The 71,083-nt window shown below is 41.9% G+C and overlaps 5 protein-coding genes across 5 annotated transcripts; 1 reads left to right on the top strand and 4 right to left on the bottom strand.

Moving 5' to 3' along the window:
• Nucleotides 1–31,747: 31,747 nt before the first annotated feature.
• Nucleotides 31,748–41,047, bottom strand: eefsec (eukaryotic elongation factor, selenocysteine-tRNA-specific). Its single transcript, XM_084024603.1, has 7 exons — nt 40,489–41,047; nt 38,803–39,010; nt 38,424–38,520; nt 37,565–37,729; nt 36,183–36,827; nt 34,554–34,710; nt 31,748–32,563 (listed from the first exon to the last, which is right to left on the bottom strand). Exons 1-7 carry the CDS (start codon nt 40,790–40,792, stop codon nt 32,382–32,384), a joined length of 1,758 nt encoding a protein of 585 aa, XP_083880729.1. The 5' UTR covers nt 40,793–41,047; the 3' UTR covers nt 31,748–32,381.
• A 408-nt stretch (nt 41,048–41,455) lies between these two features.
• Nucleotides 41,456–46,810, top strand: ruvbl1 (RuvB-like AAA ATPase 1). Its single transcript, XM_084020009.1, has 11 exons — nt 41,456–41,730; nt 42,468–42,554; nt 42,662–42,794; nt 44,219–44,370; nt 44,749–44,838; nt 45,381–45,530; nt 45,652–45,715; nt 45,801–45,999; nt 46,085–46,187; nt 46,270–46,361; nt 46,495–46,810. The coding sequence occupies exons 1-11, from the start codon at nt 41,590–41,592 to the stop codon at nt 46,652–46,654; spliced, it is 1,371 nt and encodes a 456-aa protein (XP_083876135.1). The 5' UTR covers nt 41,456–41,589; the 3' UTR covers nt 46,655–46,810.
• Nucleotides 46,811–46,964: 154 nt separating this feature from the next.
• mustn1a (musculoskeletal, embryonic nuclear protein 1a) lies at nt 46,965–48,295 on the bottom strand. Its single transcript, XM_084020014.1, has 3 exons — nt 48,144–48,295; nt 47,887–48,016; nt 46,965–47,363 (listed from the first exon to the last, which is right to left on the bottom strand). Exons 1-3 carry the CDS (start codon nt 48,150–48,152, stop codon nt 47,266–47,268), a joined length of 237 nt encoding a protein of 78 aa, XP_083876140.1. The 5' UTR covers nt 48,153–48,295; the 3' UTR covers nt 46,965–47,265.
• Nucleotides 48,296–49,179: 884 nt separating this feature from the next.
• Nucleotides 49,180–52,138, bottom strand: rft1 (RFT1 homolog). Its single transcript, XM_084019998.1, has 11 exons — nt 52,122–52,138; nt 51,869–52,008; nt 51,695–51,780; nt 51,488–51,610; nt 51,106–51,397; nt 50,897–51,031; nt 50,506–50,766; nt 50,285–50,429; nt 50,087–50,192; nt 49,754–50,003; nt 49,180–49,642 (listed from the first exon to the last, which is right to left on the bottom strand). The coding sequence occupies exons 2-11, from the start codon at nt 51,929–51,931 to the stop codon at nt 49,478–49,480; spliced, it is 1,626 nt and encodes a 541-aa protein (XP_083876124.1). The 5' UTR covers nt 51,932–52,008; nt 52,122–52,138; the 3' UTR covers nt 49,180–49,477.
• A 3,793-nt stretch (nt 52,139–55,931) lies between these two features.
• prkcda (protein kinase C, delta a) lies at nt 55,932–70,451 on the bottom strand. The gene is made up of 18 exons (XM_084019983.1): nt 70,301–70,451; nt 67,014–67,146; nt 66,679–66,878; nt 66,196–66,262; nt 64,758–64,914; nt 64,299–64,330; nt 64,030–64,115; nt 63,388–63,517; nt 63,204–63,304; nt 61,662–61,749; nt 61,358–61,488; nt 60,896–61,069; nt 60,728–60,819; nt 58,571–58,633; nt 57,713–57,851; nt 57,378–57,566; nt 57,037–57,165; nt 55,932–56,928 (listed from the first exon to the last, which is right to left on the bottom strand). Exons 2-18 carry the CDS (start codon nt 67,120–67,122, stop codon nt 56,770–56,772), a joined length of 2,046 nt encoding a protein of 681 aa, XP_083876109.1. The 5' UTR covers nt 67,123–67,146; nt 70,301–70,451; the 3' UTR covers nt 55,932–56,769.
• Nucleotides 70,452–71,083: the final 632 nt, after the last annotated feature.

Raw genomic sequence — 71,083 nt, 5'->3', positions numbered from 1 at the left:
CAGGGACAGGGAGAATTAAATGGATATGCGAGAAAAAAGGAAAAAGCAGAGTACCATTAATAGAGTGAAACTTCAGAGCCAAATTACTGAGGCGCCGCAGAGATAGTGATCAGAGTGCAGCCGTGCACCCTGGGTCTGTTAACGCAGCACTCAGGGCATTTACATCACCATCATTACCGTCCTTATCATTAACATCGTTCAAAGCTACACATGAAGCCCATATAAAAGCTGTAATGGAGCACATTAGTTCACATTGGGAGAGGTGAGCCCTTTGGTTGGGTCCAAAGTCATTTCACAGAAGGGGAGGGGGGGGGGGATACAAAAAAGTATTTTGCCGTCCCCCTTTCTCCTTTCAAAGGAGGAAGTGGTAGAGCCGAGGCCATCTATGATTGGTCCCTGCAGACCAGCCCCGCGGCTCATTCGCTGGCTGGACCTTAATTTTGTTAAGGGCACGGGTTGCTTCCTGTGCTGGCTAAACATATCAGTGTAAATGAGGTTTGGGATGCCTGAGGGGTTGCAGGGGGGAGGGGGGGATCCCCAGTTATGGAACCAGTTGAACAGAGCACCACAGGGAGACGGGAGGGGGGCTGGGAGAGGGGGTTGAATCGGGACGACAGGGGGGGGGGGACAGGGACGCAGAATGAAGAACCAAGGCCGAGGTAATGGAGGTTAAATGAAGTGGAGATAGATGGTGAAATACAGCTGCATCAAACTTGCATTAGCTTTGATTAACAGACCTGGTTTGAGTTACCGCTCTAACGTTTCCAGACGTCAAACAAAGTTGACCCAGCGGACTGAGAGCTGTGTTCTCGCTGACCCCCTCGGGTCACTGCCAGCCTAATGTCTCTCACAAAGCAGAACAAAAACAAACACGCCACGGTCCTCGGCGGCTGAAACGGCTCCGACTCAAAGGGGTGTTATATGTCATTAACCTCAATAAAAACCTTCAATCATCTCAGCAGTTTAGTTCAACTAAACTTCTCTCATTCTTACATGAAAACATGTCAATCGTTCCTTCAGTGCTGCCCAGGAAGTGCTGATGAAGACTTGTGAATAACTGTCGGTTCAGAGACACAAAAGAAGACTCATTTTGAGACGGGCAATGAGAGAACGCCCTGAGCTGAGCAGCTGTTTTATGTTTGCTAATAAATACTGATCAGATCACATCTCCTGCTCCAGTCTGGATGGCAGGGGCAACTCTACCCCATGGTCCACTCCAAATGCAATTACAGCCGAACAGTGACAGTTAGTGGCCCAGGAGCCAGGTACCCTCCACCCCCCCACCACCCCCACCCCTCCCTCCCCAGGCTCCATTGAGCCCCTTGCAGGCCCATAATTGGATTGGTCAGCAGTTAATTCCATTACAGCCAAGCAGTCAGGCACTTGATATTTCCAAGTTGTTGGCAGTAATTTGCTCCTATTAGCAGCTTTTACAGAGAATAAGAGTCATCATGTAAACAATCAACTGAGTAGGGTTTCAATGTCCAGTCCGTGTGTGTTTGTGTATGCCTGTGTGCATAAAAGGGTGTTTGTTTCAGAGGGAGATTCAATTTGTGGAGTCAAATCTAATCAGAGGACACAGAAGTCTTGCAGGACAGAATGTGTTGAAGTGGGTGTCAGAGGGGCCTGGGTGGCTCTGGTTACCCCAGAAGTGGTGCAGTAATGGGACTGGGCGGCTGGTTCACTGCACTGTCGTAACGGTGAGGACAGATAGGAGGATGTAGACATGAGATATTTGAATAGTGGGTGTGCAACTGTGTGTTGGGAAATTTGAATAACAATGCAAATATGTTCAAAGGTTGATTCACGGTAATATGTAGCTTTGTTGAACAAGGAAGGGCCATTAATGTCAAAGTTAAAACAAATCTCTAAATGGATAAAACAATAAACATTATATTGTATTCAATGTTTTGTTATGGTGGTGTCTAGATGATAAAAGCTGAATTTGAATTTTCACCTTTTCCTTGGACACATCTGCAGCAAAGCCAGGTGGAACACCACATATAAGATAAAGTAATAGAATAGCAGTGAAGAGGATTAGAAAAATTAACATATTTTTTTGTTCACTGTGACATATAGTGGAGGTACATCTCATCGCAGTAACTCGGCCAAACACTTCATTCAGGAATATGAGAAACATAAAGCTGAGAGCAGAGGCAGCTCCAGGTCTCTGCAGGAAGCAATAATCTAACTAGCGATAACAATCTGAGTGATGGAAGGAGGGTGGTGGGTAGATGAAGGGGTGAGGGAAGCTGACAGTAGGAGTTTTTTTTTTCAGTTTCATCCAGCTCTATTGGTGCGGGTTATTTCTCCAGTGTTACCGGTCTAACTTCTGACTGAGGCAGACTGACTGAAGCAGCACTCGCAATGAGACCCAGCATTTTTTCTTGAAACATACTGACAGTCCATCCGCAGAAGAATGGGAATATCTCTCTTGTGTGGCGACAATAGAGTCCAAACCTAATCATTCAGACGGAGGAGGAAGAGAAAAAGAAAAGGAAATGCCTGGACTCTTGTTCTCATGTTAAATCAACCGTTTTTTCTCCAGTGTGTCAACCTTCCTTTCTCGTCTGCTCGCCATGTGCAGAGAGAGAATAGAAGTTGAGTTTCCTGACATTCATTCTTCAGACACAGAGTGAGGGGGGAACTTGAAAGAGAGGGAGGGTGTAGCGTGGAGGCAGAGAGACTTATTGAGGGAGAGACAGAGGGAGAAGCTGGGTATCTGTCTCTGAGGAGGACCTCTCCACCTGTCGGAGCCCACATTCCTGCACATTCCTGGGATCCCACAGACAAAGCGTGGTGAGAGGGCCAGGAACTGACCTTGGCTCTGCCTGTCAACAGCAGATCTCTCTGATAGAAACTGCGAAGGACCCATATTCACATGTGCATGAAACAAGAAGACACGAGCACCCTCATGACCAGGCGTGTGCACATACAAACACATGCTAACACATTCAGAAGAATGCAAAATGATTCCAGTTTTGTAAAAAAAAACAACAACAAAAATGTATCTTTTGTTTGGAGCCTTGAATGACAAGTTGTTCTGCTGCGTTATTTATTTAAGTTATTCGTTTGTATGCAGATACCATTTGGATGATTGAGATTTAAACGAGACCAGTATCTGACAAATCATTCTAGTGGTTCAATGTGAGAAAAACAGTATTTCTTAGAGCTGAGACAATTTTAAAAATCTATGTTGATAGTCACTTTGATAATCATTTAATTTTTAAAGCAAAAATGGCAAATATTTACAGGTTCCAGGAGGAGGATTCGCTACTATCTTTGTCTTACATTATGAAACGTAATATCAGTAGGTTGTTGATCAGACAAATACATATTTGAAGCTGTCGTCTTGGGCTCAAGTAAGTTGTGATTTCCGATGATTATAGGGTGGTCAGTTAGTGAAATCAGGGGTGAACGTCAACAATAAGTGTAGTGACTGGCATATTTTCCACACAAAGTACAGTATATTTAATTCAGAAGTGCAGGAAACTAAAACCACAGCTCCACACAGATGGAGAATATCCTGAGGCTATCTATCATATTGCTGTCTGTCCACCTAAGTTTCATACCACTGAGCTCTGAGGCGTGTAGCATTTCAGCTGTTAAAAGAGTGGAGGGATAGCAGCGAGAGGTGGGGTCGAGAGTGTGGAGGGTGCAGCATCTCATGAATGGAGCTCATTCTACCCCGAGAGGACTTCAAACAGGCCCGCATCAATCAGCCAGGTGGAGCACCGGCGGCTGAGCCATGCCCGCCGGCCGTCCGCCCGGAGGTTTCAGATGCACCGAGCATGCCCTCTCACACGACATACTGACTGACACACTGACCAGGAGTGGGCCAACTGGACTGCATTCACACACACACACACACACACACACACACACACACACACACACACACACACACACACACACACACACACACACACCTCCACCCAAATCTGTGGGTCCTCTGGGACCCTGCCAACAAGCACTAACTTGGAAGTGCCAAGGATGGCTCAATGTCAACTCCACTGCAAGACACATGCACACAAATCTCACCATCTCTTGTATGAACTTGTTTTTCTAAATTTTATAAAAAATAAAAAATAACTTTTTTGTCATCTTTGCTGAAACTATGACTATATCCTGACAGATATTCTCAGATCGGATCAGGAGGAGTTTCTAATCAATGAATGCTCGCAGACTGACACCTTGTCCTTCACTTCCCACGTTGGCACTGAACATAAATCATGAGGTGCAGAATCGTCCAATATGGACATGATTACTTGGGATACTGGGCTCTTTTTTCATTATTAATCTAGACTTTTACTATAATCACCACGTCATTTAAAGTATTTTCAGGACTAGGGGTGTGCCAGCATTGATAACCACGATATCTAAGTCATGAAATATTGATATAATGTTAATAATACGCTTAAGATAATATCCAGGAGGCAATTTGTCAGCAAAATTACAAAAATTCAAAATGACCTGCCATACTTGCCACCCGCTCTCCATCCCCTTCTAGCATAGAGAGTGCAGGGGCAGAGGGATTGTTTAGTTGAATATGTAGTTATGTGTCTAGTCTGCCTGACTCATTGATCCTCTATCTGACTGAGCTGCCGGCTGCTGGAGCTGATTGGAGCCACTCTCGACGAGCCTTGTGATTCCACAAGATGCGACAATGCATGTTTGAGAAGCGGCTTTCTCTGTGCTTGAATCGCCTATTGATAATATTGTGTTAATAATTCAGCACCTCTTAAATCCTGCTTTTGTTCAGTTATGGGTACAGAGACTCTCCACCTACACTCATAATTATTCAAAACGCACATAAACAAGGTTAGAGATGAATTTGAGTGATTTAAAATGTTTTATCATCATAATGATTAATTATTTTGGCCATGATACTTGTGTAGTGAAAATCTGATATCATGGCCGCCCTTTCCTGGGCATCGCTCTCCTTATGTAAGGATGTTAATGTAAGATTATTAGCATAGGTATGCTTCAGAGGAAAGGCTTAAAGCAACACTTAAGAACTTTTCCTCTTCGATCCCCCTACAGGTTGGAAGTGGAATTGTCCATTACTGCCGTCGTAAATAATTTAGCCTACCGCAGCCTACCGTCGCACGCACGTTATTTGTTTGTATGCAGAACCGGCTCTGGAAACGATGAACGATTTGAATGATGTCCAGTGACAAGGTACAGTAGCTAACGCCTTAGCTAAGATTAGCTAACATGAGCCATAGCGATAGTTACATATATATTAGCACAATAGCTAACCCCTTAGCTAACATGGGCCAATAAAATAATCAACAATGTATTGAACACAGATGCACACTGTTGGAAAAAAAATGATTACCGGTATTATTTACAAGTCCAGCAGCAACAAAGCCAAGTCAGTATCCGTCTTGCATTTTGTAGCCTCCTTCAGCTCTCGCCAACGAGTGTGAGCCGGTCCGATATTCACTCTCGTATAGAGCTCTTTCTTTGTCATGCTCCCGTTTTCTTTTCTTCGCCTCATCGGACATTATACTCCTCCTTTTCTTTGCAGGCTCTGCCATGACGCCAATTTAAAAACTACCTAGCTGCAAGGTATCTTCCACGCACCTGCCGGGTGTTCTCCCATTGATCTCCAGCAGAGCCACCACCTACCGGCTTTTGTAACGCTTGCCGTAAAGCAGGTCAAATTTGTAGTCTCATTAGAACTACAAAACTGCTACCCGACGAGGCAAAGTTACATAGTGCGGTTACAGCCAATAGAGGGCTGCAGAGCGAATGCTGAAGTGCCGTTCACCCAGTTTTGAGGTGATGAACCACTGAAACTATTTGGGAAAAATTATTTGAAGGCACTAAATACTCTTTAGTGTTGCTTTAAAAGGAAAGGTTTACTATTTCCAAATCTATTTAATGTACATTGAAAGGTTTTTGGTTGCTGTAATTGTTCCTCCTTTGCATACTGGCTGCAAAAAAAATCTCCTACTAAAGTAACTTCAATATAAGTGATGGGGGACAAAAGTTGACCCATCCTTTAATCGACCACATCCTCCCTTCCTTCACCTCCCTTTAGAGTTGCCTGTACCAATCATGATGCTTTATCTTTGTGTCTCTTATCTCTCAGCCTTACGAAACAGGAAAAGGGAATAAGCATTTTCTTGTTAAGAAATGGTCGTACTTCTTACATATTTCTTACTTGGGAGCCACATAACACTACAAACTCCCCTAGAAAGCCCTAAAACCTCCACAACAGTTTAGAACACAGTTTACACACCTCCATTTGTACCTCCAAAGAGGTATCTGGAAAACAACGTTTTAACTCTCTTTGCCTCCAGTCTTTAACCACTCAGCGATAGATAATAGATCAAACTAACAGAGTGGACAGACACGCTACTGTACGGCCTATCGAAGGCTGAACTGGCACAACGGTCGGGCCTCTCTCTGGGCTTGTCTTTGTGTTTGTGCTGCAATTATGCGCTCTCTCTCATCCACCCAGCTCCCCTCGTGACCTCGGGGTAAGGGTCAACATGCAAGACGTCCCTTCCAACGTACACAATGGCCCTCCATTCACAAGCCAGGGGAGGACAGAGAGAAGGAGGAGAAGAACGTTCTTCTCAGACATCAGACTCCCTATCGCTCTATCTCTCCATCATTTCCCCTCATCTGTCTGAACGGAGCAGACTCTGCCCACATCCTCCTACTAGCTACCAGACCCCCTTGTCTGCCGCCCTTCTCTCAAACAAACCCACCCGGTCCATATCCCCCTGCTCTCCAGACCAGGTTCTACACTGTGTGTGAAACTGTGCCAAAGCACACTGGGAGCAGCCTGCAGCGCGGCGCATGTCGAACAAACTTGCGTCGTATAAAACACACCATCCATCTTTTTCCTGAATGGCAGCTGATTCCAAACCATCCATGTGTCACCTGCTGCCCTGTGTGAATTCAGCCTGATGCCAGCGTCACAGTCTGACTGGAGGGTGGCGGAGGGGTGAGGGAGGAGAGAGCGGACCCTCGGGGGTGGGGGTTGAGAAGGGCGGTGGAGGGTGTACAGGGCTGGTGTTGATGGGTGGGCGGGGAGGCAGGGAGGATTTAAATGGAGATTGACGCCCAAGGGGTAACCTGGCAACAGGCAGGAGCTGCTGTCAGATTAGGATCTGAAAGAGAGAGATAACCACTTTACTGCCCCCTGGACTGAGGAGAGCTGGAAGGCTGCATCGTGTGTGTGTGTGTGTGTGTGTGTGTGTGTGTGTGTGTGCGTGTGTGTGTGTGTGTGTGTGTGTGTGTGTGTGTGTGTGTGTGTGTGTGTGTGTGCTTAACCCACGGTGCCATGTAGCAGGAGGCAGCTGCAGAGTTGTTTCTAAAGACCGGGTTAAAATGCCACACAGCAAAGCACATTCATCCATCACTGAGTTCTGTTTCTGACACATAATGTATGAAGAGAACACACACACACACACACAATATAAACACATGGAAATATCTAATGTGTGCATTTACACATTTACTTAAATAAATACAATCTGTCTAGAATGTGACATTATGACAACCGAGACAATAGACCACCAGCAGCCTGTATTTACATGACAACAGTCTCCCCGCGTGGTTTTATAACGTCCTAACAACAGCAAAGACAAACAGCAACCTCTTTACATAGTGTGAAAGGGCAAAGGTCATGCATGAAAAGCCTGTTGAACCTGTTGAAAAATGTATTTTGGGTCGAGACCAGCCTCTGATCAAAATGGTATGCACTTGCATTATTGATAAAAATAATGGTTCAAGCCTTGAAAGTATTGTTTTAACACTTCCATCCACAAGGCTATGAGGTCCTTGTTGATGCCATTTTACAGGCTGAAATATGTCAAAAACTATTTAATATGATTTTTTTTGGAGATTTTCTTGGTTGGTTCCTCTTGGTCCCCAGAAGATGAATCCTCTGACTTTTTCTCCGGCACCACTGTTGCCCTTTTTCCACCGAGGCATTTTGAGGGCCGGTTCGGAGCCGGTGCCCTCAATAGATCAGTGTTTTGATGACTAAACATCAGACACTGATCTATTGATCACACACTATTCTACACTTTAAAAAATGTTGTGATTTTAGTATTTTGTGTATTTTATTGTTAATGTATTTTTCGCAAAAATAAACACTTTTTCTGAAGAGACATGTCTGCTATGCTTGAAATGAGCGCTGCGGGGAAACCTCAGACGTATACAGTGACGTAATGACGTGGCTCTCTGGGCTCTCTAGCCGGTGGAAACGCAAACAGGTTCCCAGAAGGTTCGCAAGTTGAACCAACTGCGAACCAGCACGGGCACCGGCCCGGTTCCTGAACTAGGTTCGTGTTGGTGGAAAAGGGGTATGTGACATTAGCATTTGTGGCTTTGAAATATCTCAACAATTATTGGATATATTCCCATTAAGTTTGATTCAGACATTCATGATCAACAACTTTTCCTCCAGTGTCATCATCGGGTCAAAATACAATTTTGTCTAATAGTTTAAACTTGATTAACCAGATGGTGTTGGAAAACTTTGACAAATACTTCAGTGCTCTTCTTTTCTCTTCTCTCAATGCAGAAATACACTCCAGTTGCATCTGGAGCTGCAATTGTTGTTTATAACAAACTGTTGCCTCTGTGTCCATTCATCCAATCATCACGCTGTACTTAGTATTGGGGTCCTAATTAGTGAATGTTAGCATATTAACACACAACCTGATAACAGCAGGTTAGCATTGTCATTATGAGCAGGTTAGCATGCTGACATTAGCATTTAGCTGGATGTCTAGCATGGCTGCAGACTTGTTTTCTACTAAGTTTGCACTAAATGCAGCATATTGGTTTTTACAAACCTAATTTACTAAGGAGACACTAGTCTATGTTTTGAAACTTTAAAATAAAGTTAAAATGGATTAAAAGGCAGACTGGTCCACCAGATAGACATATTGATTAAAGGAGAATGAGTAACTGATCAGACAGAGGATTGGTGAATGCAACAAACATGGCTCAAAACAAACTTCTCTATCTGATGTGCAATACAATAACTGGCTCTACAAGTCAACCAATCGAGTGTGTGACTTCCTCTTTTTAAAAGCAGTAATCAAATGTTTCTCCTCTTCATCCGGAGAACAAAGAGCATTAAAAATGATAAGTGGAGCGGCTAAGAGAAGACTCAACGTTCAGGCCTGCATACCCACAGATGCATAGCCTGTAAAACGTAGCGATGCGCACTCCCAAAATGAAAAAGAATAACACTCAAAGACACACAAGTCCACTCGGGGCCTGCTGGCTGGTGGGTTGAGGGGGATTTGTTGGACGGCACGCGACTGTGTCATGGCAGCGCCTGCACCTCCTGTCAGCTGTGTTTGTGCAGTGACCAGGGGTGGTGAGGGGGGGCAGCTTCTGCATAAAAGAGCCAGAGGAAAAAAAGAGCCCGTAAATCTTCTCGACGAGGAAGAGGGCTGGAGAGAGAGAGAGAGAAAAGAGGGCGCGGGGGGAGATGAAACAATCACTTTTTCTTTTGTGCAGGTGTTTTTGTGTGCGCACGAGGCTAAAGTAGCGAGAGAGAAAAGAGGGGCTGTGTTGAGGGTGAATGACACAGACAGACTTAATGGCATTAAGCAAATAAGCCGAGTTCAGATTTGCTTTCTCCTTTGGTTTAACTTTCTGATGATTTGCATTTGCCCTTGAGCGCCTGCACTGCGTGTTTGAGGGACTGTGTGTAAAACAGAGAAGAGGAAAAAGTTGTTTCAAATGTTCTAGTGTAAGAATTTCAAAAAGTCTTTTTTGCTTATAATGTCATGTTGTATAATTATCGGATATTTACATTTAATACATAGCATCACCCATGTTTTGTCCTGTTTCATCAAATGTAATTAATGTCATGTATATGCAATGTTCATAAAATAGCCCAAATAAAGACTGATGAACTAGCAGAGGATCTTCAGCACATCTAAATAAGAATAATAAAGATGAATAAAGAGTGTTGCATTGTGGAGCTATAAACCTAATTTATGTTGTGCCTGTGAACCTAATGCACTATCAGAGTGTGGTCCAACATTCTTCAAAGTACATTTCAAATGAATAACAGTTTTATTTTAGTGTGTGTCTGTTGCTATGTGATGTTGTAACTAATCAAGTTTTTGTTTACAAAGGTATATTTGTTCAAATCTGTATTATACAAGGTACTTCCACCCAGACAATATGATGAGTCAAATATACAGTAGTTTGTGTTGTGTTATACTTCGATTAGACCTTCAGTTAATCATGCAATACGAATGCCTGCAGTAATGGATGAATTATACTTGTAATCACAGTAAATAATGAACTATTTCTCCGGTAATATTCACTTTTAAAACTTATTGTGTGAAAACCTAGATGTAAAGAAGGCAGCTGTACATATTTCGCAGCCCTGCAGCTGATTTGCATGTTATACATGTAGTCGTGACGACTGTACGGTTATTTGCATCGACAAATTATTGGAAATCAAGTTTCATTTTACAGAAACTCTTTTGTTTACTCTCTTTGTCTCCGAGGGGAGATAAATAGACACAAAAAAAGACTAAAACATCTTAATGCAATATAAGATGCCTTCAAATCTAAGTACTGTACTTAAGTACAATTATGAGGTACTTACTTTATTTGAGTGTTTACATTTCGTGCTACTTCATCCTTCTTTTCCACTACAGCTTAAGGAAATAATGTCCCTTATATTCCACTAGATATATATTCAACAGCTACAGTTAAGGCTACAGCGAATCTGATGAAGCAATATGCAAAACGTGTAGTTTGCTTTAAAAAAAGTAATAATTTATCAATGAAATTGTGTCTCGCGGCAAATTCATCTCATTGGTTGGTTATTGGTTGATGTTTCCCTGCATAATGAGCACTTCTTTTACCTTTCTACTAGACTAGACTAGTAGCAGGACTTTTAGTATAATTACATTTAAAATGTTAATTGTTAATGTTAATTAAATTTAGAAATGCAAGCGAATGTCATGCACAACCCTTCTGCAGCTCCTTTGCACAACTCTTAACATTCAACAACAGTAAGAAGAAAGCAGAGAGTATTTTGGAAACAAAGTTGTCACAAATACAGTGAATAACAGGAGGATACAGTCGTTTCATTATCAATATTCAACAGAAAGCAGGGATGGGAAGTCGAGGGTTGTAAAGATCAGGAGATAAAGAAAAAGAGAGGCCACTCTGGTTCTCATTTCCAGTCTGTGGACATTACCGCTTCATTAGCAGGCAGCATGTGCTAAATATTATTCTGACTCTGATGCCTATCACACTCCTATGTAATGAGATACAGGCCCTCTGAACACACACATCTTAGACGTTTTCTCTTCCCCTCCAACACCTTCTGACCCTCATTTTACCTCTGAGCAAGTATGTATATTAATATGTCTGGAGTACGTGATTGTACAGTGCACTTGAAGGCGGTAGTGCAAACACCAGAGGAACATAAGTGGAAGGAGAAGGAATACAGGGGGAGTGAAAAAAGGGGAGAATGATACGGATCCCGACGTTCTAATCCATATCATAGGCTACGACGTCTCCCTCCCTGCAATACCCCGATCTCATTTCAGCTCCAGGACTTTAGGACCTCGCTCTTCACTCTCATATCACCCTCTGGCCGATTTAGGAGAATTATTCAAATGAAGGAGAAACTTTGTCCGATAAAAAGCCTCAGATGTTCTTTTAAGGACCTTTGAAGGTTGCAGATGGAGAAGGGATTCCTCTAGAGTCGTTCCCTCATTAAGAATGATAATTGAGATCTGGATGCGTTTGATATACACCATTAAACTAAAGGTCTGAGCCGGTTACTGAGGGAGAGAATAGTTCAGGGCAAAGGATAATGTTCCACTGTGGGAAAGCTCATGGGCATTTTAAATGATTTGTCATACACTTCAGTTAAACGTTTGCAAATATTAGACAAGAAGACAATATAGGTTTGTCATAAAAAAAAGGTTCTGTGAAAAAAAGGTGTTAAAATGCAAAATAACAAAACAGAAGTGGTTGGTCTAAGTATAATGTAGTGTAAGGTAAATTCACATAGAGGACAAGGACTGACAAATGCTCTTCTCATTAAACAGCACACCACACATAAGGACATTTTAGGCTCTGCCTCATCAAAATATTCTCATCAAGTCTCCTCTTGCTTCTGCTGCCATGAAATGTTACGATGTATGAAAATGTCCTCATATTGATTTAGATACAGATTTAGAAATAGCACCTGAAAGTTTGTGATACTGTGATACTGTCGACACCCATCAAACATTATGCACTCGTCTCTGGATCAGGCATAGGGTTTTTATAATCAGTTTGAGGGAAAGAAGGGAATAATGAAGAGAACATTATAATGCGGGGAGCAATATTTTTTTTTAAACTGGCTACTTAAATCCACTTTGCCAACACTAAACTGTCATCAAATGACCCTCGGGATTTATAATAATTCACATTACCAGTAAATGGGACATAATTGTAACAAACATGATCACTGATAATTAATCTGCCTAATCTCTGTGATGGTAAAACAAAGGACTTTCACAGAAGCATTTAGAGGATAAGAGTGGCAGTGTTTGTGTGTGTGTGTGTGTGTGTGTGTGTGTGTGTGTGTGTGTGTGTGTGTATGTGAATGTATGAGAAGATTAAACTTGACTTTCTTTTCCATCATCTTTCTATTCTCTCTCTTTAAAACACACACACACACACACACACACACACACACACACACACACACACACACACACACACACACACACACACACACACACTAATCACGCACTGAGTAACCATTCTTGACTACCATCTAGAGGTATAGACAAAAAGGTGGAACTATAAAGTAAGCTTTCTGTGGTGATAACGAACAATATTTCACAGAGCAAAATGTGGATTCTGAAAATGTCTGACTAAAAAAAAATGGTTCCAGAACATAAACTTTTAAATTTGGTGAGCAACTACAATGTGAGCTGTTATAATAATATAATTAATTTAGTAAAACTCATGGAAATCTGCATATCAGTGTCTTAGAAAACACAATGACTGATTTAGAGAAAGTCAAATGTAACACTGTCAGCATGTAGAAGCTTCTTCCCGGAGGTGAAATTAACTAGAATTAAAAGAATTAAAAGTAAAAATACTCAAAGAGAAATGGCCCTCACAAGTTTTAAACTATTATTTATTTTATGTAATATGATTATTACTGATGCATTTTGTGTAAGTAGCATTTTACTGTTGTAATTGAGTTAATTTTAATAATTGTTTTTACTGTTGAACAGTTTAATATATAATAAGCTTATATGTTTTTCAAATACAGTAATAGTGTAAATAATTAAAGTGACGTAAAATCACAAACAAATATTTTAGTATAAAGTATAAAGTAGCCTACCACAAAATGGAAATGCACAAGTATTTAAAATGTGTACTGCAAGTGTACTTACATTTCTACTTAGGAAAGAATAACTGTATTACTTTTTATTAAACCTACATAAAGTTTATACACTGAACTCTTAATTATACGTTACATCACATTAAGAACTCGGTGGGACTGTGTGTGATGGAGGAGGCAAGGATGTGGTGGAAACAGGATGAGGGTTTAGGATATAATGTCGAGTATTATCAGTGTGTTATCAGGCTATTTATGCTCCATTGCAGTGAGGAGTTATGACCTCCCAATCAGAGCTGGGCTCAGAGATAAAGGCCAATCAGAGCTCAGAGAGCTGATAAAAGCCAATCACAGAGGTACAAAGTGATAAGGAAGCAGACCTGGCCCTGCAGGTGATGAGTTCCGGCCTCAGAGCCACGCAAACCACATGCAAACACACACACACACACACACACACACACACACACACACACACACACACACACACACACACACACACACACACACACACACACACACACACTTGTAACAGGAGCTCATGTTGTTTCAATAAAAAGATAAAAGTCGGTCCTAAACTGATCTTATTACAGTAAAATACAGTACAGAATAAATAGCTTGAAGTCTTTTAACAATACCACAAACTATTAACCTGGAAATTATTACAATTCCCACAAAGTTTGGCAGCGAGTCTAAATGTAATATTTTTCAAAAGTATGTTTGGTATTCAGTGTTAGAACAATGAGCATTAAACCTCTCACCACACAACTACACTCACATTGTTGTAAGAATTACTTGTTCATCTCAAATGTATCAAACCAGCTGTTTAATCTTAAAGTCTGATTTAATGTCACTTACTACAAGAACTCAAATAGATGCATCATTGGTGAGAAAGAATGCTGAATCTAATAAAATTGCAAACTATTTTTTCTTTGAATTGTAAAACATTTGTGTATCTTTAGACAGCAGTGGTGAGGACACAGCTCGGGCTTAAACCACGACTTTGTTACATACTGTATCTCATACATGTTGCATGCCATTCCCTCAGCCAGTACAAACTTACAGCAAAGCATGTTTTCTTTGGATAGCAGTGAGACTATAATATATCCCTCCCCCCAATCCACTTCATTCAAAACTTTGACAGAGCAGCAATCAACAGAGTAAAAAGATGCCAAGCAGAATGCAGCAGAAATCAAACAGCATCAAGTCTGATTCACTGTTTGGCTGGTTATTTAGGATTTAGGATGTTTACAGTAACTCACACATGAAGTTCAAACACAGAACATTCAGTTAGTGTTCTTCAGGCAAAAAAACAAAACACATTTTCTTTTCAAGTGAAAGGGTTGAAAGGTGACAACAGGGTGGAGAAGAACGTTTGAAAGATCTTCAAAAAAGAGAGAGAGAGAGCTTAGCCAGAAAGAGATCACAGGCTGCAATTACAACAGCGTGCGGCAGTGATGGAGGTGATAACGTACGCTCTGGGCCAACAGAAAGCAGGCACTCTGAACCTCAGCTCACCTCGTGTTCCTCCACCGAGAGCCCAAAATGGCCAAGCAGTATGGAGACACAGGAGTGCCACAATAGAATTTATTCAAGAATAAATCTGCAAAGGAGCAAATAACTGTGGAAATATAAAGAGGAATAATACAACAATAGATAAGCAAATTACATGAGTGGTAACATAAAATTGAAAGAATAAAGAAGTAAATATAAAAACCTGGAAACTATTAATAAAATAGTTTAGAAATGTGAAAGAACAATAAAAACAATTTATTTTCATATTTATTTGTTAATTTATTTCTGTCAACGTCTATTTAGGGATTTTCTTATGTTTATTTACTTATTTTTTGCATATGAAATTGTGCCTTACCCAGTTCAAACAGCTAGAAAAGCTGCGGCCACACCACATTCATAGTAGGCAAATCCATGTGAAGCCTACTTCCTGTTTTTTTTTTTTGCTAAAAAGCAGTGACCAAAAATGATCCAAGCAAGTCTATCTGTGGGCCCTCGGTACGACAGAACCTACTATGACACACCCAAAACTATTTTGTTTGGATTAGGCACTCAGACTACTTGGTTAACTTTAGAAAAACATTGTGGTTTGGTTAAAGTAAGGTTATCTGAGGTATGTACACTATATTGCCAAAAGTATTCACTCACCCATCCAAATAATTGAAATCAGGTGTTCCAATCACTTCCATGGCCACAGGTGTATAGAAGCAAACACCTAGGCATGCAGACTGTTTCTACAATCGCTACAGACCCCCAAACTTCATGTGGCCTTCAGATTAGCTCAACAACAGTGTAGCGGGCTTCATGGAATGGGTTTCCATGGCCGAGCAGCTGCATCCAAGCCGAACATCAGCAAGTGCAATGCAAAGTGCACAAAGCAAGGTCCATAAAGACATGGATGAGAGAGTTTGGTGGGGATGAACTTGACTGGCCTGCACTGAATTAGAGTGGAGACTGAGAGCCAGGCCTTCCCATTCAACATCAGTGTGTGACCTCACAAATATGCTTCTGGAAGAATGGTCAATAAGTCCCATAAACACACCCCTAAACCTTGTGGAAAGCCTTCCCAGAAGAGTTGAAACTGTTATAGCTGGGCAGGAAGCCCTACCCAAAGCCAGTTGATTGACAGTGATAGGGATACTGAACCCCAAATTGACCCGGAAGGCTGCTCCATCGGTGTATGAATGAGTTAGATCCTGATGTGCAGGCGGCTCCTCTGACATCACTGTATGAATGTGTGTGTGAACGGGAAAAAGCGCCTTCAGTAGCTAGTAAGCTAAAAAGCACTATATGCAAAAAGAGAAAGAATAAGGAAAATAATGGGATCAAAAATAAATAAATAATATTATCTAAAAATAAATACAAAATAACAAAAAAAAATAATAACTTATATGCACAAATAACCAAATGAACATACAGTCTATATGAAGGGCTTGGGTTCTGTGTGTTTGCGTGCATGTTCCTCCCACATTCCAAAGACATGCAGGATGGGCTTAGATGATGACTATAAATTGCCCGTAGGATTGGATAATGGACTATTTCCAAATTTTTGTATGTACATATATGTTCTTTCATTTTTTTTCTCTTGAATTTCACACATTTTTTTTGTTATTACTTTCAAGATTTATTTTTTATTATGGCACTCCTATGCCTCCATAAAGCAGAAGTCCTTGACTTCTTCCAAAAGGGTCTCCCAGAGGTCAGATAAAGGTCAGGTACAGAAAGGAGCTGGGAAGTGCACAACACAATCAGAACTTCTCATCTCATGGTATGTCTGCTTCATTTTCTTTCTTTTTTTTTTTTTTTTGTCGTTTCCATTTGAGTTGATTTGTACTTCTTTATGCAGCTGAGACTTTCTGGTTCTGCGCGGTAAGTCACCCCTGATGAAAAGAAAACTTTGCAATAAGAACATCTGCTGCTTTAAAATGTAGTCAAAGAGCTAATCAGTAACAATCAGCTGTTCCAGAAAGTCTTGTCTTTGGCAATTTAAAAAACTCTTGAGGGGGCTCAAAAATATGTGTGTGTGTGTGTGTGTGTGTGTGTGTGTGTGTGTGTGTGTGTGTGTGTGTGTGTGTGTGTGTGTGTGTGTGTGCGTGTGTCTGTGTAAACATTAAAAACAAAAACTAAACACTTAATCCAAAGTAAAAGTGCAGTGGTTGCAAAGTTTCAGTTTTACTCATTGTATTATTTGTGCGTGTCCTAGAGGCCTGACAAACATGTTAAATGCATTTCCTTCCTCATAAAATATTTGCAATTTACATACGTTTATGCACATATATTTACATCCATCTTTACGTACATCTTTACTACAAGATGCAAAATGAACATGGATGCACTCATAAAAATGTTGCCCTCGTAGTACTACCAGTGGTCACCACAGGGTACTTTTAAATACCACCTCTCACCACAAAGAAACGTACTCTTATGCCTGCATGTACGCGCAAACACACACACTTACAGCCACACAAACACTCACATCCAAGTGCACACATTCACAATTCACCTCCCTCTCACCCCTCTTCCCTGGGTGGGAGTCCATTTCCGTCTCCTGATACATAAATAAATAAAGGGGTATATAGTGCCCCAGGACCGGGATGGAAGAGACAGAGTGTTAACGCAAGAGAGAGAAAGAAAAGAATGGTGGCGAACAGACGGAGGAGAAATGAAGAGGAGATGAGGAGGGGGGAGTTGTAATTGTTTCCCCAACTCAGGGAAGTTCAGTCCCAATGCGACCGGGGCCGTCTCTCCCCGCGGAGCCCACCTCCCCTCTCCTCCAGACACGGGAGGGAGGCCTCAATCAAACATTTGAGCCACAGAACATGACCTGGCAAGTTCAGCAGGAAAAGAGGGGAGGAGGAGAGATTTAGTGTGAATTGATTGAATTACTTTTGGCCAAAACACCATGTGTGGGGCTGAAAGTGGAGGAACTGACAGGATGCGGTTAATAATGACTCTGTGCACTCATTAAGGCTGTTATTACATGTGCTTTTTAACATTAATGCTACACGATTAAAGTTGCAGTATCGGAGCTAATTACACATATGTGTGCGTGTGTGTGTGTGTGTGTGTGTGTGTGTGTGTGTGTGTGTGTGTGTGTGTGTGTGTGTGTGTGTGTGTGTGTGTGTGGATGGAGTCTTCTAAAGAAATAAAGTTATGCCTATCGGGGACTGAAGGAGAGACACAGAAGTATAAATAAATTGAGATTTTGAGCCAATAGATTTGTCTTCTCGGGTTCATATATCCTTTAAATTTCTCTCATCTCATCCTCCACTTTCCCTTCGAGGAGAATAATAGCTCAAAGCTCCAACATAATTAAGCTTCCAAATGATTTCATCTAATTTGAAATGGCTTTCCACACAAAAGCGTTGGCAGAAAGGTGGGGGGGGGTTGCTTGTGCTAATTCTCGCTGTGAGTGTTGCTTGTTGTCGTATCTCTAGCGGTCATGTCAGCGTGGCTAACGGAAGCAAACTCCACCTGCCAATCATAAGCAACCCGCCAGCTCCGTAATTTACACAGGACACAGGATGCATCAGCCGAATACAGTAACTGCATCCATGTCAACACAGAGATGGCACTATAGTGTATCTACAGTCGGGTACTCAAATTCCCAGAAAATGCCAGTTCAGCTCCAACGCTTCTTTCAAATAGGCTTTAAAACTTTCTGTGCTACTACAACGTAATAAGTTACTAAAATCAAAATTCAAAGCATATCTATGTTCGAGGGATTGCCTCCACGCAGCTCTCAAAATGGCTATCGGTGCTGATGTTATGAACAGTGCAAACAACAGCAACAGCGCTGACAGAGCTAACAGTGTTTACCTGGGGAACACCGGAGGTAAGGAAGGCGTGCATTACGCTTGTGTGATGACGCCGTGGCGTTATCAGCTGTAACCGCCGTATTAGCACAGTTGCAGAGCGGCGGCGTAAACAAAGCACAGAGAAGCTTGGATTACAACACACACAGAGGGAGAATGACTTCACTCTGTCTCTACATCACAAGCAAATAGTTGTTTGCTGCTATGTTAATGCTCAGAATTTCACACCATTAAGCTTGAATTTATATGATACACTGCAGTGTATCTTTATTTGGTTTAGTCTTTTATTTTTAATACTTTCTCTTTATATTCTTTTATATATTTTCTGCTACCTTTGTTGTTGAAAGGTGGTCTGCAAATTAACTTACAGATAATCTACTAACTGGCACGCATGGCGTATTTGCTTACATTTGCATTGGCTTTCTTTTTAGACCACATGAAGCCTCCATTGTTCAGAACTGCTGCATTAAAGGCCTCGGGGTCCGCTGGAGACACATTTTGGAAAACAGGAACAGCCCTCAAGCGTACAGATCCAAGATCATGTAGTCTCACTGACTGATGAAAAGACTAACTTGAATGTTAAATCTCCGCAACATTAGCGATATAGTGCACCAGCTTTGTCGAAAACTGGGCCATACACACATTTTTTGTCCCATAAGATTCTAATATCCCAGCATCAGTGGGATATTGGGGCTTGAATGTAATTACTCTATGACCACTTAGTTCAAACTGTCACTGCTAAGGTCAGATGAATAAGCCTCCATATTTGTCTCTAATCGAGCCACTAATCTGAAAGATCTAAGAGCCTGAATCAATCCTCCATTCTGCCTCTATTGATCTCATCTCCTCCGTCTAGCAGTTTCACTCCTGCTCTTTTTCCGTCTCCGTCTCCTCCCCAGCATGCTCTTTGCAGTAATGGATACTAAAGATGTCAGGCAGATTTTACATTTATTGCTTATTTAAAACGGCCTCTGACCCACACACAATACCCTCCACCACGTCCCAGCAGACATGCCTAAAAAAAGAGAAAGCGGCACGTCTCGGTGGGTGCAGTTAACGTTAAGGGGCTGTCACTCTTATTGTTGCAGTAGCCATGAAATGATCAAGCTTGGCTAATGGCGGCCTTATCTCTGCACCAGGCTTAATAATGGCTGTCCGAGGCCTACTTCTCCAGGTGGGAGTTATGTCATTAAGCCTCTATGTTACAGTTAGACTAACAACAATAACCATATGGTCGGAGCTCAGAGCGAGATACAGAAAGGTTTTCAAAGCCTTGAGGAGTGGATCAAAGTGGGGCAACCTGATTGTAAATGTCTACATGTGTCCGTTCCTCCTGTGGTAGCAATTATGTGCATGCCTTTTTGTGTGTGTACAGTCAGTTAGGCTCACGTCGCTGCATACCTCGCCTGCAGTGTTTTCACAGACAGCCGAATTGGGTGAAATTATTATTCGACATGTTCTAATTAACCAAAGTGCACACAGCCAAACTGCAGCACTTCATATTTATACAAAGGGAAGAGAGATTTGAAAAGCCAGAGGGGGAAACCATTCATGCTCCTGAATACAGCAGCGAACCGAGGCTTGAGCCACAGCATCACAAACTCACATCACAAAATTACTAGAGGCAGAGACGAGAGTACGAATGCAAACAGCTAATGCGAGTGATGAGAAAATTACGTTTATTTTGTTGTAACCAATATATACAGTAGTTTGAATTCATATATTTCAATTAGTTGGGTTCTGCATCAGCACTGTAATGGTATATGCTCACCAAAGCAGATTCCTTGATCATCTATGTTGAAATGCCAACAAACTATTACATCTCTAATACTTCCATTTCTATTTTACCATTCATCTCATTTAAAAAAAAAAAAATATGTGATCTCGTGCTCAATTATAATTACGATAGCAATTGTGCTTATCTAAATGAGATCAGAGTTTACTATTTTACTACTGAGAGGAAGAGAGCAACGATGTTTGTGTTTGGAAAGTCAGTCCTTTTCTTATTTGAAATGATCCTGGAGTCGATTCTGCTGCCCACAGAGTTCACTGAGGCTTCAAATCAACTGCCCATTTTATTAAACAGCCACTGGGATTATGGGGATTAATACACCGAGAGATCAGTAGATGGAGAGCGATCAGACCATGACAATGGCCATCATCGTTGTGGTGAGTATTCACAAGAACTCCAGGCGATCCAAATCACTGCTGCAAAAACATACAGTACTGCAGCGCTAAATATAAAATGTGTCAACCTGTCTCTGGAATGGTGGATGAAAAACACAGTGTTTTTCACCGGCCGTGTATCGTGGGAGTGTTACAGTTACATTCATCACGTCAGCAACCTAACGTTTTCCAGATTCTTCACAGTGACAGCTCAAGCTGTTTGAAAGCATTCTTACTTGTTTTGTGTGAAAAGGCTCGTTCTTTCTGGTTCCTATAATGTCACTTCATTTCGCATGTTGTCTGGGATCACAAGTTGTGAGTTAGACAAACTATTTTCATAAAATAGAAATGTCCTCTTTCTAGATGTTCTGTAGATGTGATTCACGGCAGATTCGCTTGGTTGGAGTTTGCTTTGGTGTTTCTGCCCTGCTCACCGGTCTAAACCTCATCACCCCTCATCGCCGCCGTGCGATAGCTCACCTCCTCACTGTCTGGATCACAACTGACATCAAAGTTCTGCTCGGCGCACCAATCCTGGCCTCGTGCCGGCTGATAAAGCAACACCTCATCCGTAACTTCAACCACATCCCTCACTTCTGTGCAATCTCCCTATCTGCTTGAAACCAGCCTATACCTGTCTGGGGTAAATTTTGAAGAACACAAAACAAAACTGCAGAGAAGTGTTGAACGTCGGAGAACCACAGCACAAAAGAGGAGGCCAGTAAGAGAAGTCAATGGCTTTCTCACATAACGTTTCTGCCTGCAATGTCTGTCTGTGACAAGAAGAGATCCAGTTACATGCTTGAACTACTGTCTGGGCAAATCGGAAGCATTCAAGCCAACCCCCTCCAGATATTGCTGATTAAAAAATAATAGCATGATAATCGAAGCGGCATTTCCATTTATGAAATCTGACTCACAGGCTGGTCCACTACGGGGGCTATCGTTCCGTCCCCCCAAATAATTCCCAAACAGTCTGCCTGACTTCTGGACCCCATGTCAAATGCAGAGAGGGAAAAGAAGAGGGAGAAAAATAAATAAATCCTCAATTTTAATGGCTCATTTCCGTGGGACACTACCCTTAAGCCATGGGACATCAGTAAAAAGACAACCCCTCAACCCCAATCCTCCATAATCTTCCCATCCGCACACACCCAAGCAGAGGAGTCGGGGGTGTGTCTAATCTCATTTTTCAGTTTGGTCTTCCTCTCTGGCGAGCAGACAGACGGTCCGACCCGCTAATGGCAGAGCAGGTGAAGCTGCCTGCCCAAACAGGCTGAATTCCTCATCAGTTATGTATATGCTTGCTCATGTTTATTTGTTTGGGTGTCTGGGAAATGAACTATGAGATTATACAAATGGAATTTCATACAATTTCAACAGACAAAAGAGATAAGAAGTTATGGGATGATTCATTAGTAGTAAAAGTAGTATTTTATGAAATGTCAGTACAACTCAAAACCCGACACAGTCCAGTCCATGTGCGGTTTACATATAAAATAGGTAAAGAAATTCAATTCATATGCATTTATTAATATAGCCCTAAGCCACAAATTGGCCTCAGAGGGCTTTACTATCAGTGGAGCATGCGACATCCTGTCCTGGGACCCTCCATCGGATAAGAAAAAAAATACCTACAAAACTGAAAAAAAAAAATACATTATACATCCCCCCCGATTCTTGAATTAGGATATCATAAAATATCTTCCTCTGCAGAAGCTGACTTTCTTTGGGAACTGCTGCTGATGGGCGGGGCTTTAAAGTCCACTCAGACGTTGCGTGTAATACTGGACTGTGCAAACAAACAGACACAAACCATTTCTGTAACCCCACTATTAAATATCTGTAAGCAGTAAAACATAATACACACATTGTATTTATTTACACTTGTATTCTTGAAGAAAAAATGTAGTTGAAAGCTCTAGAAGAAATCTTGAAAGTGAAGTCAAGATTTTCTTTAGAAACTACTATTTCCAATATCAAGAATGATCACCACTTCATGAGTTTTAAAATGTGAATAACCAGTTTAAAACTGCCTGAATGATTGTAGATTTGTGTATAAATGGTTAATAAGTGTTTTATAGCACCCTGTGTGTTAACATACATCATCATTATGATTACAGCTATGTAACACTGTGCTATCGATCATTCATCAACTGTTTAAATGCTAGTTAAACATGCTTCACAGGGGGAATTATTGAAAATAGACTAAATAAGCACACAAAAACATTTCAGTTAGGACTGTTGTGATAATTCTGTTGGACAACATATTGTGGTAAATAATTATAATAATAATATAATAGCATATAATGCAAGTACACCCTTTTAAAGAGCAATGCACTTCTAATTCTTAAGAATATTCACCCATTATCTTAAAATAGTATACAAAAACAGGCTAACACAAAAGAAAAGAAAAGAAAGTAGAATCACACAAACAACGATAAATAAAACCCTACTATTTACATGTTGGCTAACATTTTGGTGACCTGCTGATGTAAACAAACACAAATGTAAAGATGTCCATATATTGTACGATGGATCGATAACATATGTATCCTGACCGGCCCAATTATAATGTGTAATAAGCCCTTAATTAAGTGTTAATATACTGCTTATAAATGCTTAACAGGGGGGTAAAAGTCAGTAAAGTATCACTCAACAATGAATCATCAGAAACATTTTAACAATATGTGCCTACATATCTCAAAATATATCTTCACTTTTCCCAGTGTGTCTTGTAACTGTGTGTGTGTGTGTGTGTGTGTGTGTGTGTGTGTGTGTGTGTGTGTGTGTGTGTGTGTGTGTGTGTGTGTGTGTGTGTGTGTGTGTGTGTGTCCAGCACACTTGTGTCGTGTCGTAGTTACACAATAAACTGTCCATATGATGTTTGCGAGGCGTAGATGTGGAAAGAGATGAAGTAAGAAGAGAAGGAGAGATTTTGTGTTGTGAGCCACTGTATCTGTGTCAGTGTCACCCTTGAACGGCCTCTGCTCCTCCGTTGTCTCCTCACACAATGACGTTATGTACACACACCTGATTATTAATATGCAGCCATGAAGCAGTGAAAAGAGGAGCGAGGGGCAGAGGCAACACAGAGGGGAGAAAGGCCTGATGGGAATCTTTTCGGGACAGTAAACACTGCATGAATTAACCTATCAGGGCGCTGTGACAGTGTGAGGTATGACCAGGAAACAAATGAGGAGAGGGTGAGAGGAGATAGCATACTGATCATTTAATGTCCGTTAAAACAGGACAATAGAGCTTTTGAGAGTGTGTTTATTTATGTGTATATTTTTTTATTTCTCTACAAATATGCTGTATAATTACAGGGGATACATTCTTAGTATTACTGCTATTACACAGAGGTATATGTTTTACAGAATGCTTATGTATGCATGTGTGTATAAGTGTCTTTAGTGTGTACTCAACGTCAATCAAGCAGATTTCTAATTAAGAGTTGCTGTGCAAGGTTAGCGATTGTTGCTAGGCAAGGAAATCACTATCTGCGTCCCAATTTTCATATGAATGAGCTCTTTTAATTAAACTGAGCAGCTAATGAGAGCCTATATCAAAATAATACAATGTTTTACCAGCTATGTAAAAAGTGAAAGAAAAAGAAAGAAAAAGAAACCCCGCAATGATGACATATAGGACGAAAGGGAGCTGAAGAGAGAGAGAGAGACAAATGGAAGTGAAAGGCAGGCAGATTAACTCGGTTCTGAGCAGAAAACAGATATCTGTTGTCTTTGAACCTGTAATGTTATTTCTGCGCTGACAGAAGTTCAAAGAATCCGGAGGCACAGATTGAGTTAGACTTTGGTGCACAAAAGGAACGCTGAGGAGAAAGAGAGGGAGAATAAATGTCGACTTGCATGTTGCGAGTCGGCGGCGTACCAGTCTGAGAGAGACAGAAGCAGGAAGGGAGATCTCAGATGAAAAGCAGAAAGAAAAACTCTCTTCCATTGTTGGAGTCTCTCTCTGTGTGTGTGTGTGTGTGTGTGTGTGTGTGTGTGTGTGTGTGTGTGTGTGTGTGTGTGTGTGTGTGTGTGTGTGTGTGTGTGTGGTTGTCAGGCACACACACACACACACACACACACACACCGACTACTTGAGTGGCTGCTATAATTTCTCCATTTGAAGGTTAATTAACGCTTGAAGTAAAAGCTACAGGACCGCAAATCAAAGACAGTAAACAGTGTTCCAGCAGCCTCAGGGGATTATTAGAAAAATAAATGAAAGCTGCATAAAACAATTAAAATATTTGAAATGTGAACTTCCAGGCAGTTTTCCATCGGCTCTGCTTTGATAACACTAAAATGATCAAAGACGAGTGAAATAAACTGTGGAAAAATGTGCGTATATAACACTGTACAAAGTGTTCATAGAAAAACAACATATAGAGTATTAAAACAAAGCGCTTCGCATGTGTTGACAGCAGGAACCCACACAATTGTCTCTGCCAAATACACTACAATTATTTTAAAATCTAGAAAATGCCAGTATAATAATCATAAAGTGCGAGCTTCTCCAGTCTGCCACTTCAAACAGACAACAACAGATTATTGCAGCAGCCAGTGGGCAAGCAGCGACAAAAAAACAAGGGAAGGCACGAAAAAAATGCAATTTCAGCTCCTTGAAAGTAGAAGTAGAGGATGTTAACGGTTGGGAGGGCAGTATGTATGTTTGATTTGGGGCTGTGCTGTGTGCATGTCAACACCCGCAATCTGGCAAACCTGAGGGATATGAGCTAATTAAGGAGGAAGACAACCGAAGGGGCAAAACAGAGGGGGGAAAAAAATCAAATTAAAAGGCAGGGGGGGATTAGTGAGAGAGTCATAGTACTTTCTACTTTTTCTAGAGTTTAGCTCAAACATTTGGAAAAAGACAGGACAAGACAAAGTGGGGCATCAAACGGGGAATGAAGAGAGATTTTTCTAAAAAGTTGGGAGTTATTTCAGACCACATTTGCATCAATGAACCCCCCTGCCCCGTTTTTATACGTTCCGTTTGCCTAACTGCCCCCTTTTTCTCTCTGTCTTTGTCTGTCTTTCTGTCTCCTTGTAGATTTCTCAGAGGAGCTGTCCCTGTCCCAGCCCCGGAGCTCCTATCTGATGGGCAGCGGGCCACTGTTTTCATAAACACAGTTTTTGGAGGGCTAGCATACATACATAAACAGCAGCACCACAGGCTGCAGTGTCAGATCTCTTCTAAACCTCCGTCACTCACTCTGCTCTTCTAAAAGCCCCCATCAGGCAGTGTTTGGGCCAGCCTGACAGTGGCGGGCTTTCAGACCGGTCCCAGACAGAACCAGAGCCATGTTTGGGTCCCCCTGCAGACACAGAGCCCCCGCGGCCCCGTTAGAACCCCACCGTCCCTGCCTGTCAGTCCAGGATTAACTCTGTATACACACTAGCCCATTACAGCACACACAGCGTAGACCTCAGGGCACAATAAATATCCTTTAATCTGATAACCTGTTCGCTTAAAAAAAGAACGGAGAACAGTTTTTTCTGATGATTAAAGAAGCGTTTGTGGTTTCTAGCTGAGATTCTGAGGTTCTTAAGTGTGCTTTTGGTTTTTGGTTTCACATGGCAGTGCAGCAGCTGTCTCATACATATAAATATTTATATTGATAAATACATGAAAAAATTCTGTCCATCTTCATAACAAGAGCCCAACAACTCAGTGAACTCATTGAACTGTTTCTCCAAATAATCAGTGTTTGCTATTAATCAATACCTTTATATTCAGAATGGATCAAATGACTAAATGTATCTGAAAGGTCGTACAGATAATTATCACTCACCTTTCAGCTCTTTGAAACATTTTAGCATCTTTCAGCTTGTGGTTTTGGTTTCTGGCTCGCAACTCTGATGGGTGTGGTTTTTGCAGCTGCTTTGAGCAAAATGATCTCACTAACTTTTAGTTGAAAATATTGTACTTCATACTTACAACTTTACATAACAAAACATACTCTTACAAAACATAATGCAGTGTTATAAATTAAAATACCAGATAAGTATGTAAATAAATGAGCTACACCTCAACCAGCTCTATCAGTAAAATGCTACTTATATTAATTATATTAATGAGGTCTGAGGGAAACCCTGGTGCTTGGAAAAAATCCTTAAAACAGGAGCTATTTGGTGGATCTGTCAATAATATATATATATATATATATATATATATATACATATATATATACACTGTATATTACAGCATAGATTTAGTTAAGTAAAAAAATTAAAACTTGCTCCCATACGCAACTATTGTAAATAAAATAACTTGCTAAATATATGTTGGGCTCAGACCGACACATGAGGAGTGAGTTAGGACTGGTTTCTTTGTTTAGGACTATCATGTTTGGTGACTAATCTAAACATAACATCTACTTCTGGGCTGCAGCAGACCAAACGGACTCCCCTGAAGACATTTCAATATTGTGAAACAAGCATGAAAATCCAAGAATAGTTGACATGTCTTTGACATCTTTTAGAGTGGAAGTGACTTTTCACATGACCCTACACATCACATGACCCCACCGGCAGCAATCTCCGTTGAACTGGACCCCGAGTTTGAAACGCTCCTCCCCGCAGCCTGAGGTCTCCTCAGCAGTAACACAACGCTCCAAAGGGAACCGCTCCGGGCCTTTCCTTCAAATTCATTACTCTGTTGGTTTAACATCATTATTGGGAAATGTTTTTGTGCCTATAGGACCTCAAACTGCAGACGTTTTATACTATAAGGCTCTACACCGATCCGGGAGCTGGCTTGACAAAAAACTTCTAAAGATGGTGCTTATTTTCATTTAGATCACAAATTTCTCATGGGAATTTAGTTTTTAAGTATTTACAATCGTGTCAACTTCACTCAATCAACATAATGAATAGAGCCTGATTGACTTTTTATATAAAACATATGGAAACTGAGAATTTAAAATATCTGATTATGATATACTGGCAAATATAGAAATACATACCATAAACAAAGGATCCTTTAAATTGAAATATTTTATAGAAATAATAAATGTGTCAGTGCTTTCTCTCTCTCGCTCTCTCCAATGTGATGATGACGGTTTCTGATATAAAACAATGATATCTCTGGCATTTCTGCACTGTAGTTTCTTGTTACTTTGCCAAGACTAATATCTGTAATAATCAGCCAGAACATTGGCCCTGGGCCAATCTGTATTCATCTCCAACATAAAGATGAAACAGGACACACTTGTATAATGTCTTCTTTCAATGTATAGCAAGAGGCCAAAATGATGGTAACCACATTATTTAAACACATGGCTTTCCCCCTCTCCCTTCACTGCAGCAGTAGCTTTTAGTTACTTGTTCTACTTTATGGGATGAGATAATATGTCAACTACAGAAAGGATAGCTATATATGATATTAATGGGGGGCTATGTTATTTATCTCAGCTTTCTCACAATTTCAGGTCAACCTTGTGCTTACATGCATGTCTGCCTCCCCCTCTCCTCTGTATGGAAAGGTGAGCGACGGCACGTTTTTCAAGGTGATGCTGCAGGTCACCTCTGACCTAGATGACTGGACTCTGCTAAGCTCAGCTGTAATGATCGGCCGTTATTCTTCTCCCATCAGCCTCAGCCTTTCAGCGACCGTACCCTCGTCCTGAGTTGACAAGGAGGGAGATGAGAGGATGACAACAGCAGTAAAAAAAATACCCCGCCAACAATTTGCTGCACAGAGCAGCTAATGCCTCTCTGATATGAAAAATACATTTTGATTAATTAGCTGATCACCGAATTTCTGGTCTTTTTTCAAACTAAGTGACGCACTAAAGGGCTCAGAGTGTCTGCACTAAAATTCAAAATGGCTGAATTCCCAGACAGAAATAATTCTACCCGACAGGATACAAACAAGTTAGTACAAACTACTGCATCAAAACACTGCTTACAAAATAGCGCATCAATCAATTATAGTAATACTTTCGTATTACTTTGAATGCAGAACGATTACTCAGTGGTGATCTGAAAACTCAAATATTACAAACTATTATAGCGGTGCAGTGAAAGCAAGTCCGACATTACACCTCAATATAGTTATAATTGACAGGCCCGTATTTGTGACCACGATTTACAATGGCATTAGTAGAAAAAAAGAGGGGGGGGGGGGGGGGGGGGGATAAGCAGATAAGCAGTGCCGGAAATGGAAGAGTCGACTGAAAGAGGCTGCGGCGGTATTAATTAAACAGTGCCCATTTTAATTATAGCTAATTATATTTGCAGCCGAGGGTTGAGAGGAGCGAGGGTGCTGAGGGTGATTCTATCTGTGTGTCTGCTCATTAGCACGGTGAAGCTGTCTGATTCAGCTTCTGTCATCAAATAATCAGCAATAAACACAATCTGTCGGGAGGAGGTGATACTGTTCAAACTGGTATAGTGAAGGCCAACACAGCAGGTAAACAGAGCTGGTAAGGGAGCAACCGCACACAAACGTGGTAGAGCTAGAGCTACTTTCAAGTCAGAAAATATGCCATTGTGTAATAAAAATAGGAATATAACAATCTGGAGTAAAACGGGAATATATTTCAAGAAAAGACGGAATGTTGGCAGCCTAGCCAACTCCCCACTGGTTACATTGTTAATTAATGTTGCACCCATTTATCAGTCAAACGGCTGCTAATTAGTCCTTTCAATCTCCTCTGCCTTGAGCCACAATTCAAACTCTTTTCTTGCCCTCCTCTTTCACCCTGTCGATAATCAGGGTTCCCTTCGCTCCGATTCCTTCTCTTACATGGCCGCCTGTTATCTCTGCTCATCAGTGACTGTTTCCCATCTATAAACATGTGGAATCTCAGATGTTGACCCCCCGACTCCTGGCTGACCCGGAGGTCACCAGCAAAAAGGGACAGGGGTGGGTATTGAAGGGAAATCGTTGTGGCTGTGTGTTATCTTTATGGTGGAAGAGGAGCTATTTAAAGGTTATATGGTGAATTGTGGTTTTAAAATAGGAGCATTGGGCCAAATGAACAGGGAGATGTCAGGTATCTACCTGTTCTAGCTTGGTGAGAGCGTGTGTGTGTGTGCGCGTGTGTGTGTGTGTGTGTGTGTGTGATGAGCTGAGGTGAGAACACACTCCCAGCTGCAGTCCCATAGTCTCCCTGTCTGTTACCTCCTGCCACAATCAGCTACGGCTCTAAAAAGCGGATTATGTGGTCCACCCAAACCTCCTCACCTAAGCTCAGAAAGGACTGTGTTGTCTTACCACACACACACACACACACACACACACACACACACACACACACACACACAAACAGGATTAGCATGCATGTTAAAAAATAGAGGGGGAAACGGGATGCACACAGTGACTGTGTTAATGAAACGCGAGAGGATCTTTATCAAGACAAGGAGGATGAAAATAATCACCTTCTCACAATGCACATTGGCAAATCAATTTTTTAGTATCATATCAAGGCAAAATGCATTTTATTTTTTCAATCGAGTGGAAATGCGCAACAATAATGGCTTTCAGCTAATTGATTTATATGTGTGTGCATGCATTTCTTAATCATTTAAGAAGAATAACATACAGGTTGGATATTCAATATGGACCTGACAAATATGAACACTAGTTTTTTAGATCTAAAAATACTCTCACATCCATCTCCAACCGACTATATTCCAGCAATGACACAAATGTGAGCATCTTAATGGTCTGCCTGTGAAATGATGACATTAAAGGAAAATATTTACGACCCAAACAAAATGATGTCCGTTCCTGTCTCATGTTGAGACATCAGACTAGTAATGTACAGAGAAAAAGGTTTTCAATAAAAAACTGGAATGGATGGAGAATGAGAGAGGGGGTGGAGCGAGAAAGAGAAAATTGGAGACACAGGAGTAAAAAAAGCAGCAGATTCTCCCCCCCTACCGTCTGGTTTTCTATAAGAGGAACGAGAGGAGATAAGACTAAAAGGACTGTCACTCAGAGGAACAATCCTTCCAGTGTCCCCTCTTGCTCCTGCTGCTCCTCCCTCCTCCCTCCAATTTCCACAGATTCCTGCTGAGATAGAGTCGCTGTTCACGGGGACAGTTTGCTGACATCATCCACCGAGCGTCCTGCACTCTCACTGCCCCACCCCACGGCACTTCTGTGACAGGGCGGACACAAAACACAAAACCCTCGCAGACACAGAGGCATGATCACTGCCACCATGCACACTTGTCAATGACTGGCAGTGTAATAGTGCCTTCAATCATCTACTATATGGTTCGTCAATGAATGTTTCTTACCATATCCTATTTGTATTTTCATTGTTTACTTATTCAAACATGGTTAATGTTACAATGAAAGTGAAATAAGTGAAAGCACTTACAAACAGAATAAAAGACATGGTTACACATCAAGTTTATAATGTCTATAAAAAATTACTACAATGTACATCAAAGTACAAAATCACCAGAGATCACTTTTCTGAATCTTGCATCATGTATTGATCATGCTTGTACAGGTCAGGGTAATATGATTCAGTAGGCAGTTTCAAACTGCACGCTACAGGTAAACTTCTTATGGATATTAGTTACAGCATGGGATTGATTCTGGACAGTGTGACATCTGGAAAACTCATTTAAAATGTGCCATTATGCTGAACTGTATGGATGACAGCATAAGAAACTAACTGGAGTGAACCGTAGGTATGACACATGTTAAAGTTTATGGTTCAGTAATGTGGATATAATATCTCTTTTGAATGTAGTACATATGCCGTCGTCGGTACAGCACAAACACACTGCAGCCATCAGAGATAGTGCTTCATATTGTGCTTATTAAAAAAAAAAGTCCAGCTTGTTCTGTGGACACAACCATTGCATTATATTCTTATTATATACATCAAGGACACACGGAGAATAACAGTCAGAAATTGAGTTTCAGCATAGCTTTGCTTTATTTTTCTTCCTGAAAAGATCCGTTTTCAATTCAACTCAAGTAACCTCTGGAATAACTGCTATTCTGTGTAAAAAGCAGCTTCCAAGACCACCATCAACGTGAAATGAAATGAAAAGAAAAACTATTCAAATATGGACAAATTAAACAAGCTTGAAACATAACATGGCCTCTATCCCAGCATGAGAGGGAGACACAGACGGTGAGCGTAGAGATCTGTTGAAATCTGTGAGTTCAGTGTTTCTGTAATGCCCACTGATTAGTTTTCTGCGAGTCACAAGGTTTGATTTAGACGAACAAAGAAGAACAAAAGTACAGACGATTTTTTAAGACGACTCAAACTTGTTGGGGACAGAAAAGTGGCTTCGACCCTTGTGATGGAGCAAACTGGATTAAGTTCATCTCCATGAAGGGAGATTTAAAAAAATCTGTTGTTTCACGTGTTCGGCATTCCACAATCATTGCCTTTGAGCAGACTGTCTCTATCAGAGGCTGATAGAAGAACATATTATATAACATATTCCTGATGCAGGCCAGTATTCCCCTCACCTCTACATGACCTCTGAAACTGGTCTCTGCCTGTCTGAGGGCGCTGAGACACAGTGGAAAAGTCAAGACTGAACCATCTTTTTATGGGGATCGAAGATATAGCGCTTGAAATGCAAGTGAATGATAACGGGCTGGGAATCAGTTTTAGGCTCCTCTTCATTCGTTGGTCCACCTTTGGTTCCACCCTTCCCTTTCTTCTTAGAGCTGGAGGATAACACCTGCTTGGTTTCTGGGCAAAGGCCCTCTGAAGAGAAGATAAATAGGCAGGTCAAGTAAAAAAACAAAAGAAAAAAAAACATTATATAAATAGATCCCCTTATGTAATAAATCTAGATTATAACTTATATCATGTATGTCACTTGGGTCAACCTAATCATCTAAGTGTAGGTATATGTAATGCTTGATAGAGATCTTTTCTTTCTGGTTATGTGGCAGCTACTGGATCTGTGCTGGAGCCTGTTCAGTGTGCTGACCTCGAGATCAACTGATGCCTCCATCCTCCTGATGTAACTGATGAAGATGTGCAGTGAAACAGTTGCTCCTCTTGCTCGGGCCTCGTTCTCAGCCACACCGAGCCGTTCTCCTGAAAGCTGAGCTCATGCATGCACTGCCGATTTTTCTATGCCATCGTGTCGACCCCTTTCGGCTCTCTCTGTGTATGCGCCTGCTTGTTTGCCGTTTTGCACGAGGAAAGTAAGAAATGTTCTGGGTTCACTGCTTTACACGCTGGCTGTCTGACCTCACGTTCAACGGCGCCAGCATTCTTCTTGTTATCGTTATGCCAATGTAAGGGTTGTTATGGTTGCAGCGCAGACAGAAATCTCTTCTCGTTATCTACGACCAGCTGAACATGTCCGTTTACCACCACGGAACAAGTTCACACGCTCAGACTGAAATTATTTGTGTTCAGATACGGATGCACTTTTACACGTTTGTGCTCAAATACATTTCTAGGCATTTGTGTTAGAATGAAAATGCTGCACAGACTTAAAGAGAAAAGGGTCGCTGAAGCCGAAAGAATCAAGCTAAGCGCATGTGAAGCATTACGTGTTCATCAGACAGGGTCCAACATCACACCCAATCAGCAGCAAATATAGGTATGAATTGGCTTTGGTGGAAAAAAAATAAAATAGGGTCAGTAGCCAAGTTGGCAAGTTTATTTTGGAGGAGCAGTAAATAGTATGAAGAAATGATAAACGTACCGTCCCCCTAAATTAAACTGACAGAAAGTGACCAAACACTCTCTAATACCAGCTTCTCAAAAGGTGCAGATTTACTGCATTTGTTTGTTAGAGTAAAATTCATATTTTGGGGTTAAGCAATATGATGAATTTGATGACATCACCTTGGGGTCGAGGTAATGTTTTTGGACATTTGTCAACCAAACCATGAAATGAATAATAGAGGCAAACAGATGTAGACAAGCAGGTAACAGAAATAGTTAGTAGTTAGTTGCGGCCCAAGAAATAATGCATGTCATGAGCAGTAGGTATGGAGAACAGAAAGCAACGTCTGCATGAAAGAAGATACTCCTACACATTTATACAAGCCTAAAGAAAGGTGCAAATATAAAGCTTGCAAAAGGCTTAACTACCATAAAGCAATACTTCAGAGTTAAAATGTCATCAGTGAAGGTTAGATTGACACGAGCAATAAAGTACTTTCTGTACCCAGACATGTCTGTACTCAGACATATGGCAGTATCAATGATGTGACCAACACCTTATGAGCAGAATAGTGCCATCTTTGGCCCAAATGTCGACAGGGAGTCGGATGAACACCACTGGATGTTTATATTATGTCCACGCTCTAAGATGTGTGCATTAGTACGTCTGAGACTTAAGTGAGGCAGTGAAGAGGATGTAGGTGAGGTTCTCTTTCTAAATGTTTTTGTTTTCTCTTCCCTCCCAGTGTGGAGCAGTGGGTTCGGAGCAACAGAAGGTAAAATAAACATGGAACAGACTTCCCCCGGAACACAGGCAATCCCCAGAGGAATCCTGGGAATGTGGCTCAGGATGTCAGGCCTACCACTCTTACCGCATCCTGAACACTGTCCGCAGAGCCCCGACGTCCAAGGAAAGAAAGAGAAAGTGCTCTGGGTGTGTGTATTGATGAAGAGGGAGACTTTTCTATGCAACATTATCTCCCTGCCTCCCTTTAACAGTGTCAGCGGTCTGAGCACTGGTGTGACAGACGTGAAGGGACAATAACTTCTCACCTCATGGGATCCTTACCTTGTACTCGGATCTTGAACTTCCCGCTCTGCCCAAATCCACCCTCGATAACGCCAGTCTCGCCTGTCGACAGAATGACCTTCAACCCCACAAAGAGCTGGAGGTTGGTCTCCTTCTTGAAGAGGCTGCGGCCGATCACAGTGTAATCGTCGGTCACCTGAGCACGAGAGAGAGAGTAAGAAACAGCGTTAGAAGCTGCAAAAGTGACATGTGATCCAGTTATGATTGTGAAAATACCACAATGTGTTTGGTTGGATCTCATTTTTCCTTCCTCTTATGTCTAGATCTTGTGTGTTGTCAGTCACCATTTCATTCACTCGTTGTGGCAGATTGCGGAAGAAGAGCTGATCCTCAGTCTGTACCCTCACCAACTGTACCGCTCACCCTAGGACACATTCCTCGAGGTCCGCCGCCTGGCTGTCTAGCACTCCCTTTCATCCTGCGCATTTTATGCTAGATTTGTTTGTATTTCTTTCTTATCATCCATCACTAAGTCGATCTAACCCGCCACTAATCTGATAACATGAGGGCACCGCTCTGTCTCCAACTTACCCCCCACCGCCAGCTCTTCCTCTCTCTTCTGCCTAACCCTCATTCATTCTTGAACATTTGACCCAGACCCAGCCCCTCAAGCGTGACTGATGCATTGATAAAAAAAAATACAGTTGCTGTACATGTCTGACAGACCGTATTAATTGGGACTGGTTGAGACCGTCATATCTCAACAATGCCAGTAATGTTCTTTTGCAAAAGGGAATTCTTAAATCTTGAAACATAACTGCCTGTTTCTTGGAGACGAATGTAGCGTCACGCGACCACGGTCTGACCTCTCGCACATGCTGCTCGACTCCTGAGTGACTGACTGGAGCTGTCGACAGCCTGAGGTGCTAACAGCAGGAAACTAGTTCACACACTTGACCCATGACCTGAGTCTGACCCTGCACAAGGGTATACATAGAGGAGCTTAACTGTACAGCGCAGAATGACAACAACCACAGTCGTACCCACAGATGAAAACACAAACATGGAGAAGTCGGCGGGTGTTGACTTTTTGAAAAATTCCCCAAAACAAAAACATTCGATAAGATGAGATATGGATCGGATGGTATTAACTGGAGCGCGGGATTTTGGAACAGAACGTAACAGCAGTAAGAACAGAGGAAAAATCATTACTGCATTTGTGAGAGAGAGAGAAAGAAGCTGAGCCAGAGAGAAGAGGCGGGTTAACTCACACAGACATGTGGGTATTCCTGTGCCACTCAGGTGTGTCCAAACAGTGCCAGCCTCTGACAGCTAGACAGGGCTAGTGGCGTCAGTTGGCCACCCAGGCACGCCTCTGTGTCACAGCACATGTGAAGGCATGCATACCTATCCGTGCCTCACTCAGTGATCACCAGGGCTGCGTGTGCATGCTTGTTTGTGTGTGCCTGTTTATGTACAATAGGAGCTCTGTCTAGAGACACGGTCCAGTGGCAACAGCAATGACAAACATCCAAAGAAGAATCACAGCCAAAAGGAGTACGTAAGGTGATGGAGGGCCGAGGAGCACGGGCAAACCACAAGGGTAAACAGAGAGGATGACGGTGAGGAAAAGACCTTTTGAGATAGTCTGCTGAGTGACCCACTCACCCTTTCCACCTGTCCCTCCTTGTGTTTCGTCTTGTAGATGCGCAGATGAGGCAGGGCAGTCTCAGCATAGCCTTTATCTTCAAACCCCTGGAGCAGACGACCCTGGAACGCCAAGCGGCATGCATTGGCGTGGATGTCCGTGTCCAACTTTGAACCAATCACCAGGCAGAGTGAGGGGCATGTGACCTGCCTATCAAACTCCAACAAGGCCCATTGCTCTGGCTCAGGTCCTGGACTCGCCTTTCCCTGATTGGTGACGTATTCATCCTGGTAGAAGTACTCCCTCTCCAAGGTGAAGGGTGTATCCAGCGAGCAGGGTTGAGATGGAGGTGGAGTAGTGTCCGAGGGCACCTCTGAGGCACCGTCAGGCGGCAGACCAAAGAAGGTCACCCTCGCCATGACTGTCTCATGACCCATGGTGATGTGGAACTTAGCACGGGTGGCAAGAGAGCCCTTGAAGTAGCCTATCTTCCTCACAGAGATGACGGCTGCATAGAGGGAGCGCAGGGACCCTGGGGTGCACACCACACCCCGCTCTAACAGTTTGGGGTCAAACTGTGTCACACACACACCCACACGATCCCCCTGCATGGCCCCCAGCACCGGCTTCCGAAACATCTGCACCGACTTTATCTTCTTGGTCACCTGATGCCAGAGAGAATAGGGATACAATAAATACCACATAAATACTATCTATTCATTTAACATTTAAAACATAGAAACTATACAACAAATACAGCATGACATAAATACAGTGCAAAGATTCTTATAATATATTTAAGGGAGAGGCCCTATAGAGGACTAGAGAGAGTTTGTTCCAATTACATGCATTTACAGTACAGTCATTAAATATGCAGCTGTGCAATCATATTAGAATACAGTTTTCAATAATATCTAGCAACATAATTGTGCTTGGTTTCGTTTGATCTGTAAATGTCCAAGCTAATCACAAGAACACAGACAAACATTTAAAACATGCCTGTCCATCTACCTATGATGATGACTATGATTGTTTTTGTTGTCTCCTATAAACTGACCAAGCCAACAGTGGTGGCACAGATCAAGACTTTGCAACAAATGTTAATTTAGCCATTTGCTGCCACCAAGAGGTAAACATGAGAAATGCAGACAAAACTGCTGAGCCTGGCTGAAAGTGTGCATCTGGTCTAAATTACCAAATGCCTTTGCTTCCATCCCACCCCGTCCCCTCATCCTGCCCTCACATTAAACTGACACATCCTCTGTACCCACATCCCTCCCTCTGTCCAGGTCAATTCTCAACCTCCAAATCTCTGTAGTTACAAAAGCATTTCCAGCACTCTGGTATGTTACCTGCCAGTAAATATCAGAGGTTCAAAATCCGTCCCATTTTGGGAGCATACCTTAAGTGCTGGGATTTCCACTGTGTCATTGACAGCCAGTGACCCCTGCAGGATGGTTCCAGTCATGACTGTTCCCTGACCGCGGATGGAGAAGCAATGGTCCACAGCCATCAGGAGGTCACCTCTGCTGTCTCTCTGAGGGAGATATGTCTGTTTCTTCAAAAGCTGAGACCACCAACAGGGCAAGAAGAAAGACACATTGATTTATACACACAAAAGATGACAGCTGTCATAATACAGCAAGGTAACATATGGAACCCGATAAAAGGGAAGCATTAATTAGATCCATATCCAGCCAGTGGATATAACTGTCATGACTACCCAAACACTGCTGATCACACACCATCTCTCTTTTCTAAGTGTATAAATACTAGATACTGCAATTTTTCTAAATTGGCTGTAGGTGTCGATGTGAGCGTCTCTATGTATCAGCCCTGTGACAGTCTGGCGACCTGTCCAGGTGACCCTGAACAGGGTAAGCGGTTACAGATAATGGATATATGGATGGATAGATGGATGTTATGCATTTATGTAAAACATAAATGTTTTTAAATATTAAAATCTGTGTGATCCCATCTCCCACTGCTTTTCTCTCACTATCAACATAAAGCCGTAACCAGCACCATTTTTTAACTGCAGTACATACTATACTAACTATATACTTTGTTTACCGGACAAAGAAAGTATTATGTTGTTAGTTTCAGTTGTGTGAACACAGTAGAGGACCTGCTTTACTGTTTAACCGCCACTCGAATAATGCCAGCTGAATAACGCCACTTGTTCATAAGTGAGAACTTATGTGCTCTTTTGAGCCAAATTAGTAACAATGGAGGGGAACCAGAGTGTTTCCAGACTTAACCTCTATTAACTCTGGCACTCCATGTGGCTCCTCTGTGTCAGGAGACTCCGGGCCCCCAGGCTTCGCTGCCACAGCAATCACTGGACATTCCTTAAATCTGGCCAACAGAAAAACAGTCATATTGAAATTACTTCATACTTTGATGTTGAAGTAATGATTAGAGATATTGATAAAGTTACTTGAAATGAAGAAAAAAAAGTGCGTCCGACAGACAGACTGCTGGAATGCACAGAGGGAGACAGAATGTGTAAAGAATGGGGAAATCAACAAGAGATTCAACCCTTGGCTACTGGGAGCGAATGGGATGGCCTAGCTGACTTAGTTGTCTGGGTTTCCACACAATCACAATTTATTCTTTGACTTGTAAAAAAATGCAAACCTGGTGCTCTCAAGGGTTTTGTGCAGTCTCTTGGTCATTTTCTCAATGGCACTCTGTCGTTTGTTGGGTGGCAGTAGGTCGACTTTGTTCAGGATGACCACCATGCGAGGGCAGGTAAGCTCTCCTATCAGCAGACACTCTGCAGTCTGAGTCTGCACCCCTTTCACCACGTCCACCACCAGCATCATCAGGTCAATGATTTGGGCCCCTAGAGAGAGTGGAAAACGCCACATATTACTGACATGGAAGAAACACTGTTTTGAATCAGAACAACGCAATAAATTGCTCGTAAGGACATTCCAGCTTTCCCGTTGTGCACCTATAAAAAGATGTAAGGACTAGTGAATAGAGACTACAAAGCCGACGACAGCAGCACAAACAGGAATGGACACAGATACCCAAAAATAACAGTAGAACAAGAAGAGAAATTACAGGAGGGGTGCTCAAAAGCAAAGAGAGAGTAAAAGGCTAGAGGGTTGAAACCAGAGCTGCAGCTCACTTGGTTGTCTTCCCTTTACCTCTTTTCTTTTCCTGACTTTGGCAGTCTCTCTTTCCTGTGTTCCCCTCTGTTCTCTCCTTCTATTTGGCTCCCTCTCTTTCCTGTGCTCTTCCCACTTGGGACAGGAGGGGAAGTTTAATGCTTACCCCAATCCCCATACTTTCCTTCCTCCCTAATCTACAGCATGTGCCACCCCACCGGCTCATAGGGTCCATTTAGTGTGTTGGTTACACGACACAGCAACATTCATTGTTGAGTGCCTCTATCCTGATTTAATACCATTACTTCCACCAATGTCTGTTTATCTCATAACGTAAGTTGAACAAGTCTGATGCTGGTTGTTCATTTGCTTGACAAATGAGAAAGACTATAATAGAAAACAGGTAATGGAGACAGTGTCCCTCTGAGTAAGTGTCATCAGTATCTGCACTGAAGACTACAGTAGTTATTTCTCCTCATACTCCCAACCATCCAAGTCAATGAGGGTTGCAACTAACGATCACAATCTGTTGTTATTTTATCTGTTGATTATTTACTCAATTAATTGATTAATTGTTTTGGTTTAAAAAAAAAAGCCCAAGATGACTTGTAATGTGCACAACTCAAAGATATAAAAAATCTGTCACAGGGGTCTAAAGTAACCAGAAAATATTCACATTACGAAACTAGATTGCAATTAATTTAATACTTGACATCTAATCGACTCTTTTCTGCAGCTCTTAGTGCAATAGAAAGGCGCCCTCTGCTGGATAGGTCAGATGTGTGTGTGCGATAAATGAGGATGTAGTGTAAACAGCATCCTACTGTGACTGCAGCATTTAGTCAGTCAGTACAGGGTGGGACATGTGATAACGTGATAGCACATCATCTTGTGCTCTCTTGTGACGTTAGACACACTGGTACTAATACCTCAAACACTTTCATATTGTTACTGATACACACACACCACCAATGTGTTTGTGTTGATTGAGCCTAGAACACATTTGTATTTTATAGTTGTTGTTTTTTGTGGGGTTTCTCACAAAAATTGCTTCCTTAACTTTGTTGGCAAAAAAAATAATGAAAAGACTTAAGCAATATGAGGGTAGCTATCAGCTTGAATCAGCAACTATTGGTATATCAGGTCGACATCTGACAGTATCCTATGTGTTTAACGTAAAAAACAGTTCATAATTCAGACAGCTCACCCCCAATGATAGTCCGAATAAGAGATGCGTGTCCTGGGCAATCTACCAGGGTGAACTGCAGGCTGTCGTACTGCTGCTGGCCCCCGCTGTCCCGCAGGTGACCCGGAAGATCCACAGTGAAGGAGGAGAAGCCGAGGTCCAGCGTGATGCCTCTCTCCCGGGACTGCGGGTTCTTGTCGAAAGCAGCCGTGGAGGCGGTGCTGCTCAGCGCCCTGGCGAGCGACGTCTTCCCGCTGTCGACATGGCCGAGCACGCCGACGTTGAAATTTAACGTTTGGGTGCGACTGCCAGCGGACTCTGACATGTTGACAGTAGTTTGATGCAACGTCAGTGTTGTCGATGTGCGTAATAACTAGCAGCTGGACCTTGAACTCGCTTCCAACGGAATTATATGCCGTCGACAATCTTTCCCTTCGTCGACATCCGCTGAATAACCCGCGAATACATCCAACAACGAGCTGTTTTAATTAGTTTACAACATAAAGACACATGTATAAAACTTTAACGTTACTTCGGCATGAGCATGGTTGAGAGAAACGGCTTTGCTGTCAGTGCAATTCATCCCGAGGACAACATGCTAAAGCGGAACCTTTGTTCGGTAGTTAAAAAAAAAATAATAAAAAAAATAATAAGTTAAAAACTGAAATAATAACTCGTTGGTTAAAGCCTCATTGTAAATAATTGCCGACTAGATGAACCCTCAATGTCTGTTTAGTTCTGTATTCATCTGAAGATTGTATTTATACTTGACAAGTTTCTATCAGTTTCTAGTACGACCAAACAACGGGAACGTAACCGGAAATTAATGGGCGGGTTTTTTCGTTGGAAATGATTGACATGCATTTTAGCCAATTAATATGCCGCTTCAGTTGACAATATCCAATGGTTTCACTGAATAGTCTAAATGGGCGGTAACGTTGCTTGAAAGGTATCACTTCCGCTCATTTTCCCTAGTTACCCACATGGAAACCGATCTCCCTGTGTTTTGAGTTTCGGCGCCGTTTGTGGCGGTGAGAAGTTATCTGAGGCACAGGTTTGATTTTCTACACCATAGACCTTGCAGTTTTTTTTACATAACACATTTGTAAAGAAGCAGTAGCAATGAAGATCGAGGAGGTAAAGAGCACTACAAAAACTCAGCGGATCGCCACTCACAGTCATGTTAAAGGACTCGGGCTAGACGAGGCCGGGATTGCTAAACAAACAGCATGCGGTCTAGTCGGCCAGGAGGCTGCAAGAGAGGTACAATTCATGTTTCACCGCAACTACGGTATTCTTGTATTGTTTATGAGGGGTGAATTCGAGAGCTGAGGAGGTTTTTTGTTGTTGTTGCGTGGATGATTTCGCTCATTTCAGGCGGTCAGGTGCACGAACAAGCTAGTTCCGTTAGCACTGTGGTGTCGCTGTTACTCCGGTTGGAAGAGAGAGTCCACTAAATAAGTAACATTCATTCATATTTGGGAAAAATATACAATTTTAAACGTTTTATTTGTAGAGTCCTTACCAAGTCAGCATATAAACGAAATGCATTGATGAGTGGAAAACGCATGGATTGTACATGCTGTATAGACAAACAATATTAGCCCTCATGGTGATTGTATTGAACTATGGAGGACATTTATTCATACACAAGAAATCGAGGTGTTAAAATGGAATCTAAAACAAAAAGTATCCGCAGTCTGTCACCATTCAGTGACCAGACCAGGTTCAAAATGTGTGAATGGATGTAGACATCTAGTCATTATGATGCTCTGATTTCCAGGCTAAGGAGACACCTGACTGTGGGGATGCATTGCTGTCTAAACGACAGTAGCACAGATGATAGAATGACCAGGGGTTAATGCAGTATGGGGGCATGGCAGGGATACAATCAGCTACTTGTACTGCAGCCAAGTGCTGTTTACATGTTACCATTGCCAATATAGAGCATAATACTACAATCCTTTTTTTCCCCAATCCTTTTTTCCCCCACTCTTCAGGCTTGTGGCATCATTGTCGATCTCATCCGATCAAAGAAGATGGCAGGACGGGCAGTGTTACTGGCAGGGCCACCCGGTACAGGAAAGGTAAGTGTGAATTGTTTGTTCTCTCGGAGCGCAGCTTAATGCTTAATTTAATTTGGCCTCTTTTATTGTTGCTGCAGATTTTGACTCTTTTCTACTTGTTCCTTTAGACTGCACTCGCCTTGGCTGTAGCACAGGAGTTGGGAAACAAGGTGCCTTTCTGCCCCATGGTTGGCAGCGAGGTCTACTCAACTGAGATTAAAAAAACCGAAGTATTGATGGAGAATTTCAGGAGAGCCATTGGTGAGTGTAACTTAAATATGATTTGGCTCCATGGCCAAAAACCAGTCACTGTGACTGAGCTTGTTGTTTTTGATTGTACCATTTTAAATACTGGTTAACAGGTAGTATACAGGTTACAGGTAGTAATGCCAAGAGAAAGCAAGTGTAAAAAAGGAAGGTAAATTCAGATTAAAGTCATATAATCACCAGACTTTATATTGATATTTTCAACTGAAATAAGCCTCAACAGAAAATAAATAACATCAAGGTCTGTGGATTATCCCAACTAAACTTTCTGATTTTCTGGAGGGATGACACCAACTCGCAACCTCAGCAACTAAAACCAAAGCTGTCTGTATGACTAAATACCACTTGGGCTATATGAGGTAAAAAGACTTTTAGTTCCACTACTTTCTTCCATCTCTTGGGACCTTAAATGACCAACATATTCCCTCGGGGAGGAGTCCACGGGAATGAAAAGCAAGGTGCCCTGCACCTCTTTTTGAGCTGAAAGGCGAAACTTGACAGCAGGCATATGAGAATGGTGTTGAGAAGGAAGGAAGGCTGAAGAGGGGGAAGGGGTTTGTCTGACTGCTGATGGTACCTGTCGCAGGGTAGGAAATGGAGCTTAGGTAGAGGGAGAGCCGGTCATCAGCACCTTCGCTCCTCCCCCTAGAACAGGATCCCCAGGGGGGAGGGGGTTTCATTTTGAAGTTGTCATCACTCTGCCGATAAGAGTGCCATGACAGACCCTGCTTTAAGTATTGCTGTCTGACCCTCAGCACAGCGGATCAGCCACCTGTGTGCTGCTCATACTCGGTGCCACCGGCTGCATGAAAGCGGAATAGGAGCGTGATCACGTTACAAGAGATGATGTCCGGACATTTCATGGGCACGTACACACACGTGTTCCCTTCTGTAATAAAATGCATTGTTCAGTAGACTGAAGGATGCAGTGGCTTAGTTGATTATTAGTTGGAATATAAAGGTGCAATTAGGGCTGGGGGGGGGATTGTTAGATGCATCGCGATGCGGTCGTGGACGTTCTGAACCGATTCACAAATGCCAAACATCGATTATTTTTATTCCGTATCGTTTACGGAACGCAAAAGGCCGAACTCGGAAAAAGCAGTGCCCGGACAGTCTGTGGCGTTGCACATAACAGAGACACGCGGCACCAGCTACATTTACACCCATAATGTTTCATTGTTCATGGCTGAAATAAACACTATAATAATAAATAGGTAATTAACCTGTTGATTTTCATAAATTATTTTCACAAAAGAAGGAAGTGACTAGCAAATTCAGGTTTAATTTGTTGCAGCGAGATGCATCGATAATCGGTTTATAATCAAATCGTTGGTCTCGTTGATTCCCACCCTCTCACTCTGCACTGTACATTTGTGTGTGTGTGTGTGCATGACTGTAATATCACCCACATTCAGGACTGCGTATCAAAGAAACAAAGGAGGTGTATGAAGGGGAGGTGACAGAGCTGACCCCCTGTGAGACAGAAAATCCCATGGGTGGCTACGGAAAAACCATCAGCCACGTCATCATCGGTCTGAAGACGGGCAAAGGCACAAAGCAGCTCAAGGTCAGATTGCCAGCTGGAATCTTTCTTAGTTTCTTTCTGATGTATGTAAAGCACCCTGAGATATTTTGCTTGTATTAAAAGTGTAGTGATAATAGTCACTGAATTCATGGGAATTTTAGCTTTTTATTAAGGTACTTCACATTTGCTAAAATATTCATGTGGTTCTCTTTACACCTAACAATAATGTGTATTTTAAATCCAGATTATGGCTTTATTTTATTTCTTAATCTTAAAACTCTCTCAATAAAACACCTTCTTTCTTCCTCCACATGAGTATTCTGACAAACCCTTTTTGTGACCCACAATCCACCTCACTTTCACCGACCAATTAGTACAGACCAGTGTCTTACTTGAAAATCTCTTGTTTTCATTTCTTAGCTGGACCCCAGTATTTATGAGAGTCTTCAGAAAGAGCGTGTGGAAGTGGGGGATGTCATCTACATTGAAGCCAACAGTGGAGCTGTCAAGGTATTGTGCTACACACGTTTTGATCAGCCAATTAAAGTATAAAAATTAAACATTTTGAATAAAAACCTTAAATATTTGTTTAGACCAAAGTTCAGTGTTTTCGGTCCTGCATGTCCTCCTCAACCCTTCATGAGTCAAAGCTCTGCAGCATTTCTACTGTACTGTGGAATGAGCCTCTCTCATTCTATCTCTCCATCTCCCCACAATGCCGCTTTTCCAGCAGCAGGGCTTGTGGCCTGTGTTGACAGGCTACAGGGATGGTTCCTTTAATCAGTGCAGGTGGGCTGGGGGAGCGGGTAGGTTCAAGTCCGAGGCCAAAGAAGGAGGGCTGGACAACACATTTGTTACTGTTGACAGCCGTATCATAACCTGCTTTCTGAAACCCTTTCATCCCTCAGCCGCATGCCTTCCTCTCTAGGATGGACTGGCACCGGGTTCAATCATACACCTGCCTTTCTCCTCCCCCTGCACTGCTTTTTTGTTTAACAAGGGGTCAATTTTCAAATAGTTAACGATACATTTTTGGCACACTGTGTTTGCAGAGACAAGGTCGCTGTGACACGTTTGCTACGGAGTTCGACCTGGAGGCAGAGGAGTATGTGCCGCTGCCCAAAGGTGATGTCCACAAAAAGAAGGAGATAGTCCAAGATGTCACACTGCATGACCTGGATGTTGCAAATGCCAGACCCCAGGTATGTAACTGCAAATGTATTTTAATTGAATATCTGTTTGCATCTTAGAAAATAGATTATCAGTTCTCTAGAGTTAACCCTCATAAACAATTTAAAATAATTGCTCTCTCTTTGATCCCAGGGAGGCCAGGACATTCTGTCCATGATGGGACAATTAATGAAGCCCAAAAAGACAGAAATCACAGGTAAAGAAAAGCTCACATTACCTGCTGGCTTCGCCACTAGTTGCCATTTATTATTTATCCATTCCTGTTTTCTCTCGTATTTTAGATAAGCTGCGTGCTGAGATAAACAAGGTGGTGAACCGCTACATTGACCAAGGTGTGGCTGAGCTCGTACCAGGTGTGCTGTTTGTAGACGAGGTGCACATGCTGGACATCGAATGCTTTACATACCTCCATCGAGCGCTCGAGAGCACCATCGCCCCCATTGTTGTGTTTGCTTCTAACAGGGGAAACTGTTTGATCAGGTAGGAGGTCTAAAATAATGGAAAAAATTCAACAGAATTTAAGATTTAAGATGGGAAGTATTCAAAATGATTTGTTACTCACCAGGGGGACAGAGGACATCAGCTCTCCACACGGGATTCCTCTGGACCTGCTGGACAGAGTCATGATAATCCGCACCATGTTGTACACATCCCAGGAGATGAAGCAGGCGAGTCTCAGCATCAAGGTATCTGCATGTGTGATGCGTGTGCCATCCCTCCATGTGATGCTAATGACATTGTGGTTTGTAGATCATCAAGATCCGCTCTCAGACTGAGGGGATCAATATCAGCGAGGAAGCTCTTTCACACCTGTCAGAGATCGGCACCAAGACCACGCTCAGGTAAGAACATGCATTGTTTAACACTCATTAGAGTGAGGATCGGATGCCACTCCTCCTTACTTTCTGTAAACTGGCTTATACTGTATGTATATGTGTAAGTATAATGAGTAGCTTATTTCCTATTTCCTCACAGGTACGCTGTACAGCTACTGACACCTGCCAGCCTGCTGGGCCGTGTTCAGGGTAAAGAGAATGTGGAGAGGGAGCAGGTAGAGGAAATCAATGAGTTGTTCTACGACGCCAAGTCCTCTGCCAAAATTCTCCAAGATCAGCATCACAAGTTTATGAAATAAAAATCGAATGTGCACCTTTTTTCTTTCACAACCTCTAGGGTCTGGTTCTTCTTCCTTATTTCATGCGTTTCTTTGCGTTTTCCCATCTTTACCCACCACACCATGGCCCACTGTAGTTTCCCGGCCTCATCTACAGTAGTAGTTATTCTCTAATAAAGTTTTATTCATTCCGTTTGTCGATGAAAATAATTTTTTGAATAAAAAGTAAAAAAAACAAACACATTTTGACAGTTTTTTTTTAACATTTACTGTATTTCTGGCACTTCTTACAATGAAACATAGGATGAGTGAGACAGAATTTGTTGCAACAAACTTATTTTCTATCAAAAATCTTTCTTCTGCAATAGTGTTCTTGTGTTCCTTATTATCCTGCCATCTCAAAGAGTGCGTGAATGCTGGTGTGACAAAAACAGCAATGATTATACAAATTGTCTTTTAAAAATGAAGAACTGGCACAGCAGTATATACCAATGCATCTGTAGAAGGAAGAAAACATAAAGAGGCTTTCAACAAGACGTTTCATAGACTGAAGTACAGTTGGTGGAAGAACAAAGAGCCCAAACCCATATGGTGGAACAAGTGTAGCCCAATCATGGTCAGGAAGTCCACTGCTACTTCCTGATAGGTCGAGCTGAACGTGTGTTCAAAACAGTCTCCCCTCCAGTCCTCACTCTACTGAACACAGAGGGAGCAGCTTTCCCACTTTTCTCTGCGAAGAAAGAAATAACAGAATAAATATTTCCATCTTAGTAAGAATGGTTGTGTTATAGATAGATAGATAGATAGATAGATAGATAGATAGATAGATAGATAGATATATTTTATTGATCCCAAGCTGGGAAATTAGAGTGTAGCAGCAGCATTACACACAGTGACAACACAGTAACTAAAGATAAAGAACACAATATGTAAAAAAAAAAAAAAAACATATTGGAAGAGCAATATTAAAACAGTTGAAATGCTCTAAATAAGCTCTAAATGCCCTAAATAAGTACACACTTTATCCCACTGGGTGATAGATAAGACTGCTGAACAGGAATCTCCCATCATTACGAGCCTCCTTTCCTCTCTGTATTTGGAGTGGAAACTTGGGCATCATAAGGAACCGCCCCTCACACAAACTCACTGACATGAAGTGATTTTGGCTCAACCAGATGCAGAAAACAAAAGGCTGTATCATATGTGTTTTATCTCGTCTTCATCTTATTTCCATCCAGTGCACATGTCCTCACCACACTCCTCCAGCACTTCAAACGTCTTGCTCTTCGCTGGCCCACTCGCACCTAGTTTGCCCTTTGCGTCGGTCAGGTCCTCGTCTCTCACCTCAGGACGTTGCATTTGTTCATCTTCTCCCTGACCGGGCTGAGAGACGACAAAAAGGAGAGAAGAAAACTGACAACACATCTGGGATTTCTGGCTGTCCAAATCAGCAGACAGTAATTTAAACAAGGTGCGATGATGTCATCTCTTTTAAAAACAGTGGTCTTACTTGAGACATGTTGTTTGAGCAGTTGAAGATGTGCCGTAAGGAAATCAGCTGTCTCTCTTTTCCCTCTGGTCAGTCCAGCCCAACACACACTGGCATATACACACAAGCTAGTGGTGGCTCTCCAGCAAATCTGTTCGTGAGACTAACAAATGATGTAATATAAGCTCCTCCTCTTTTCTGTCTCTGCCTCGGTCTGTTCTCATAGTCTGCTGTCCTCCCTGCTGCTTCATTATGAAGTGATGAGATCACTGCAACTACTTGTAGCATTACATTTCCCACATCCACATGTGTGTGTATCGTCTCCATGGTAATAAGCAAGACAAGCAAATCGCACTCAAAGCTCAAAAGGTACAACTCAAAATATAAGTAGTAACTTCTTAAGACATCATCAAACTTTACATTGTGCATGACTTGCATACAAATGTGTAAAAAAGAGCAGAGAAGAAGAGACAAGCTTTAAAAGAATGCTTTCCCAGCCTCTTCCTGCTCATTTTCTGTAATTGCATCATTATTCAGCCCTGGGGGAGCTTAAATCCAGGAGGGAACAGTAAAGAGCAGGACAAACAAACAAGAAGAGTTTCCAAGCAACATCTGAACTCAAAACTATTTAGGTCCCATACAGTAAAATATGACAAAAAGCTGTTGCAAACATGATTTGTAAACTCCCTCACATTATTCTGTGTATTTAGAGCAATGGAGTTGTCACACGTTTAAATATAAAACAATATAATGACACTCAAGTGGAGGATAAATTAATAGAATAATGGATCTGAACTGTTGCATAAAATAGCCTTAAATAAAGCTGGAATCCTCCGCTGAAAATCTGAAAATAGTAGTTTTGGTGATTTTTGGACAAACATGGCAAATGCTTTGGGCTGCTTAGGGTTTATAAATTCACAATCTCCATCAAATTAATTATTAACTTAAACACCACAAACATCAATGTGTTTGTTTTGTTTTACTGTGTAGGACAATCTATAACTATAACAAAGGTTTTTATTAAAATACATTCATTTATTCATTGGCCACAATTAGATCCAAAATAGTCATGACATGATTGAATCAACACAGGAATGATCCAGTATCTCACACACACACACGCACACACGCACACACGCACACACGCACACACGCACACACACACACACACACACACACACACACACACACACACACACACACACACACACACACACACACAGGTCAATTCAAACAAAGTAGGTTCCTGGCTGCTTTCAGGTGGTCAGTAACTGTCAAAAAGCAGCTGTTGTTAGCATTGTTTGTAGTAAAAGAGAAGCTTTCCTTCAGTCCGGTACTGTCCTTTACCGTCTAATTTAAGTGTGTTTCTTTCCGTATTGGGGCAACAGCTGAGTCCTCACAAACTGAATGAGCCGAGTCTCCGTGACAAGAACAGCCACAAACACACCAAGCAAGCACGTTGCTCCTACGCCGACATGGACCAGCCTCAGTAACCAGCCGCCGTCACAGCAGAAAACACCCTGCAACCAGAGAATAAAGAAGCTCAAGTTAGGGCCACTGATTTGCACCAGACTGAATATAGATTAGATGGAATAGAAGTGCAATGTAATGGTGAAAAGACTCTCTTGTACCTCAGACAGCACTGTGACGATGGCACTGACAGCAAGCGCCAGTATTAGGAGCGGGGAGGGCAACAGGCCGTGTAGAGGTTTCCACTGACTGGACCGGAAGTATTGTTGTATGTAAAGCAGGCTGTGCAAGATGCGGAGGCTCATGTTGAGGCAGTTTGCCAATATGAAGCCCACGCTGCCAGCCCACCATGTCAGCATGTAGGACAGGAGTAGGAAAGACACAGACAGAGCCAGCATCACAAAGTTATACCTGGGGACAAAACACAGCGTTACCCGACAGGACCCGTGATGTGTAATAACTGACCGGAAATGGATATTTCTACAATAACTTACTTGTCGACCTCCTTTTGACTCATGGCGGCGAATACAAAGCACTCTGTGACACCGTTGACAGCGAGGAGGAGAACGTAGCCGCTGTAGCATCGTAGCAAAGTGGGCCCTTCGACCCCAAAAAAAGACAAACAGAGCGGTGACTGAGAATGCAAAGCAGAATTTGTATCCAATACCAGCGGTGTGTTGTGGTTTTGTTACCTGCCCCACTGCTAAGTAGAGAGCCGCCGTAAATGTCCAACGCCAAGTGGGAGTAGGCACAGCCAAACACAGCGATAATCAGGCCAACCACCGACACCAGTTTCAGTAGACACTGCAGGACCTCCGCTGCCACGGCAACGTCTTCCTGTAGACAAAACCAGTGAAACCAACAGTTCTTTGCGACCGATTAACAAAGACTTGTTTAAACCGAAGACTCGCACCTGTTTCTGAAGTTTGACGTCACGTCCTCGCTCCAGCACTTTGGCAAAAAAGACATAGAAGCTTTCCTCGATGGGCAAGAAGATGAAGCGAGCCACCATGGAGCCCAGATTGTTGACGATATCATAAACTCCCTGGTCGCCAAAGTTGAGGACGTTGAAGAAGGTCATGACGTAGCGCTCGCCCTCCGTGAGGATCTGCTTCAGGAAGGACTGCTTGAAGAAGCTCCATGTGAGCCGCGCCAGACTCCAATCGACCAGCGGCTGCAAAAAAGACCAACACAAAATCATTAGACATCTTTAGACATGAATGACGACAGTTCATCTTGTCAGCTGTGTTTTGTGAAGCTAGATTATGATTAATAAACAGTAAGATAAAGTCCTGCCCTACTACCTCTCCATCAGCTCTGCGGGGCAAGAGATCTCCAACACGGTGCAGAGGGAAATCCTTCTTGTCCGCCTCTTTGGAGCCCAAGAACCCAATGAAGTAAACAGTGTAGCACAGCACCAGGAATCCTGTGTATACCAACTAAGAAAGGGCCATAGTTTAGAATCATTCATTTAGTAATCACAGAAATAATGCAGGATTGACTCATTCCTTACATGAGCAGCAGAGAAGATGTAAAGGCCCCATTCACGGGCAAACACCACCAACACCACGGTCATACTGCACTTAGCGATCATTGCTAAGCTCTCGGCGACCACTTTCAGTCGGACGAACATGTGAGCCTGGGCCAGGACCCAGAGGGGCTCGGCCAGGAGCTCCTGCACACCTGACAGAGCAAACAGCACCACAGCAGGGCCGTAGTAGGGGACAACCTGGGGGTCTGGGGCCTCCAGGAGCCACAGCCACACGAAGACCAGGAGGGCTGCCCATATCACACCCAGAGGCAACCTGGGAGGCGAGAAAGGCAAAGACACACGGGTAAACCTCCAAGCTGAATAAATACGATTAAACACAGTTTGTAAAGCTCACTCTACTCACGTCAGCCACAGCAGATTGATGACTTGTCTCCAGCTATGGTCTGTCCCAGATACTCCACTCAGACAAGCTCTCCGGAAAGCTTCTCTGGATAAAAACACTAACGTGGAGTACAGGAGTGTGAGCCTGCATGACGAAGACAGACACACGCCTGTTACAGCAGCTGCTGCTGCGGTGAAAACGTGCCGTCATTACCTGTCTCACCCTTACCTGACGTTGACGACACCGATCAGCTCTTTGGACACGAACCTCAGTGTGAATGCATTTAGTAAGAAGGTGAGGACACGGAACATCACCTGAGATCAATACAAGGAATAAGACACCTCAGTTTACACAGCGGGGCCGGTATGGTGTTACAGCTCCGGTGTGTGTGTGGCTGTGTACCTGTAGCAACACGTTATACGACGCTAGAGTGGACGCATTCTTCAGCACATCCCGAGAACTCATGTTGGACTTCCTCCGAGGTTCCGACTCACTGGAAACCTTTGTTTTACGCGCGAATTTGACAACCTTCCAGCTGCTTTCTGCAACGAGAGATCATGATAGAGTCACGTGGTAAAACAGTCAACGTGGGTGCCTCAAATCCAGGAATAAAGAGTGCCTAATTCCTAATGAACCGGTGTCAGATTGGCGTTACATTTGCGAAGCAGCAGCAGCCAGGAGCGGTGGCAGCAACACTTCCGTACACATTGAAACGCGTTACGCGGTGACGTCAGAGAGCGTAACGTCCAACGCCGAGTCGCTAGAGGGCGTAGCCATCCTTCTGATAACTTGCAGTAAAGCTCTATTCTGCTTTAAAAATGTGTAAACTCTATATTAACACTTTATTAAAACTAACTAACATTATTCAAATCGTAGCATTATTGCATAAGTCCTATTTCAATGTTTTTGGAAAACAAGAAAAAACACAATTATTAGAAATCACATTGGTATTTTGTATTGATATTGTAACAGTACATTCAACCCGATGTGTGAACAAGTATGCAAAAAGAAAAAGATCCATCATCAATTGTCTAACAAATAAAAGTGACTTAAGAATATGCCATGACTTATAGGCATTTCTTCTCTTACATATAAATGCAAACATAACCAAAGTTGTTTTACTCTCCTAATGTCTAAAGCAGAAAATTAAGTGATGGTGAGTATTTTAACACAGTAAACCATATTAAATTCAAAGGTTCACTGCAAAAAATCTATCTTCTCTACTTCTTATATCTAGTCAAAATGTCTAATTTCTAAAACAAATCTATTTGCACTTAAATGAAAAATGACTTCACTTGAAATTTTGCTTTAAAATGTCTAAAATTGCCTAAATGTCTTTTTATGGTGATGTTTCTTAAGTGTAAAGATTTGTTCTGACCAGAAAATGAGGTAATATTTTGCTAGCGTTAGCTATACTTCATTATCTTGTAGCAAAACATGTGATTTCAAGTTTAAATACACAGTTCATAATCCATTTGATTGACTGAAATTACATTTAGTGTCTAGAAAATTGAAGAAATATGAACTCTTACCTGATGAAAATTAATCAGAGAAGAGCTAATGCTTCATTTGTGGACAGCCAAGCCCTCTTTCTCATGCTTTCTGCCATTTTGTTTGTATCAAAACTGCCTAAGTCAACTCTCTGACTGGTAGTGTTTTTGGATTCTAATAAGTGTTGTGATTGGCCAAGGACATAGGCAGAAAGGCAGGGTGATGCAGCAGTGGTAGGAGAATAAAGTTAGGCAGATATCACAATTTGGCCAAAAGATGACTTAGGCAATTATGCTATGGGGCTAACGAAATACAAGTAAATGTAATCCACCACACCAGCTTTCCAGTTCCTTTTTGTTTTTTTCTCCCCATTGTGTATGCTTGTGTTTAAAGTCCCAGTTGGCAACATTTTTTTGATCATATTCACTGAAACCGAAACCACACTCTGATAGAACAAATCATCTGGTTTTAGAAGGAAAACGTGCACGTAGAGCCTGTTGTTTGTTTTGAAAAAAAATTGAAAGAGCCCTGATCATCCTGTCCACTCAGCATGCAGGGCTGTGTTTGTGCACACCTCCCCCCTCGGGTCGTTCCACTATCACAGGAGGGAGGCGGAGGGAAGTAGCAACAAACTTCTAATTCCTCGGTTAAAACCGGAACGAGGAGGTCCAAAACAACCAAGGAGAAGAAAACACCGGTGGAACATAAGAAAAAAAGAAAGATTGTGACGGTGCCCGTGATAAAACGAGAGTCAACATCGGACCCGCGTTTCAAAGGTGGCGTGATCTAAGGGATTTCAAAGGGCACGAAGTCAGGGGAAGGAGCACGGTGGTCGTGGGGGAGGAGCGTGAGAGCTGTAAACATTCAAAATCTGAGGACTGGGACTTTAATTTCCCTTGACAACCTGGCTCAAACTGCGTTTTTTATCACGTGAAAACGTCATAGGAACTATAAGCAACAGTTTGCGAATTACGTTTGAGATGTACGTCCCTCAGAAACAAAGTAGGCCTATATCCTACCCTTGAAAATAGAACTAGCTTGATTCAATGTCCGGTCTTTGGCAAGATAAAAAATGTTGTTAGTTAGTAGTAAAAGTTTTTGTTAATGTCGTGTTTTTCTTTTTGTGGTTGTGTTTTTGTTATTGTCGCGTTTTTCTTTTTGTGGTTGTGTTTTTGTTATTGTTGCGTTTTTCTTTTTGTGGTTGTGTTTTTGTTAATGTCGTATTTTTGTTGCTTTTTGTCGTGAGGGCCACCGTATATTTTGCTTTACTTTCTGCGCGAGCTTAGGAAGTTTGGTGTAGCTAGGGAAGCAATGCCACAGTGGAAATGATGCTGGTCTTCTCCATCACAGTCTAGTATGGTAACTCCACCTCTTCAGAGAGGAAGCATTAGGAGAGGTAAGTGCTTACCACATCCAAAATCATAGGATGTGACATCCCATCTGTGGCCTCTGTACGCCACTCGGATCAGCCACAGAGCACAGAAAGTGCTAGCTGATCCCTCCCATCCTGCTAGGTCCATCTTCTAACTGATGCCCTCTGGAAAGAGATTTCAAATCCTCAAAAACATCTGCTTGAGTAACAACACATACCCTGCTGCTATTAGGCTCCTCAATGCTCAGGCAGAGTAAGCCTGTGGTAAATGCACTTTATCTAAATGCACTCATTAGATATCACATGACACTTCATGGGAAGTTGCAACAGCACATGGTCTCTACAGCTTTTAACTGGTTGAATGATCGTCTATGCGATTGTCCTTTATATACTGTATGTTTCTGTGTGTGAATTGCCTTTTTTAACCAAATTGGCACCAAGACAAATTCAAATCTTTTTTCTTTTTTTTTTGACATGGCAATAAAGTATTGAGTTGAATTGAATTGAATTTGTGACTCTTGTGGCTGAATTCCTGAATTTCCCCTAAATATCTCCAGGCCTTTTTTTTAATAACTTTTCTGAACTGCTGTGTATAACCTGTATTGGATGTGACTGTGTAGTTGTTGGTGATTTAACATCCATGTTGACATCTCCCTCCTGTGTGTTCATTGAGAGCGCTGCCTCACAAATGATCAAACAGAAGTAATCACAATACGGTATATCTGAGACTGAACTCTCACTTCCTGTTTTATTTTGTATTTCCCTCGCTCTGTTCACAGACTCCAGCTCACTCTCCCATTGTTCAGTTTCCCACCACAGCATTAACCACATCTTCCTCTCATCACCACGCAGTCACCCAGTATACGTATACACACCTGCTCACACACCACTTCACTGGTAGCTTGTCTCAGGGCTTCATTGGGATCTTTCCAGAACTCTTTCCTCATGTAGCCCTCCTGTATAATTATACATATTGATGCTATTGCACCCACAAAGGTGAAGGCTGTGTCTGGTGAGAAAAAAGAGCTCCATGGAGAAATGCCACCCTCGTAAGAATAGAAGAGAGTGTTGAAAAGCTGAAGGCAGATTTCATTTTGTAATCTGTAGACTTCACATTTAGAACTTTGAACTGAAAAATGGAAGGCAGTTTTTCTTGGAAATAATCACCAACAACTATAATAATAATAAAAAAAAATAATGTTGCTAACAAACGCTCCTGTGTCAGTCGCCTCTGAACCCGAAAAATCTTGGATAATTCTTTAAGGATACTGATTTTGTTTGGTTTATCGAAAGCGAGAAGTTATTTCCAACATGGAAAAATGAAGAAAAAAAACTGAAAAAAATGCATTGGTACAAATGATACAAAAATATTAAAAAACAGAAACAAACCTTCATTAGTTACCTGCCACCTTGCACAAACAGGATGAGCAGCCAGCCTGAGGAGAACACACACAAACAGGTAAGGGAGAGACAGACAGGACACACAGGGAGAACATTTAAATAAAAAAAACAAAGGAAAAGGAGAACTGCTGATCCCAACATCGTTCTTTAGAAGTTAATGCTTCACAATGAGGACAACATAAAGTGCAACACACCAGACTGGGAAGTTGATGGGGTTTTTTAATCAGATGTAAAAGATGGAGACAGTTAAAAAAAGTACATCCTTTGCTTACCAATATACATGTGACAACAATATACATATAGCTTATCTATATACAGCATTTCAGTGACTCTGCACTGTTTAAAGTCACGTACCTTTACTTGACCTTTTGCACCTGATACACAGACAGGACCTTTCACTTCAGAGGAGACCAACTGTTACTCTGTTAAAATGTCATTTACATAGTACATTGGAGTGCTATGTAAATGACAAGTTCTTTGTTAGCGAAGTTTCATTCATCCATCAAGACTTTAGATCTTTCCAACAGAGATGACACTTAATCTATTAGAAAAATGGATACGCTCTTGTTGGTTTGAGATTTCTATACATGCAGTCAACTCATTCACACACATTTCAATTAGACAGCATAATTTATTCCTATAAGTTTCTTTCCCTCTTCATACTTTTTAATCCCCAGTTGTGTTGGATTTAATGTTACAAAGAGGAGCACACAATGGCTGCGAGTGGTAGTGGTAAGGTCAAGTGGAATGAAGGATTTTCAACTTCCCGCCCAATTATTATTCCTCATACGGGCCTTCACGACCCAGACAAATAATTAACATGCACACAAGCACATTAATGTTAATATGTACATTACAACGGCCCTTTCTAACCTTACCATTTTTACATGTACCCAAGGAGAAGAGTTTCTGCTTAAAATAAGGTCACACATATACTGATTGTGGAACAGCTGGCTCCTTTTTAAGTTTAAGAATGTGAAAGAGTGAGGGAACTATCCGTATGCAGTATAAATGTAACCCTGGTCGGGCTTCACAACAGTCACTTTTCTAAAAGCTGCTCCATCTCAGGGTTGATGAACGAAAAGCCAGCAAATGCCTCCTGATCCATGGAATCGATGAAGTTCTTATCGCTGTAAGAGAGACGAGGCTTCTCGCTGAGGAACTCCCGATCAAAGTTGCTGCAATCATTCGGTGCTTTCTGTAATTGACAACAATAATCACGGTCACACACACAATAGATAGATATAAACACAGCACATGGTCCATACTTTCTCCAGAATGTAATCATCGTATATGTGGGGCATACCACTTTGGGTTTGAAGGGGGGTTCAATCTCTCTATTCTCCAAGGCTTGCCAGTTGATGGTCTTGAAGAAGGGGTGTAAACGAATATTACCCACAATTCCTAGCCTGCGAGTGGGATCTCTCTCGAACAACTGCAGGGAAGCAAAGTCAGCAAGGGTGAGTAAAGAATGTCCACCATTACTCAGAACAGCTCATTTTCAGCTACACACATGTACAGTATTTAATTGAAACTGAATAGATTTCATCAACACAAGAGCTGTCAAATTCCCAGATATTGTTAAATTTAAACGATAACATAATCAAACATGGAATTTTCATTGAAATAAAAAGATATTGTACAGACCCGCTCTAGCAGGTCCTTGGCCTCCTTGTTGATCCAGCGAGGATAGTGGGGAGTATCCATGCGGATGGACTCAAACAGCTCGTCCTCATCATCTCCGTGGAAGGGTGACTGACCAACCAGCATTTCATACAGCAACACCCCAAATGACCACCAGTCAACAGAGAACGAGTATTTCTGTCCCAGCAGGATCTGAGTTGAAAGACAATATTATGAATAATAATTATTCTAGTCAGACACAAACACGTTTATCATTCTGCATGCAAATTAGTTACATTAGTACATTTTAATATTTCAGCACAAGACAGCGTCTGCACTCTAAGTATGAAACACTATACCTCTGGAGCGATATAGTCAGGAGTACCGCAGAAAGTCGTAGCACGATTCTCTCCAAACACGTTCTCCTTGCACATTCCAAAGTCAGCGATCTTTATGTGTCCGTCATGATCAAGCATCACATTGTCCAACTTCAGGTCTCTGGATACAAAACAATCCGCAGCAGGATTGGAAATAAGCATGAGTGATTTCAAAGGTGATAGTAAATTATGAAAAGAATTAAGTTAGAATGCCTCCATGTTTTAAACTGAGGTTTAGGGGATTGAATGTGTGAAAAAAATAAAATAAAACAAGGTGCCCAAAAAAATTGCCAGCTGGGTTGTGAAATCTTGAATGCCGACTGCCTTAAAACACCACTCGCACATAAGCCAAAAAGAACCTTATCACATGTTACAGCATAGAAAATGTTTTTAAGAACCATGATAGAGGTTTGCAAGAATTTAGCATTTACCTGATATTGTTATAATATTTTCAAAGCATACAGTAAAATCTTAGCTTAATTGTTATTCTAAGGCACCTGTTCATTTCACTGCATATGTAAGAGATATAACTATTATTATTACATGGTTATGGTACTGAAAGTCCGATTTGTACTGCAAAATGTGAACAAATTCATAGTATCCTAAACACACAATGATAATGAAACCTTTAAAAAAATATGAAATTAAATATCAAAATGTGTGGGATTACCTAACTAAGTGCTATCAAGTTCATTTTCACATTGTCATCTTTATGTTGTGGACAGGAAAACAATGCAATACTGTCAGCGGCGATGTAAAGAATATAGTGAAAAATGACCAGTATGGCCAGGTAAGAGCATGTACTGTACATCCAGATGTAAAGCATATTTTTCCTCTGACCTGTAGATGATCCCTTTGGTATGCAAGAACTGAAGACCACAAATGATCTCAGCAGAGTAGAACCTGTGAAGACAAACAAGGCAGCCAGTTATCAACTACTCATCTCTGGTGGATCGCTACAGGTCTGCTCTGTAGCGATCTCACTAGTGAGTTGGCAGCTGAACACGGCAGACTCATTTCAGTGTAGAGCTGAATTATTGAGGAGGACATTTGTATGGAGTAGCAGACAGGTGAATAACGCTCTCATAAAGTGAAACCAGAGACCCGGGGCGAGCTGAAATATTAGCCTCTCTCTGACCCGCTTCTCTTGTCATCTGTGTCAGGTGAAACTATTGAGTCCTGAGAAGAGATAGAATGGCCTCCGCTCTAATAACTGAATGTTCACAGTAAATTACCAACTGACAAGGATTGAATAGACTGTCAGGTTTTATGGATAATCTCTCACTTAAAGCTTAAAATACAGCTCTCTCTTTTAGTGGATGCCAACACAATATCAGGTGTCTGTGTTTGTTAAGTAAACTGGTCCAGGACACAAGTTTAACTGTAGGAAAAGTAACGGCAGACCATATTTTAATGTCACCAGTGATTTAAACACACACCAGTATATTCAAAAAGTATACTAGTGCATGCTAGCATATATGAAAAATAATGTTAGATGCATTGTTAATCTTGACAATCTTCAAGACAAACATTTTGGCCATTTCCTTTTTTGCAAACAGATGTGACACAAGATAGTGGAGCTAAGTACTGCCGAATAATGATTGACATTTTAGTTTTAAACTATGTTCAAGAACACATCGATCAAATTCAAGCTGAGCTAAGAATTCAATGAGACGAGGGATGCAGAGGGCCGCAGGACTGAGACCAACATCCCTTTGGGGAAAGGATATTATCATGGATCGCGATAAACACAACAAGTTGATTTTGGTGAATTTCCATAGGGATAATCTTAAATATCCTCACAAGTGATTTGGAAAAAGCTGTCTAGCTTGCTATCACGGTAGACAACTGAAAACCTAAAAAAATAGGGCCGGATATTTATTTTATAAATACAGGATACAAAACTATTTTTTTAATGCAGGGAAACCTTATGATTTATCATTTTATTTAAGATAATTTCGATTTTTTTTCACTAAAAAGGGATGTTGATTCCAGAAAGTCTAAGTGCCATTTTTTAGTGGGATAATATCATTAATCGCAATTGTTTTGGCATGGACAATCGAGACATGAAGTTTACCATATCCTCCCATGCCAACCGAAAAAACATAGTGAAATGTGCTACTACTGTGGTAGCACCCTGTTAATCACAAGGTAGTCACCCTAGAGCAGGGGCGGGGGACCTTGTTCCCATCCAGGGCCATTTCAATGTTTATATCATCCCTCAGGGGCCAAACTAAATTATTGAACACATAACCTCTGTTGAAATTTTGAAGACACACGGCTCACAATGCATTATTATGGCCCTTTTGACCTAATTTAAATAACATCAACATCATGACCATTCATTTCATGTTTCTAGCCAATTTTAATTTTATCCATTGTTTTTTGCAGCATTTTATATTATGAAAGGTGATTGTCACAGATGGACTCAGGTGATAGCACTTGGATCGCTGCATGTTTATTGTCCAAAACAATCATAAATAATAATATTAATCATGAATATGTGTATTTATGTATTGCCTCGCGGGCTATATCAAACAGAGTTTGAGACTTTTAAAAACATTAGTTTGTGGTGGCGTTGGCGTCACCAAGCTTAACACTTCACAACACTCTTTTGCTAGTGTGCCATTGTTTTGTTCTGGAGGGATTCCCACAGAGTGATGAGTAGGGAGATGGATGGTAGGAAACGTGATACCTAAATCATACAACCAGTACGGAGGCACTAAGAGCTATTCAGTCCTTACAAGGCCAGGCTGCTAGTGAGCAGAAGTTAATGGACTCCAGCACCAGTACTCCGTGTAAATGAAAAAAAAAAAAAAACATAACGGGAAAGAGACAAAGAGAGTGACAGGAAGAGTAAACATAGACTCAAACAAGTATCTGCTTTCCATCAACTCATTGATTCTGTATGGGTGAGCCCCTGCACAGCTACAGGAACTCAAGAGCACCGTATTGTATTATTCCAATGTGTTTGTCTGTTTGACAAATGTGACTCACGTGGCTCTGTAAAGTTCAAAGCGCCCTTTCTCCTGAATATGAAACATCAGGTCTCCTCCATTCAGATACTCCATCACAAAGAACAGATGCTCCTGTTGGACAAGTTTTACTTTGAGTATTGTGGATATAGTGGTAACTAATGACACCAATGAGATTCAAGTGGACTACCTTGGTATGGAAAGTGGAGTATAGGTGTGTCAGGAAGGGGTTATCCCAGGCTAAAGCCAAGACCCTCTTCTCGACCATAGTGCACTCCACATCGTCATCCATTAGTACTACATCTTTCTTCAGAGCCTTCACTGCAAAGTACTCTCCACGACCCTTCAGCTCTGCCAGGAGAACCTGTGAGGCGGAAAGAAGAGAAAGAGCACAAAAGAAAAGAAGATAAACTTTCATTGTTTTCGGTCTTATTAAGAGCATGAAGCTTGTTAATAAATGTAAACACCTTTTCCACAGCTTGACTACATTTGATGTCATTGTGTCTATGTGAGGCCTGTGTGCTGGTATATATGACAGTTGTTATAAGTGTTACCTGGCATGGTGGTGATTGGTTATCCTGTCTCTCTTGGTTCTGGGTTTTTAAAGCAGCAGTCTCACAGTTAATGTCACACTGACAGTGTTGCATCGTACCTTGCCAAAGCTGCCTTTTCCCAAGACCTTGTGGAAGACAAAGTTGTCCACGTTGATGCGGGTCAAATGGGTAATACCAGACTGGGGCCGTGGCTTGGACCCCTCCCACAGCCTGCCATAAGGAGAACCGTCTAATGGACAAACAATCATCAATTACCACACATAAAAATGACTTATTCATATAATTGTCTTAAACATTGAACACTTTGGCATATTATTCTGCAAGTATCATTATAGTACAGAACCTATACTGCTCAGATCAATGCATGTTAATACATGCGCATACAGAAAAACATTCACTGACCATTGATATCAAGTCCAGCAAGCTTGCTAACTTCATCGTAGATTCCTGTATCAGGCAGATTGGGATCTGAATGGCGGGTGGAAGATTTCTGATGGAAAAAAATAGCAGGAAGCGGTCAGACAAATAGTTTCCCAGCAATGGTTACCCATCTAGCTGTGGTATAACCAATGTGAACACATTCTGTCTGATTCTTCTCTAAACAATAATGGTGTGCTCTGCCTGTCCACCAAACTACATACAATTAGTGGCCGGTAAAAACAGAACAAGAGAACTTGGGGTTCAGCAACCAGCCAGTCCTTAAATGCACCATGAAAGGAAGCTCAGGTTCCCATCAAGGTCAGATGTCAAGCTCTAGGGATTGGGAGTTTAAGTTTAAGACCTGTCACCTGGAATGGGACGATATGAAAAGTTCATATCCTGATTATCCTGGCCAAAATATTTGTGATTCAGGATATTATCCTGATAATGATCAAGATGAGCTTAAAACTCTGAAAGTTACCCGTCACACTCTAGTAGTTCTAGTTGTCAGGATGGTTTCAATGTTTTTCCTCCATCTATCATCACATCATTGCGTTTTTTTGTTGTTGTTTTTTTATCTGCAGGAGAATCATGCGATAGCTTGCATGTGTGCTTGTGTCTGTGAGTGAGTGTATGCATCCGTGTCTGTCCACGGCTAATCTCCCATTCTGCTGCAGCAAACTGCATGATATTTTGGTTGGCCAGTAATGACTGCATGCTCAAGGACCTCTTTTATCTGCTTGTTTTAAACTGCCATTGACTGCCTGCTGACTCCTCACTCACTACTCATGACCAGCCCTGGCCAGTAGGGGCCTCTAGTGATAACACAGCTGAGTGCATCGCCACCACTCAGCTGCTAATCTGGTTACACAGTGCTTTTTAATTGGGCATTAACATCACCTTAACAAGCGTATTGTCAAAACGACTTGTAGACTAGACTTGAAGCCTTAATAAATGCTTCCAGTCAAATTGCACTTGTGAGGTGGATGTGAGACCTGCGGCTGCAGAGCCGGTGCAGCCATGCAACAAGGTCTACCTGCTGTGTGAGATGTGCAAGTGAAAATACACTTGCAGTCTGTACAGCCATTTGTGTTCATTCATTCAAACATTACAGCAGTGATGGCAGACACACCTGGTGGAGTTCTGGTTTCATCTTTCTGGTTTGTTATATTTCCCCCCTAGATAGTTAAGTAACACCTTCTGGAATTGGACAACATCACAATTAAATATTTCCACCAATAAATGGGGCTTTTTTAAGTATAAATGTTTGTGGGGGGGAAATGGTCACGTGTTAGAATCTTATTACCTGTGGCAGGGCATTAAAATGTATTAATCGCTTATATTCAGTTGTGTCTATGATCTCAACAAGTTCCCTTAATATTCTTTAAACCCATTTCAGTACACCAACAGCTCAATAAGAGGTAAAATAATCAGATATCCACAATTTCTTAAAGGTGTGATTTTTGACTTGACACGTGACTGGACGTTACATTGAATGACTTGTGAGTGCCTCCATGAGCTCACCTGGCTGACTTGTGTGAGGGCTTCAGCTAGTAGTTTCTGGTTGATACCACATAGGTTGGCTACTTTATCCTGACACTTGTGATGGACGTTCATGCCACAATCTACAAACATAACAGAATACAAGGCTGTTAAAGATAAATGTACACATACACTTCAAAATTAGTCAATAATATCTGCACTATACCTTCACACTTGAGGCCTTGTTTGACAAGACCCCACAGCAGACTTCCACAGTGGTCGCAGAAGGTGGGACTCATGTAGTTGTTGTTCTTGAAACGGTGCGGCATGTCGATTTTAAAGCGCTCCTTCTGGAACTGCGGGGACAAATGAGATTCATCATCTCCATGAATGACCCGGGGGAAAGGGATTCTAATTGGTGTCCTGTGACACCTCTCAGCCCTGCACACCTGCTTCATTATTTCCCTTTTCTTTTTGTTTTGCTTCCCTCTCTGAGCATATACTGTCAGAGGTGACTACACAGCTGGATAACATGTTCCTTGTTTGTTCCCAGATCTACCTCTACATTGATTTAGAGTGCCTTTGTGAGACCCCACCCCATGTGTGTGCTTGATTATTTCCATGCAATCATTGGTCTTTGATCATCTTTATCCACATATATTGATGAATATTAACTCTGACCCAGCAACACCTGCCAGTTCAATGATAGTGCCATCATTGTTCAAACTGTTAAGAAGGGATACTTTATTACAACAGCAAAAAGCAGAGTGAGAAATGCCCACACTAAACATCGTGAGACATACGGAGAATATTCATATGGACATGTGGAGTGTGAACATGGTGTACTGCACAAACAAGAGATACGCACCACAGTATCCCGACTGTTGGCAGCAGTACCCGTACATCTGCCGATGATTTTGTCTATGCATTTCTTGTGGATGGCTGCATTGCATTCTGATAAAAAAACAAGATAAACAAGGTTTGTACACTTTAATCCAGTAATTTAACATATCATGTGTACTGGCCATGCAATGAAGTACAGTGAAGTAGGATTTTTTCATATACAGCACTATGCACTGGCTTGCCATTTCAAGTATTGCACAAAGCACAGGAGTTTTTCAATTATTATACACTTACGTCTGCATTTATAGCCTTGCTTGTTGAGTCCCCTGTGAGAGGCAAAGTGACACAAATGGGTCAGTCTGTATCATTCTTTGGTCATGTGACCAAATGGTTTGCTGATTAATCACTTAGTTAATGGACAGCTGCAGTACACCCATGCAAATTGTGTATCAGGGTTTCCTTTTTCCATTCTTCTCCAGAGACCAAAATGGTCTTCGAGGCACATCTGTACCAAGTTAGGTTGATCTTATTGGTTTTATCAACAACATAATGAACAACCAGTTTGTCTTAGTGAAATTACTCAACACAGAGAGCATTACAAACTGCCAAATATTGTCATGTTCCTAGATACTGATTTTTATCTCACTGTGTCGTTCTCTCTGCTACTTTAATGTATCTGATCTGTGCCTTATCAGTTGTCCTATAGATGTCTTGAATGTTTGTTTATGGGACTGAAGAGTATGCTGGACTGACCAGACAAATTCTCTGCACACGGAGCAGAAGGTGGGCTGCCTGAAGAACGTGGCGATGAACTCGTGGTTCTTTATGAAGTGAATCTTGGCCTGCTTGATGGCCCCTCGTCTACGGTTCAGGGTGGGAGCCTCCTCCTCCTTGGCAGCCTGCTTAATCTCTTCAAGATACACAGAGAAACACAGATCAGTCATCCTACAACACAGCAATGGAAAAACAAAGGTTATTTTGTTTGTCACACATTCATAGTTTTGATGAATATCGATAGGGACCGGAACAATTCCCTCATGTGAAGGCCTGTGAATTAAATAAGTAGGGAAAACATAGTGTTTGATTGATGATATTATATAGGGGTGATTTTTTCTGGAAATAAGCAAAGTTGTTTGTGGTACTTGATGAACGCTAACATTGAGAGACTGGTGTAAAATAATTGAAAGAGATAAATAGACCTGTGACAGAAGTAAGAATCTTGAGTTTTTGCCATTCTCGTGCAGTCATATATATGTGCTCATTGGTGAACCTGGAATGGGACATGGTTTTAATAATGTTCAAAGCAGAGAAAGCTGACTCACAGAGGTCGATTCAAACATGGTCAAGGTGTGGAGTGGTACTTCGGTTAGATCAGGAAAAATGGTAGCAATAAAAGTAGAGGGAAGTTGTTTCATGCTGTCATATCCCTCATGTCTCTCTTACTCTTTTGTTCTCTCTAGCAAAGGGTCTACGATCGCTGGAAAAACAGTCTCTATTCTCACTTTATTCTCACTAATTTGTCAGGAATTGATCACAAGTAAAGACAGAACAGTCACTAGGTCCTGTCTGCAAAACAGGCTGCCATTTTTTGATTCCTGTTACAAAGTAAATGAGGCCATTTACAAAGGAATTGTCATGACCCATTTGGTTTGACCTCTCACTTCCTGTTTTATTTTATCTTTTCACTCACTCTGTTCATGGACTCCAGCTTCACTTCCTCCCATTGTTCACTTTCTCGCCACTGCACTCACCACACCTGCACCTCATCACCACTCAGTCACCCAGTATATACAGTACACCTGCTCACACACCACCTCCATGCCACCTTGCCTCAGGGCTTCATGGCGAGCTTTCCAGCATTCTTTCCTCATGCAGTCCTCCCATATGTGACCATTGCCTTCTTTTGTTTTGGGGGATGCCTATGCCCTGTATGTTTTGCGGCCCCAGTCTGGCTTTTTGCTTGTTTTTGGATTTTGTGATTTTTGCCCATGGATTCCCCGTTACCTTCGCATCGCTGACTGCCTTCCTGTGAATGACCTCTGACTGAAAATTACGACTGTTGATTTGACCTTTGATATGTTAAACTTGAGAAAATAAAGCAACCAGACAGCTACATAAAATCATATACATAACAGACAAAACAAGCAGAGAACAGAGGGAAGAAGAGAATGTTCCCATTTTATTTTATTACCTGTATCCACTCCCTCCAGAAAATACTGCACTGCCATCATCACTTTCCCAGAAGGTTGGAGATCAACCTAAACACAAAAATCACACAGATAATTACATTTAGACAGCCTGAAGGTGTGTTCACACCAAGCACAAAGTTTATTTTCACCTATGGTATATACATATGGTTTTGTTGGGTCTCTGTACAAATGTGAGGTTCTGTCATAGAGCTGTGGGTGACCACAGACCGCTACAATATGTTTTTGTCTCCATTTCTGATTAAGTGATGACAGTCGGAGAATCTCAAAGCAGATAGACTTTCACGTCACAGAATAAAACATTCACATAATTTGTCTCATTCACGCAAAATTGTGTGTATTCACACGAATGTGGGTCTATACACATCTTTGCTTTGACTTCCCACAGCGAGTAAACTTCGTGTTTGGTGTGAGCACACCTTGAGAGATTGCTCCATGGTGACAGAGGATAATGTGCAATGTCCTACCCAGAACTCAGCACGCCCGTTGGCTTTCTTGCAGCGCTCAGCAAGGACAGACACTCCAACAGTGACCTCAGCCAGTGGCTCCTCTGCTGTCTTCATCAGCATTATCTCCAGCACACGACCCTCATAAATGTGCGCATCGAAACTGGCCTTCCAAGCCGGGTACATGGTGGGTTTCCGCTGGACCAGGGTCTTACCTCGTTCTAGGAAAAGGAACATGGACGGAAAGAGAAAAGAAAGAAATATCTTTTGATGTTTTCAAGTGCAGGAAATGAGAAGGAAGTGACATTGACAGAAATGACAACTTCTGTAAAAGCCAGAGTGGTGTAGGTTCTCACCAGTTGTCAAGGCCTCCTTCATCTTGATTGCACAGAAAGGTGGGTCGACCAGTTGGGGTAGGACACCCAAGTCGTACGAGTTAAAGGCAATCCTCAAGAAAGGAGCCATGGTGACGAGTACCAAGGTCACCTGCTTTAAAAGATGGACAAACACAGTGTTACCCTGGTGAGACTTATCTATAATGACATGTTAGTTACACACACACAGTTGCATTGTTGCATATTCTGCAGCAGTACTGCTGGTTCACAGTTAAGCAATAAGATAAGTGTTATAAGTATCTGCATTTACATTGTGAGACCAAACAACATCCTGTCAGACACCTGCATCTCTACACAAATCAGTAGATATCGGTGTCAGCAAGGACAGAGCGACTGTTGAAGTCAAGTTATTTTATCATATTTTTATGTATAGCCCAATAGCACACAGCTCTATAATCTGTAGATCATATTACACCCTCTATACTTAGACCCTCCAGAAAAAAATGGAGAAAACTCAGGAAGAGTAACAGAAGGAACCCCTCTTCCAAGACAAGTAGACATACTGTACAATAGAGGCATAAAGAATAGGCCAATGTAAAATTGCAAACTTTGTCATCCCATTTTGAGCTCAGCTACACCCACGCCAATGAGGGATGCAAAACATTTTTACATCTCAGACAACAACACCTCTTTTTGTGAGCAGAACTGACTGTTGAATTAGTTTTATATCTGATTCCGAAACTGGTAGCTGGAGGGGGGGAGGGGGGTAAGTAATAGTAAAAGAAAAAGAAAAGCTCAATGATCATATAACACAGACAGGTCAGTCATTTTATATCTGACTAAAAAGTAAAAGGCTTGCGCTAGCAAATTAAATATAAGATTTTCCCACAGCTCAAAAAAAGTTAGAAAACATAATTTAGGGCTCTTGTGATTTTTTTTTTTTTTTTTTTACAGAGATCTGAGATAAAGAGACAAAATTATTTGAAAAGTATGATATATTAAAGATGATGAACACTAGTTACATCCCTGTGCATTAGAGGTGAAAAATACACTGATAGTGACATATTGATGAGAGATCAATATTACCCTACATGCTGGGCACGAGCTGGTGCATGCACGATTTACTAGTTGCATAAGCTTACATGTGCTACAGATGAAACCACAACTGTTGCTGTAACAGCACCACCAGTTTCTGTACCAATGGAAAAGGTGACGCCCATCAATCTCACATGTTGGCCAGGCACTTCAGGCACACCGCTGCTCTGCTGTCTTGCATGTTCTTTCCAAACCTCACAACAGCCAGCATCATTTGAGCTCCGGCTGCTTGTTTTTGGTTCTCTGTCACTGTGTTTCCGTGTAGTTTCTGAAAGGTTGTGGCAACAACAGTGGAGGAGTTTTCCTTTACTACAAAGGCCAGAGCGAGCCTCAACATGTTGCTAATCCAAATACAGGCATGCAGCGCACCACAGTAGTCCTAGCTGGTATTCACAATCCTGAACCCATAACCACCCACACAGAGACCAGAAAAGTAAGACGCGGGGGGAAAAAAAACATGGGGATGCAAAAAAGTGCATACTAAGAGGGAGGGTGATGAACAACCATATTCATTCACTCACCCACTGCTTTGCTGTGATGTCAGGGTTTTTTAAGCTAATCAATAGCAAGCCCACTGTGTTATTGAGGGCGGTAGTGATTGATTACCTAGCAAACTGTTCATGTGCAGTTTCGATTTGTTCCATTCAGAAGTTATGTCCCATGCACCAGTTTAATGTAACTTGCAAACTTCCTACCTAACTACCCTCCCTATTCAATTCTACAAAACCTACTTCCTGACACCAGTATTATGATCAACACAAAAGTGTGTATGTAAGCAGCGGTAAGAAGCACGACTACGAAGGTTAAATTATGTTACATTACATTACTACATCTAGAACCTGGGTTTAGAGGCCATGTGATCATACAAAAGAGAACTCTGGATTTTATTGGCAGCTACAATACAGGTTTTATTGGCAGCTACAATACAGGTATTGGATGCATACCGAAAAATATAGCTGTAGTAGTGGCGTTAGTAGCTTGTATCGAGGTATGTCAAGCCTGAGTGCTGGAGACTGAATTATATGCTATCAGGTTAATGAATGATTATTTGATTCATGAAGGAGATACGGGGAGGTGAGGTAATATTCTCCCTCAGTCCCTCCACTTTGACAGAAAAAAAAGAGGGAGTTGCTATATGGATGTAATTGCCAGCTCACAATGTCAGCATTACATTTTTAGCATGTCTGCACTGAACTCGTCCACTTCTCAGAGCATGCAAGCAAACAAACACACACACAGGTGGTGACAGTATAGCACTGCTATATTGCAACCAGTTTTGTATCCTGCGCATGATATTCAAAGACACTATGCCCGTCACAAAATACCGTGACGCGGTGACAGCGACTCACACTGCAGCACAGACCGAGAATCTGCCAAGTGAATCCGATTTGGACTCTGAAGGATGTGGTTGATTTGTCAGTTGGCCAAACGCAGATGTCACCTCGCGTCTGTCTGACAACGGATCCACTTTATGACATATTTGAGGTTTCTTTGCTGTCCAGACCTGCCTGCATTCCTCCTCGCGCGTGCTGTTACGCCGGATTCTGTGACCCGTGAGACTCTGTGACCTGAACTGGAATTTCATTAATTCACATTTGCGCGCTAACTTGTTGAATATAGCTAACAGTGCGTTGCTAACTTTATAAAGTCATCACATTTGATAATAGGGTCACATATTTGGAGAGTTGTCATAGCAATAAGCGGTGGCCAGTATCCATCACTTTGCAGACTCTAAACACTTCACCTGTCAACATGTAACCAACCAACAAGCCCTACTTTCCATAGTGGACACCGTAGCGCCACAACAGTCTGTCAGTCTGACAGGTTACAGATTCCGTCGCAGCATGCTGTTCAGTTTAATGAGACGAGGCGACGCTATCCAAACACAAAAAACGGTCAAGATTATGATTTCAATCAGAACATTTTGTTAACACGAGCTGGTGAAAATGTTTTAACGGCCATAACAAAGCAAAGGCGTGGACATTGTATTCACTTCACTGCTTTTAATTAAAGTGTGTTTTCAGTCGGACAGACTAAAGAGTTAGCTAACGGTTGCGTCAACGAGTTACAGTTGGAAACAGACGGAAAACAGAAGAAGAGGGGGTACGTTAACGTTACGCGTTATTTGTCTTTGCTCAACTTTTTTTTGTTGTTGCAAACTCCAAACTCTTGTGAAAACCTAAAAGCCTCAAAGTAAAAGTTGCAAGCCTCACCTCGTCCTGCAAGCGCTGATTCTTTATCACCGCAGCGCGATGAAAGTTCTTCTTTCTCTTCCTCTCGTTTTCTCGCTCTGTGATTCCGTCGATTGAGGAAGTGTGGCGCGCGCTCGCAGCTTTCTCAGCGAGCTGTGACGTTTACTCTGCTACACGCGCGCGCGCGCACACGGTAGTATGTGCCCCAGTAGTTTCAATGCGCCCACTTGCCCCATATTGAATAAATACGGTCCTGACCTGTCGGTTATAATTTTGCACATTAGTTGGACCAGTCACGTGTCCTCGCACACACGTTTCAGCCACACATGTAACCTCCCATCGAAACCCCCGTAGCTGATTAACGTGATGATGTGGTTCATCACTGTACACCTTTTTGATCACCTGAGCTAAAGAGATAGGGATCTGCATTGCTGGTGAGTGCGCCCTAGATAACTGTAGCATAGCCTAGTAGCCGATGTGGGGGAAGAGATGCAAAGAGTTTGTGTGGCGGGTGGGGAGGTGGGGTCACGTGGCTGTTACTGTAGGCTGCGGGGGTAGTGTCGAGGTTTGAGTTAGATTTTTTTTTTTTTACCGGTGAGGAGGTGGCAGATTTGGCTCATGCAGCCGAGGGATCTTTTTTTTTGTCTTGAACGAACAAGAAAAACCTCAAATTATACATATCGTTTATTTTTTTATTTGATTCCTTTACTCACCCCCTCAGACACACACACACACACACACACACACACACACACACACACACACACACACACACACACACACACAGACACACACACACACACA

This window comes from Eutrigla gurnardus, assembly GCF_963514095.1.
Source record: "Eutrigla gurnardus genome assembly, chromosome: 2".
Taxonomy (NCBI): Eukaryota; Metazoa; Chordata; class Actinopteri; order Perciformes; family Triglidae; genus Eutrigla; species Eutrigla gurnardus.
This window is presented reverse-complemented; position numbering and strand designations above follow the sequence as displayed.

What these genes read in the sequence shown, in the direction of transcription:
- eefsec (XM_084024603.1), bottom strand. Translation starts at nt 40,792, where the DNA reads ATGTCAGAGTCCGCTGGCAGTCGCACCCAAACGTTAAATTTCAACGTC. An exon ending in TATTCGGACTATCATTGGGG is followed by an intron (nt 39,011 to 40,488) that starts GTGAGCTGTCTG and finishes CACTCTCTCTAG; the next exon opens with GGGCCCAAATCATTGACCTG. An exon ending in GAGTGCCAGAGTTAATAGAG is followed by an intron (nt 37,730 to 38,423) that starts GTTAAGTCTGGA and finishes TGGTGGTCTCAG; the next exon opens with CTTTTGAAGAAACAGACATA.
- ruvbl1 (XM_084020009.1), top strand. Translation starts at nt 41,590, where the DNA reads ATGAAGATCGAGGAGGTAAAGAGCACTACAAAAACTCAGCGGATCGCC. An exon ending in TTGCAAATGCCAGACCCCAG is followed by an intron (nt 45,531 to 45,651) that starts GTATGTAACTGC and finishes CTTTGATCCCAG; the next exon opens with GGAGGCCAGGACATTCTGTC. An exon ending in CATCCCAGGAGATGAAGCAG is followed by an intron (nt 46,188 to 46,269) that starts GCGAGTCTCAGC and finishes TGTGGTTTGTAG; the next exon opens with ATCATCAAGATCCGCTCTCA.
- mustn1a (XM_084020014.1), bottom strand. An exon ending in TGAAGTGCTGGAGGAGTGTG is followed by an intron (nt 47,364 to 47,886) that starts GTGAGGACATGT and finishes CTTTCTTCGCAG; the next exon opens with AGAAAAGTGGGAAAGCTGCT.
- rft1 (XM_084019998.1), bottom strand. Translation starts at nt 51,931, where the DNA reads ATGAGTTCTCGGGATGTGCTGAAGAATGCGTCCACTCTAGCGTCGTAT. An exon ending in ACGTCAAACTTCAGAAACAG is followed by an intron (nt 50,430 to 50,505) that starts GTGCGAGTCTTC and finishes TTTTGTCTACAG; the next exon opens with GAAGACGTTGCCGTGGCAGC. An exon ending in TCTACTTAGCAGTGGGGCAG is followed by an intron (nt 50,193 to 50,284) that starts GTAACAAAACCA and finishes TTGGGGTCGAAG; the next exon opens with GGCCCACTTTGCTACGATGC.
- prkcda (XM_084019983.1), bottom strand. Translation starts at nt 67,122, where the DNA reads ATGGCTCCTTTCTTGAGGATTGCCTTTAACTCGTACGACTTGGGTGTC. An exon ending in CCCTCACACAAGTCAGCCAG is followed by an intron (nt 61,750 to 63,203) that starts GTGAGCTCATGG and finishes TTTTTCCATCAG; the next exon opens with AAATCTTCCACCCGCCATTC. An exon ending in TTTGAACTTTACAGAGCCAC is followed by an intron (nt 58,634 to 60,727) that starts GTGAGTCACATT and finishes TTGTCTTCACAG; the next exon opens with GTTCTACTCTGCTGAGATCA.